Source organism: Procambarus clarkii, chromosome 2 (genome assembly GCF_040958095.1).
Source record: "Procambarus clarkii isolate CNS0578487 chromosome 2, FALCON_Pclarkii_2.0, whole genome shotgun sequence".
Lineage (NCBI taxonomy): Eukaryota > Metazoa > Arthropoda > Malacostraca > Decapoda > Cambaridae > Procambarus > Procambarus clarkii.
In genome coordinates this window covers 15,678,124-15,750,212 of record NC_091151.1, presented here as the reverse complement: position 1 = coordinate 15,750,212, position 72,089 = coordinate 15,678,124, and the positions used below count along the sequence as shown (strand labels likewise).

The 72,089-nt window shown below is 41.8% G+C and overlaps 1 protein-coding gene across 2 annotated transcripts; it reads left to right on the top strand.

The window, feature by feature from the left end:
* The first annotated feature begins 17,633 nt into the window (after positions 1-17,633).
* Positions 17,634-60,242, top strand: LOC123762444 (UDP-glucosyltransferase 2). Of its 2 annotated transcripts, none has more exons than XM_045748955.2 (8): positions 17,634-17,773; positions 18,204-18,377; positions 48,352-48,594; positions 49,074-49,307; positions 49,559-49,723; positions 51,197-51,419; positions 51,897-52,116; positions 59,144-60,242. In XM_045748955.2, the coding sequence occupies exons 2-8, from the start codon at positions 18,297-18,299 to the stop codon at positions 59,424-59,426; spliced, it is 1,449 nt and encodes a 482-aa protein (XP_045604911.2). In that variant the 5' UTR covers positions 17,634-17,773; positions 18,204-18,296; the 3' UTR covers positions 59,427-60,242. The 2 variants fall into 2 exon arrangements, with proteins under 2 accessions (XP_045604911.2, XP_069179889.1); XM_069323788.1 differs by lacking the exon at positions 17,634-17,773 and adding an exon at positions 17,891-18,045.
* Positions 60,243-72,089: the final 11,847 nt, after the last annotated feature.

The window sequence follows — 72,089 nt, the reverse complement described above, 5'->3', positions numbered from 1 at the left end:
TCGGTCTAACCTGGTTTGAACGTTATGTTCATAGTTATCAAGATCAGATTCTGTCAGACATAAGTGGTCTGAGACAGTATGACCGACCTGGAGTAAATTCCTGTGGGACTCGATTACAGTCTTTATAGTATCATAATTGTGGTTAGCGTTCCTTATGGAAGTTGCTAGTCTGTAGACGTCACCTGGGTCAGTTTCTACACAGTGATGACATCTGATAAGCAGTTCTCCTAGGCGAATTTGAAGAGTTCTCAAGAATCTTGCATTCCTTTCTAGAGGATTCATTCTTGCGGTAAATTGAGCCTGATAGGGCTTATGTAGCTATTTGTATAGCTATGGTGTCTGCTCCTTGATGTAGAGCAGGTATAATTATTGACAGCCTGATATTTTCTTGAGGCTGGTGGTAATTTACCTCATTTAGAGGTTAGCTACCTACCTAATAATAAGCAACTAAGATTTGAGTGGTACCTTGGTCTCACTACAGGTGTTCCTCAGCTTAGCTCTTCAAAATCAGCTTCGGATGGGTAGTGGACTTACAGTAACACTCAAAGACATACATAGAAACATGCAATAAAATATAATTACACAATAAATGGTTAATCCCACCCTTGATAGGGTCAGCACAAAAATGAATAATATATATGTCACTAACTAGCTCAAGCCTAGTCGTGAGAATTTCTACCTAAGAAACTACAACTATATTTAGTCTATGCTTGTGCCAAATTCAACACAATCACAGCCTAAATTGCTACCTAATAAAGGTTGGCAAAGATTATATTGTGGTGCAATAATGTGCAAATAATTGTGCTGTGTTTTTGGGTTTTGGATTTTATATAATATACACTTGTATAATTATGTGTATAAGAAATTAAATGAACACAAGAGAATTAATTGTGTTTGGCAAGTATTCTACTGCCGTAAATATTATCTAACTCCTGAATGTACTCCTAATTGTGGAATAAAATGTTATCAGGGTTAGTAATGATTAACTAGTATGAGATCAGTAATTCATATTAGTATACTGGATCCCTAAATGTTAATGATCCACTGACTTGAGTGAATCAGTAACTATAACATGGATTCAGGCTATAATGGACAGTCTGCTGACAGCCATATATTGAAACATTTGTATAGCCCAAATGGTTAACACATAATTGGTGTTTAGTGATTAATATAAGGTTATGAGCTGTTGCTCCTGGTGACCTAAAGATTCTTACTTCAGTATGAAGTGTAGGTCTAAGTGTTGTGGGCAATAAACTGCGTCCCACGAGTGCTACCTTATACATAAGGTATAAGTAGCAATGAATTGGTGTGACTTAGGCTAACCTATGTGTTACGTTGTTAGTAGACACAATTAATTAAAAGGGTTAGTCTTGATTACATCACACAAGGATTAGTTATTACTAATTAGTATTTGTAATTATTATTTATGTTTATCCGGTTCGAAGGACCATAACGTGGGACATTTGGGGCTTGACTCTATTTATTTTAAATATTAATGTAATGAAATTCTATTACGAAGGACCACCCGCTTTTATAGTAAAGAGGGAAACTAAGAAAATAAGATCATTAGAAAATTCCTAGATGAACCAGTAACTATGGATAAAATACTAGAGAATATCATCACTGATATAATTAATGGGCTGTATAATTAACTGAATCAAAGCCTCAAACACCTACATTGGGGGGTTATTACTGGAACTCAATATGTCCAGGAACTAGTGTGGTTCGTTCACCAGTCCAGTATGTAATAATCTAATCCTATGACCATTTATAGAATCATTATCTTTATCACCAATAAGAACATAGATTAAGAACATGAGAATTCATAATTATAATAAACACATGTCAATCCAAAGAAACAGTGTTCTGCATGTAAAGGAATACAGATAATAGAATTCAAGGAATACAGAAAGAGTCTTAGCTTGAAGACGATTTCCAAGAAGTTGGTTACGACTCATCCTCAGATTCTCCTGGACTCGTCATGGAACACTGGGAGATGATTAACACGGGAAATGACAGCTCGGAGAATTCTTCACACACGCTGTAAATCAAATTATATTCAGTAGCCAACAGATTAAGCTGCTAGACATCTATGTTCAAGAAATTTAGATTAAATAATGAAAGTAAACAATAACCTGTGGTTTTTTATTGTCACTGCGTCATGACAAGCTACCCAGCTATAACCCCCACCTAGATGATGCATCAAATAAGGATAAAGGTACTTAGCTAATATGGGCACTGTGTAAGTTAAGGCTTGCTGAAGTTCGCGTCCTAGGTTCAGGCTTCGTAGTAACGAACACGTGGTGTCTAGCCTAGCCTAGATGCTGACGCGTTTCACTGGCCGGTCACGTTGAACTACACGGAACCAAATTTAAAAGGTTCTGGCCGAATGTCAAATTAAATCTCTTGGCAATTCAACTCGTTGTGTAAAGTGACACTGACACCAGCAAAGTTATTGTCTGCAAAGGTTCTTCACACCTCACAGTGGCGACTTTCTTCTGGAGCTCTTGATGGCGTCTACCCTGGTGGCTGGGGTAATGGCGTCTCTCTCTGAGCGCGTCGCCTCGTGTACTCGCGTCTCCTCTACCCCGCTCCGCATCCCGCGTTTGCTACACAAATTATTTATTACGGATATTATCATTTCTCGCAGTTGTGATTGAAATGCTCGGATAAGGACAAGTTTATTATTCAGAGGAGTTAAATATTACTATTTGCCCGTTTTACGATGGTAAACGAGCAATGGAGATGAATTAAAGTCTCTCCAGGGCATTCACGCGTGACGTTAAATTTATTACTAGATAACAGTTATGACTATAAACGCTCTATTTGGTTTTAGTTTATCTGTAATTAATTATCACACAGAACACCGTTGTTTTATAGAGAATCAAATTCAATTCTCAGACACACTGGATATAATTGTGTTTATTACAATGGAATCTGACGCAATACTGGCGTCTGGTGACGTAAGAATTCTAGCCATATTGTACAGATGTAATTATTAGTACATGTGAACTCTACGTTTGGTTTAATTTTAATCACTACAATGATTAGTAGAATTAGTAATAATTAATGAGAATACAACAGTGTTGTATTTAGTGTTGGAAATTTCCAACACAAGGTTCCCAGAGAACTTTCATTACTCAGAAAGCGGCAGAGGCACTCAATTTATAACCAATCAGACAGGTAAAATTAAACTTGTCAGGGTTCATGATAAATCGAGGAACCCATGAATACTCAGTAGTTCAACCGCTTGTACGACTAGGTAGTCATGACAAGGCTGTCCAAGCCATTGTTGTAGATCAAATACCCTTTGACTTAAATATTAAGGGTATGGGGTACACAGCCCACTTCCTGCAGGAACGTAAAATTAATTTTGCTGACAACAAGTTAACGTCTGACCGCCTTAACAATGTAAATGTACTAATAGGAGCAGACTACTATTACCAGTTCATAACTGGACATGTTAAACGATTGGGCATGAATATGCTCCAATCTGCAGGTGGCTACTTACTTACTGGCAAAGTTTTTAATGTGAACCAGCCTAGGCCTGCCAACAATAACAAATTAGTCAGCAGTAAATCAAATCTCCAGCAGCAAGCTAAAATGAGAAACACAGCTGAGTAATAAACTCAGATTGAATGTAGTACAATTAGTATTCGCCGAGATGCTTCATAGCTCTCAGTGGAAAACCAGTGGTCCGTACCTAAACAAGTACAAGTCACAGCGACCAAGCCATTGAATCCACTGCAGACCTAGAATTATTCTCGACAAGATATAATTGACCACACTCAGTCTCAGTAAGTGATTGATAATATTAGGCTAGAGAATCTAGCACTCCCTAGGTAATTAATAATATTAGGCTAGAGAATCTAGCAATCAATGCTTCTAGCATTTCCTGAATTTAGCAATACTATGAAGTCATCAAGCAACTTCTATAATTATAAATTCACTAAGACCACTGGTCCAAAATACTTGCGCTTGAGGTTTGCCAAGAAAACCTTATTAATACAATGTTTTCTGCACTAAGAGTTAGTGATAAATACTTGCATCAATTTTGTTTGAGTTGTTTTTCTTTCGTTTCTGCTTAATTATTGTAGGAGCGCAGCACGAACAAACTTGCAAACTTACCAATATGTAAGTGAGTCTACAGAGAACTAATAACCCGTGAAACGTTTAGGTTGGGAAAATGTTACAAAGTGTCTTGAATAGGATTAATCGTAGCAGTAATTTAATTTCCAGCAATCTTAGGTTTCCCTTTGTTTAATGCATTATCGTTAAACATCAGCATTGTTAATTAACATGCTTCATGAGCTCAATATAGCTCACCTTAGAATTAACGTAACAATTGAGTGCTTATTGTTCCCCATGCCATGAGCACTGCTTGCCATGATAATTGAACAATACAATACTCCACCTCGTTAATTCGAGCTCAATATAGCTCACCCTGTTAACTCTGTTAACGATTTCAATATAACTCACCCTGTTGACATGCTTAATGAGCTCAATATAGCTCCCCATGTTAACGAGCTCAATATAGCTCACCCTGTTAACGAGCTCAATATAGCTCACCATGTTCACGAGCTCAATATAGCTCGCCCTGTTAACTGTTAACGAGCTCAATATAGCTCTCTCTGTTAACTGTTGATGAGCTCAATGTAGCTCTCCATTTTAACGAGCTCAATATAGCTCACCCTGTTAACTTTGTTTACGAGTTCAATATAACTCATCCTGTTAACATGCTTAATGAGCTTAATATAGCTCCCCATGTTAACGAGCTCAATATAGCTCACCCTGTTAACTCTGTTAACGAGCTCAATATAGCTCACCATGTTCACGAGCTCAATATTGCTTGCCCTGTTAACTGTTAACGAGCTCAATATAGCTCTCTGTTAACTGTTAATGAGCTCAATATAGCTCAACCTGTTTACGAGCTCAATACAGCTCCCAATGTTAATTTGAGTACATTTTTGCTCACAATCAGCTTAGTCCCTTATTTAGGTAGGTTAGAAATTTAAACCATTTATTTAGGTAGGTTTAGGGACTTTAGTTAGTGTCAACTGAGTACTAGCCTAATCTATACTCACCATTAATTACAGTTGACTATACTTATAGAGACTGATTTAATAAACTCAATTTTTGTCGGAAAATCCGACACCATTTAATATATCATACAGATAATAGCTGTGTTGTATAAACAAGTTATCCATAGAAAACGTAACTTGTAGTGGAATTACCGTCTATAGAAAACGGGATATCATCACCACATACTATTATAATTCACCACCTATTATGGTGGGAATTATTCTTAAATACATTAGTCTTTGGACTTTACCATCATAAAAACATCTTATATAAATTAACTTAATTATCAAAATTAAAGTAGAGTAAATGTGACCCTTCTATCACTTTCTGACATGTGGACAATGTAAGCCAGGCGTCAGAGTGAGGAAGGAGGGCAGCCATTGTTGTGTCACCTCCGAGACGTGTGGAGCAAATTCGGCTCCTATCATATCTGGACAATGTCGGCCAGTAACGTCAATAGTATGGAGTGTTAAACAGCCATTGTTTATACTAGACCAGAGGCTCACAGGAGCAAATACGGCTCCTGTTAATTTTACTTGGACGTAGTGTTATGGAAACCAAAGGTACCATCTCCAACACGATGTCTACAATTCAAGTTAAGTGTTCTTTCCGAAACCCATGTATCTTTCATTTATGGCCATTAATGTCATTATATAGGGTGTCCCGGTTAGAGCACGTGGAAGCCTCAAACTAAAGGTAATTAAGCCAGGTCTTTATTGTTCCATGTACTGTATAGTGTTTTCTCTGATATAGCTTGTCATATATAGGATTCTGGCTTCACAGCTAGTGCACTTTTGACAGGTCAAGACGAGGAAGAGTTTGTGCACCAGTTACTGGGTGATGGAAGCTACCTCAAAGAGGATAATTTGGTGTCTACACCCTAGTTATACCTGGTGGACTAACCTGCTGTACTATAAGATAAGGAACCTCTTCAATGTATGTAGTTAATTCTGTAGTTTGATTGGCTGCATATATATAAACTAATAAACCCCCCCTAATGTGTAGAGGATCGATTTGTGAGATTGAGATTATTGCAGAAATACAGTCCACTTAACATTATACAATTGCTATCGAAGTATATAAATTAACGTAAATATAAATTCATATAAATTAAATAAATATAAATCTCACAGGTCGGTTCCCACAATTTTCATCTAAAGGATGAGGATGTATTAACGAGTTTACAGTGTCAAGCCTATGAGCAGCAATTCAATTAGCTCATAAGTCAGAATGACTAGGCTACTAATCTCACTGTCGACTCAGAATCTTCCTTGATTTTAATGAACAAACCTTTTCAGTTCTCTAATTTTCCACTATTTTAGCTAGTTAGCAAATAAGTTATACCATCAGTCAGAATGACTACTGCACGGCAGTGCACATTAACTTGAATTTCCTCATTTGATTTTGGGGTGATCATGATGCCGCATGATGTTATTGTCTAGTAACTCAATAGTTACAAGTCGCAGCGACCCTAGACAGTGACCTTACTGTAGTGTCATAGTCTCCTTGAACTTGAATGACCCAATAATACTTTACTGTATAATAATGTAGAATACAACTTATCCAATAATGTTATCAGTTCTTAGGAACTTTTTCTGAGTTTGCCTACGATTCAGCGACTACGTAATACACCATTACATGTCACTGCGACCCTAGTTGTTGAGTTTATTGTAAGCTTTAGGGAGTTCCTGATTACCGATAACTTAATCATTTAATATTTCAATATTTAATACCTGTTTCCACTAGAGCAGTTGTTCAACAATGCAAACGGAAACTACAAGCCTATTATAGCTCTAACTAAGAGCAAATAATTTCCTATCCAATTTGAGTAATCATGATGATACTGTGTTGTGATGTCAAGTAACAAATCAGTTACTTTAAATCGTATGAATTAATTCTTAATTTGTTGTATAGGCTATTAATAATAACATTATTTCGTCTAGAGTATCTGAGAGTTTACAAAACTTTAAGACTTAGTAACATAAACATTACATGTCATAGCAACACCAGTCCCAGAGTTTATTGTAGGCTTTATTAGTCAGTAACTTTAGATGATTCACAATAACATGTTCCATTCAACATGAATTTCTTTGCAAAACTTAAGTTTCTTGTATGTCCTTGACAATTACGGGACATCCGTTATGTGTGTACTAACATACTAACATATTAACATTAATACTAACTTCGGGATAGGTATGTCAGTCCTCAACATTGCACTGCGACCCGAGAAATCTCCCCCGGAGTTATGTTGGAAATTTCCAACACTAATACAATACTATTGTATTATAATAAATTAGTATTAAAATATACTAATTACTGTAGTTACTAAAACTTACTAACAGTAATGTTCACATGAACTAACTATTATATCTGCATATGGATACTGGAATTTTTACGAAACCAAACACCAGTATTGCGTCTGATTATACCTAGTTAAACACATTTATATCCAGTGTGTTAGAGAATTGAATGTGATTCTCTAAAATCATCAGTATTCCATGTGATAGTTATTTATGGATAACAAACCTCCCAAATAACTCTAAATCGAGAGTTTTAGTTACAATTGTTATCAAGTAATAATTTTACCGTCATGCGTGAATGCCATGGAGAAACTTAAAATCTTCTCCATTTCTTGTTTACTACCATAAAACGAGAAAGTAATAATATTTAAATTCCCAGAATTACAACCCAGTGTTTATTAAAGTCTTTCAGCCACAATTACGCGAAATAATATTATTCGTGATAAATAATTTCTGTGGCGAATGCGGGACGCGGTTGGGGGAAGAAGCCATTGTGTATCGAGACGCCATTGTGTGTGGCGCGGAAGTCTCGTGTTGCGGAATTGAGCAACAAGGTCGTGGCGTCAGAGTCTGAGACACGTGATGTTGAGATTATCAGCAAGAATTACACTGGTACTCAACACAGAATGAGTTATTATTGTTCTACGTGATCTGCAGTGACCGGCCAACTAATAACGCGTCGATATTCAAGCCAAGCTATCAACCACGTGTACGACATTGCGGAAGTTTGAGCTTGAGACGCGATACTAGCAAGCTTCCACATAATTTGTACTCTTAGATAAGTATATAGTTCCCTTTTGATGCATCATTAGAGATTGTATATGTCGGGGCAGCTTGTCGTTATATTGAGCGACCATAACAAATCCAACGTTAGTACCACATCAAATTTATTTTCCATTTCATGAATATAGAGATTTAAGTAGCCTAGTTCAATGCTACGTAATATCCCTTAAATTACAGCTCGTATGTGAGGAGTCAACGAGCTGTTACCTAACTTCGTGTTATTCACCCCTAAGTGTTTCTACGAGGAATTCCGGATATCACGAGGATGAGGCGTGAATGATGTCATAGAAATCGTCTTAAAGCTAAGACTTTTTGTACTCATTTATTTACTCTAAAATTGATTATTTATACATCATTCTATCTAATCGGATGCTCGTCATGTGCACTGGAGATAATCTGTGTTTATTTGAATGATTAGTTTCTGATGCTAATAATCTTTATAATTTCTTTGATAATCTTCTATAGATTCTTTAATATTGGTCATAAGATTAATTATTACACAATGAACTGGTGCACGAACCACACTAGTTCCTAGACGAATATGAAGTTCTAGCAATACCCCCCCAATGTAGGGGTTTGAGGCTTTGATTAAAGTTAATTAACTATACAGCCCATTAATTATTTAAGTGATTATGCTTCATAATATTTATCCATAGACACTGGTTCTTCTTTGTGTTTCTAATGATCACTTTTTATTAGTTTCCCTCTTTTCTTAAAAGTGGGTGGTCCTTCGTAATTGTTTTCATTAATTTAATAATTAAATAAATTGAGTCAAGCCCATATATCCCACATTATGGTCCTCCGAACCGGATAAACATAAATATAAATATATACATACTATTTAGTAATAACTAATCACCGTGTGAAGTAGTCTAGACTAACCCCATTAATTAATTGTGTCTACTGGCAGCGTAACACATAGGTTAGCCTAAGTCACACCAAGTCATTGCTACTTACACCTCATGTATAAGGTAGCACTCGTGGGACACAGTCAATTACCCACAACACTTAGGCCTACACTTCATACTGAATTAAGAATCTTTAGGTCACCAGGAGCAACAGCTCATAACTTGTATATTAATTCCTCACTAACACCAATTATGTGTTAACCATTTGGGCTATACAAATACTTCAATATACAGCTGTCAGCAGACTGTCCATTATAGCCTGAATTCATTCCATAATTACTGATTCACTCAAGTCAGTGGATCGTTAACATTTTAGGATCCAGTATACTAATATAAATTGCTGATCCCATACTAATTAATCATTACTAACCCTGATAACATTTTATTCCACAATTAGGAGTACATTCAGGAGTTAGATATTATTTACGGCAGTAGAATACTTGCCAAACACAATTAATTCTCTTTGTGTTCATTTAATTTCTTATACACATAATTTCTACCAGTGTATATATTATATAAAATTATAAAATCCCAAAAAAACAAAAATACAGCACAACTATTTGCACATTACTGCACCACAATATAATCTTTGCCAACCTTTATTAGGTAGGAATTTAGGCTGTGATTGTGCTGAATTTGGTACAAACACAGACTAAATAAATTTGTAGTTTCTTAGGTAGAAATTCTCACGACTAGGCTTGAGCTAGTTAGTGGTACATATATTATTCATTCTTGTGCTGACCCTATCAAGGGTGGGATTAAAACCTTAAGATAACTCTGATTAGAGTATATCCATATTATTTCTATGCACATCTTTGAGCGTTACTGTAAGTTCACTACCCATCCAAGGCTGATTTTGAAGAGCTAAGCTAAGGAACACCTGTAGTGAGACCAACGTACCACTCAAATCTTAGTTGTTTATTATTAGGTAGGTAGCTAACCTCTAAATGAGGTAAATTACAATCAGCCTCAAGAAAATATCAGGCTGTCAATAATTATACCTGCTCTACATAAAGGAGCAGAGACCATAGCTGTACAAGTAGCTATATAAGCCCTATAAGGCTCAAATTTATCACAAGAATGGCTACTCCAGAAAGGACTGCAAGATTTTTGAGAAGTCTTCAAGTTCACCTATCAAAACTACTTGTCAAATGTGACAACTGTATAGAAACTAACTCATTTGACGTCTTCAGACTAGTAAGTTCCACAAGGGTGGCTAACCAAAAATACGACCATATAAAGGTTGTAATCGAGTCTTATAGGAACATACTCCATGTCAGTAATACTGACCCAGACGAATTACGTCTAACAGAATCTGATCTTGACGACTGTGAATATATCATTCAAGACAAGTTAGATCGATATAAAAAGGTGCTTGCGACACAAGATGTTCCCGAGTGGATAGAACAATTTTTTAGTAGACCTACACCCGAGCAAGCACCCAGCTCAGATGAAATACATGAGCTACCTCACGATGAGGAGAATCCTCTAATCAATACTGATCACTATACAGGATCAACAACTGAAGTTCAACCTTCATTTTCTAACATCTCATCTAATACAACTTCACGTAATAATTTGTTTACAGAGTCTGATCAATTTTCAGACAGCTCTTCTCAATGTTCCCTGGATACTATAAATTCAATACATGAGGCTACTGAATTAGCTAGCTCCTCACAAGAACCCAGAGAAACAAGTGAAGCTGCAGATGAAACTCTCAGTGAATCTGAACCAGAAAATGATAAAGCTAATGCTGCAGCAGCAGCCGAAGCTGTAATTAAAGCTGAGGCTAAGCAAGAAGCCTTAAGCAACACAAGTAATGTTCACAATTGCTCACACCAGCCTTCTGGAGTAAGTGCTAACAATGAGAAGACTGTTATAAACCTTGTACATCAATTACTAGATTTATCTCCACCAGAACAATCAGTTGACTCTTTACAAGCCTTTAGTTTTCAGCTTGAGTCACTGTTAAATTCCTTCAGTAAAGAGGTGGATCACCCAACTGCTGAGTGGATGACTAAAATTATCATCCAAAGAAAATTGTCTGGTGACACACTTAATAAGTTATATGTATACCAGAATGGTAATACCCTGTCAATGCAGGATATATTTACAGGTTTGCGCAATATGAGTAATCATACAGCAAACCAGGCACTTAATGCTTCATCTGAATGCACCGAAACTGTACCCACATCAGTTTCCTTACCTGAAACTCCTAAAGTGACACTGTCACTAGGTAACAAAGGTACTAATAATCAATGTAATAACAATAAGTCAAACACTGATTCATCAGTAAGGCCCAAGAGCCCCACAGGTGCTCCTAAGAGACCTAATAGTCCAAAGAGCACTACCAAGAGCCCAGTAATGGCTCCCCAGAGTACACCAAGTACTCACAAAAGAATCAATAACAAGCAAATGCAAGCAACAAAACCATCACAACCTGCAGGTACTTTTTTACCTAAACCGGTAACCCCTAAACGAGCTGTAGGATGGGGAATATGCTTGTTTTGCAATCAAAAACATTCCCTGTACAAATGTACCAATTACCCTAATAGAGACACAAGAATCAGACGACTCAAACAGTTACACAAATGTACTAGGTGCCTCAAATCACATAATGTTAATAGCTGTGACACCCCACTGAACACCTGCAATAGGTGTAGAAGGGGCAAACATCATGCTGCACTGTGCAAATTAGTTAGGACAAATTATGTCAATCCTAGAATAGGAGGTAGAGAATCTACACCAGTACAGTGCTGCAAGGTGCGAGATGTGTACAGCGTAATTTCACAAGCATCTCAAGTGGATGCTGCTTTGCCTACTGCCCAACTTCAAGTAAAGAACAAAGGAGCCAAGATCACCACTCGTGGACTATTTGATCAAGGTTCCCAGAGAACTTTCATTACTCAGAAAGCGGCAGAGGCACTCAATTTACAACCAATCAGACAGGTAAAATTAAACTTGTCAGGGTTCATGATAAATCGAGGAACCCATGAATACTCAGTAGTTCAACCGCTTATACGACTAGGTAGTCATGCCAAGGCTGTCCAAGCCATTGTTGTAGATCAAATACCCTTTGACTTAAATATTAAGGGTCTGGGGTACACAGCCCACTTCCTGCAGGAACGTAAAATTAATTTTGCTGACAACAAGTTAACGTCTGACCGCCTTAACAATGTAAATGTACTAATAGGAGCAGACTACTATTACCAGTTCATAACTGGACATGTTAAACGATTGGGCATGAATATGCTCCAATCTGCAGGTGGCTACTTACTTACTGGTAAAGTTTTGAATGTGAACCAGCCTAGGCCTGCCAACAATAACAAATTAGTCAGCAGTAAATCAATTCTCCAGCAGCAAGCTAAAATGAGAAACACAGCTGAGTAATAAACTCAGATTGAATGTAGTACAATTAGTATTCGCCGAGATGTTTCATAGCTCTCAGTGGAAAACCAGTGGTCCGTACCTAAACAAGTACAAGTCACAGCGACCAAGCCATTGAATCCACTGCAGACCTAGAATTATTCTCGACAAGAAATAATTGACCACATTTAGTCTCCCTAGGTAATTGATAATATTAGGCTAGAGAATCTAGCACTCCCTAGGTAATTAATAATATTAGGCTAGAGAATCTAGCAATCAATGCTTCTAGCATTTCCTGAATTTAGCAATACTATGAAGTCATCAAGCAACTTCTATAATTATAAATTCACTAGGACCAAGGTCCAAAATACTTGCGCTTGAGGTTTGCCAAGAAAACCTTATTAATACAATGTTTTCTGCACTAAGAGTTAGTGATAAATACTTGCATCAATTTTGTTTGAGTTGTTTTTCTTTCGTTTCTGCTTAATTATTGTAGGAGCGCAGCACGAACAAACTTGCAAACTTACCAATACGTAAGTGAGTCTACAGAGAACTAATAACCCGTGAAACGTTTAGGTTGGGAAAATGTTACAAAGTATCTTGAATAGGATTAATCGTAGCAGTAATTTAATTTCCAGCAATCTTAGGTTTCCCTTTGTTTAATGCATTATCGTTAAACATTAGCATTGTTAATTAACATGCTTCATGTGCTCAATATAGCTCACCTCAGAATTAACGTAACAATTGAGTGCTTATTGTTCCCCATGCAAATACGAGCTCAATATTGCTCGCCATGACAATTGAACGCTTTAATTGTTCCCCATGCCACGAGCACTGCTCGCCATGATAATTGAACGATACAATACTCCACCTCGTTAATTCGAGCTCAATATAGCTCACCCTGTTAACTCTGTTAACGAGTTCAATATAACTCACCCTGTTGACATGCTTAATGAGCTCAATATAGCTCCCCATGTTAACGAGCTCAATATAGTTCACCCTGGTAACGAGCTCAATATAGCTTACTATGTTCACGAGCTCAATATAGCTCGCCCTGTTAACTGTTAACGAGCTCAATATAGCTCTCTCTGTTAACTGTTAATGAGCTCAATATAGCTCCCCATGTTAACGAGCTCAATATAGCTCATCCTGTTAACGAGTTCAATATAACTCATCCTGTTAACATGCTTAATATATTTCCCCATGTTAACGAGCTCAATATAGCTCAACCTGTTAACTCTGTTAATGAGCTCAATATAGCTCACCATGTTCACGAGCTCAATATAGCTTGCCCTGTTAACTGTTAATGAGCTCAATATAGCTCTCTGTTAACTGTTAATGAGCTCAATATAGCTCAACCTGTTTACGAGCTCAATACAGCTCCCAATGTTAATTTGAGTACATTTTTGCTCACAATCAGCTTAGTCCCTTACTTAGGTAGGTTAGAAATTTAAACCATTTATTTAGGTAGGTTTAGGGACTTTAGTTAGTGTCAACTGAGTACTAGCCTAATCTGTACCCACCATTAATTACAGTTGACTATACTTATAGAGACTGATTTAATAAACTCAATTTTCATCTAAAGGTTGAGGATGTATTAACGAGTTTACAGTGTCAAGCCTATGAGCTGCAATTCAATTAGCTCATAAGTCAGAATGACTAGGCTACTAATCTCACTGTCGACTCAGAATCTTCCTTGATTTTAATGAACAAACCTTTTCAGTTCTTTAATTTTCCACTATTTTAGCTAGTTAGCAAATTAGTTATACCATCAGTCAGAATGACTACTGCACGGCAGTGCACATTAACTTAAATTTCCTCATTTGATTTTGGGGTGATCATGATGCTGCATGATGTTATTGTCTAGTAACTCAATAGTTACAAGTCACAGCGACCCTAGACAGTGACCTTACTGTAGTGTCATAGTCTCCTTGAACTTGAATGACCCAATAATACTTTACTGTATAATAATGTAGAATACAACTTATCCAATAATGTTATCAGTTCTTAGGAACTTTTTCTGAGTTTGCCTACGATTCAGCGACTACGTAATACACCATTACATGTCACTGCGACCCTAGTTGTTGAGTTTATTGTAAGCTTTAGGGCGTTCCTGATTACCGATAACTTAATCATTTAATATTTCAATATTTAATACCTGTTTCCACTAGAGCAGTTGTTCAACAATGCAAACGGAAACTACAAGCCTATTATAGCTCTAACTAAGAGCAAATAATTTCCTATCCAATTTGAGTAATCATGATGATACTGTGTTGTGATGTCAAGTAACAAATCAGTTACTTTAAATCGTATGAATTAATTCTTAATTTGTTGTATAGGCTATTAATAATAACATTATTTCGTCTAGAGTATCTGAGAGTTTACAAAACTTTAAGACTTAGTAACATAAACATTACATGTCATAGCAACACCAGTCCCAGAGTTTATTGTAGGCTTTATTAGTCAGTAACTTTAGATGATTCACAATAACATGTTCCATTCAACATGAATTTCTTTGCAAAACTTAAGTTTCTTGTATGTCCTTGACAATTACGGGACATCCGTTATGTGTGTACTAACATACTAACATATTAACATTAATACTAACTTCGGGATAGGTATGTCAGTCCTCAACATTGCACTGCGACCCGAGAAATCTTCCCCCGGAGTTATGTTGGAAATTTCCAACACTAATACAATACTATTGTATTATAATAAATTAGTATTAAAATATACTAATTACTGTAGTTACTAAAACTTACTAACAGTAATGTTCACATGAACTAACACGCAGTCTATAACAGCCCATAATTAATGGGCTGTATAATTAACTATACAGCCCATTAGTTATTTAAGTGATTATGCTTCATAATATTTATCCATAGACACTGGTTCTTTGTGTTTCTAATGATCACTTTTTATTAGTTTCCCTCTTTTCTTAAAAGTGGGTGGTCCTCCGTAATTGTTTTCATTAATTTAATAATTAAATAAATTGAGTCAAGCCCAAATATCCTACAACAAGACCAAGGCTCTCACAAGTTGTATGTATACAATTTAAGACTGTTTGCATTTTGCGGTGGGTTTTAGTATGCACAAGGATGTCATCTGCATAGCTGATAGTGATGTTTGCCGGACTAGTTGGGATTGATTTTAGTAAAGCATTAATTAGAACATTAAACAAGGTAGGACTAAGTACTCCTCCTTGTGGGGTGCCTAGTTGCATTACTTTAGTTGCACTCTTGTAGCCTTGGAACAGTGCAGAGGACTTCCGGTTGGTAAGATAGCCCCGTATCCATTGTAATAAATGTCCCCCTATATCCATTCTTGCTAATTCATACATAATTACTTCCCTATTAGCAATATCAAAGGCATTTTTTAAATCAAGAAATGTTGTGTACTTGTGCCTTTTATCTCCATGAACGGTAAGAAAGGTTGTGATACAGTTGTGTACACTTTTACCATGTGCGAAACCATTGATATCAGGTGACATGTGCTCTTTAACTCTATACAATAATCTATTAAGCACCATTCTCTCAAAGGTTTTGCACATGCAACTGGTCAGTGAGATGGGACGGAAAGCATCAGGTTGGCCAGGCTTTGGTACAGGTACCGTAAGACTGGTGGTCCATGATACAGGCAACTGCACAGTGACATAGCTGGCATTAAACAATTCTAATAATGGGTTACCGGGTACACGATGTAGGAGTCTCTCCGAGGCACAAACCGGGCTTTTACACAACCCCCCCCCCCTGCACCCGAGCTTTGTCAATAGGCCGTTCTCCCTCTTCGCCCTTATATCATCACACACAGAGATCACACTAACGTGATGCATCAAATGAACAAATCCACAAGGGCCGTGACGAGGATCCTCGTACGGCCCTTGTGGATTTGTTCATTTGATGCATCACGTTAGTGTGATCTCTGTGTGTGACTGGTTATGAAAGTGGTCACTGTACTAGCCTAGCACTCTCAGGGCCTCGTGCCCGACTCCTACTTAGGATAGAGATTTTTATAAAATTTAATTGAGGCAAGTTTCAAGATATAATATTGTCCCCAATATTATGTTGACTCGTATTTATTTAAGAGGGTCCCAGTAGTACAGTAGGGTTTGTTCTCGACTCACAATCAAGGATTTCGGGTTCGAATCCCTGACGGGACAGAAATGGTTTGGCGTATTTGCTATCACCTTATGCACCTCTTCACCTAGCAGTAAGTAGGTACCCAGGAGTTAATCAGCTTGTTTTGGGGTTGAATCCTGTGGGAAAGTCAGTAATTCGAACCTGGGGGAGGGGAGTGACTTCGATATAAGCCTAACATATATATAAATTCACTCTGGCTGCCTGTCCTCCTTCACAATGAATTATTATTAATTATTATTTTCGATAGGTCATTAGTTACTTACACTGTCAAAAGTGAAACCCTTGGCCAAGGAAAAATATAGGCTTAAAGCAACTACGGACATATTTTCAACAAGAGATCATAGGCATCAGGAAATACACTCCTCATGCTGGAGGCGGAAAACCGCAAATATTGTTCAGTATATGATATAGGGAAAGATGCACAGTAATGGTGAGGAGCAGCCGCCCTGCAGGTGTGTACGTGACGGTGATGAGGGCTGGTGCCCAGCTCCCACCGTCCCGGCAGCAGAGGTGACAGTGTATGAGAGTGGAGTAGCGTGGCAGCGGAAGGTTCATGCCATAAGTTATTACATGTTGTGTTTGGTGAACTGATCGTATCACGAACTTTTGAAGAGCGAGCTGCCATAGAGAACAGTGCTCTTCCTAAGGGCGAATGAGACTTTTGCTACTCTGAAGTAACTGAGAAACAATACATTTTTTCAGCCTCAGAAATATGGCCAGCGACTGGGAAGCATTCCTGTCAATCATAGACAGTCGAGATTTTCGGAATAAGCTGAATATGACTGCGATGTCTTAATGTATTAAAGAATTTCACTGTGCAGTCCGTTTCTTCCCACGTTTGCTCTTTTTGCTTGGTATTACTTTGTTTGTCATTCATAAACAAAATAACACCATTTCCAAATTTAAACAACTTAAACCATTTACTGATTTGTTATACATATTGTTTCAGAGTACAATATCAATTTTAACTAGATTGATGGCATTAATAAAACTGGTTTAGCTTTTTGTCTGTGAATCTGGTAAGTAACCTTGGAGGACAACTCTCAAATCTTGATTTTCACATGGTAGCCGAGAGTGAGCCCAATTGTTTTGTCAGCAGGAGAGTTCGTGTGCACGGGGAGTCTACTGACATCTCGCTCATCTGTGGACCGTCCTTCTCTGGAATTACTTCTCTGGAATTATTTACCAGAGCCTGGTAAATCTTTTTACTTCAGACTTTAAACACTCAATAACTTATTAAATGATGGGTAAACTATATATTTTATATATTTGGTTATAAATCTAATGAAATTCAGGTCCATGCCTTATTTGTGTCCTTGGAGAGTTGTTTATTGGTGCTCGTGACTGTGAATATCTGCGGGTGTGTCTGAAAGTTAAAGCGGTTAAAGTCTAGTGGTCCAGAAACTGTAAGTCTTTCTCATCCAGAGTCCTGCCTGACCACACGCGTTTCCAACCAGGAAGAAAATGGTTAGATCAATTCCCATGCTAAATACACACATTAGATTTTGCACTTTGGAATCAAAGTTGAAGAGATGATTGTTGTCTAACGTGCACCCCGCCAAAAATATATTTGTGAATTTGGATTATTCACGCTGTTCTTTTACACTACGATTCTTTGTCCATAGATTAAGTTGGCGCCGCTGTGTGTGTTGGTGGCGGCTGTGGCGGGGGTCGTCGCGGGGGAGTTGGCGCCCCCTGAGAGGTCCTACAAGATCCTCATGCTCCTCCCCGTCTCCTCCAAGAGCCACAGGAACGTCTTCATGTCTCTCGCTGAGGCTCTGGCCGACCGTGGACACGAGGTAAGACCCCCAAGTTCTAGTTTTGCAGAGGAATACAGTGAGGCCATATTCCTATGCTTATATATGTATAAGAATAAAATGTGCTGGTGAGCCCTTAGGCCATGGCCTACTTGGCCCATCCGGCCCTGACCAGCCTCCACATATATGTTTTAAACAGACTAGAAATAAATATACAAGTATCAACAGAGAAGAACAGATAATTCTTTTCAAAAGTGATTAGTATAATAAGTGGAAAAAAACAGCCCACATGTAAATAAATAAATGGGAAATTAATGAATTATTAGTTAAAAAATAAAATGTTTGTGTGTGTGTGTGTGTGTGTGTGTGTGTGTGTGTGTGTGTGTGCTCACCTAGTTGTACTCACCTAGTTGTGCTTGCAGGGGTTGAGCTCTGACTCTTTGGTCCCGCCTCTCAACCGTCAATCAAGAGGTGTACAGATTCCTGAGCCTATTGGGCTTTATCATATCTACACTTGAAACTGTGTATGGAGTCAGCCTCCACCACATCACTTCCTAATGCATTCCATTTGTCAACCACTCTGACACTAAAAATGTTCTTTCTAATATCTCTGTCGCTCATTTGGGCACTCAGTTTCCACCTGTGTCCCCTTGTGCGTGTGCCCATTGTGTAAAATAGCCTGTCTTTATCTACCCTATCAATTCCCTTGAGAATCTTGAATGTGGTGATCATGTCCCCCCTAACTCTTCTGTCTTCCAGCGAAGTGAGGTTTAATTCCCGTAGTCTCTCCTCGTAGCTCATACCTCTCAGCTCGGGTACTAGTCTGGTGGCAAACCTTTGAACCTTTTCCAGTTTAGTCTTATGCTTGACTAGATATGGACTCCATGCTGTGTGTGTGTGTACTCACCTAGTTGTGCTTGCACAACTAGGTGAGTTGTGCAAGCACAACTAGACACACACACACATAATATATATATATATATATATATATATATATATATATATATATATATATATATATATATATATATATATATATATATATATATATATATATATATATATATATATATATATATATATTATTAAATATGACCAAAAAAGTAAGATTAATAATTCTAACACGAATTTTCTCAATGTTTCTTACATTTTTCTTCACTGCTGATGGTAACTGAAAAATCAGTTTTCCAAAATTCATTTTTATTTCTAGTCTGACGCAACACTTAAGCACGTTTCGTAAAACTTATTACATTTTCAAAGACTTTAGTTTACACACACACAACTATAACTGAACAGAGCTTAAACATCTTCGATTTTTTTTTTATACCTGCATTTGGGTGAGGTGATATGTTTCGACAGTTTTGGATGAGGTGAAAACAAACTTTCAACACAAGACAGAACACGAAACAATGGGTATAATATTTTGTAAGTTAAAGGGAAGAATGGAAGTAACTGCAGAGGGCCTATTGGCCCATATTTCTTGATGCTTCTATATTGGTGCGGAGTCTTGAAGTGGGTAGAATATAGTTGTGCATTAATTGGCTGTTGATTGCTGGTGTCGACTTCTTAATGTGTAGTGCCTCGCAGATATCTAGCCGCCTGCTATCGCTGTATCTATCGATGATTTCCGTGTTTTTTGTTAAGACTTCTCTGGTGATGGTCCGGTTATGGGAAGAGATTATATGTTCCTTAATGGAGCCCTGTTGCTTATGCATCGTTAATCGCCTGGAAAGAGATGTTGTTGTCTTGCCTATATACTGAATTCTTTGAGGCTTGCAGTCCCCAAGTGGGCACTTGAAGGCATAGACGACATTGGTCTCTTTTAAAGCATTCTGCTTTGTGTCTGGAGAGTTTCTCATGAGTAGGTTGGCCGTTTTCTTGGTTTTATAGTAGATCGTCAATTGTATCTTCTGATTTTTGTTTGTAGGGATAACGTTTCTATTACTATATCTTTCAGGACCCTTTCCTCCATTTTATGAGCTGTGGAAAAGAAGTTCCTGTAAAATAGTCTAATAGGGGGTACAGGTGTTGTGTTAGTTGTCTCTTCAGAGGTTGCATGGCGTTTCACCTTCCTTCTTATGATGTCTTCAACGAAACCATTGGAGAAGCCGTTGTTGACTAGGACCTGCCTTACCCTACAGAGTTCTTCATCGACTTGCTTCCATCCTGAGCTGTGGCTGAGAGCACGGTCGACATAAGCGTTAACGACACTCCTCTTGTACCTGTCTGGGCAGTCACTGTTGGCATTGAGGCACATTCCTATGTTTGTTTCCTTAGTGTAGACTGCAGTGTGGAAACCTCCGCTCCTTTCCATGACTGTTACATCTAGAAAGGGCAGCTTCCCATCCTTCTCCATCTCGTAAGTGAAACGCAACACAGAGTTCCGCTCAAATGCCTCCTTCAGCTCCTGCAGATGTCTGACATCAGGTACCTGTGTAAAAATGTCGTCAACATACCTGCAGTATATGGCCGGTTTCAAGTTCATGTCGACTAAGACCTTTTGTTCGATGGTACCCATGTAGAAGTTCGCAAACAGGACACCTTCAATTCAGTCAGGATGGGGACTGAACAACCCCAGGAGGAAATGACTTTACAGTACCTAGCAGCTCAAGCTGATTGTTTTAAACTGCAAGGAGTTAATAAGGCCAAGTTCGTGGCCTTCATGTGGAATGGCCACCACGAGAGATTGACTAGATTGGAAATTGCAAGAGTGCAATCCCAGGCAAGGACGGGGAGTCAAACCCCTCCTGCCGCGCCAAGCTCAGAGGTACAGGCGCTGGAAGTAGAGGTACCTCCTCTATTGCCAAGAGAGGAGAAGATCGATCCTAGGGATGCATACCTAGATCGATGTGTGACAAAGGTTGAACGGTTTACTCAAGCTCCAAGTAAGGGAGCCAAACCGAAAGAAAGTAAGTCTAAGGGACACCAACAGAAACCCAAGGTTAAGGGGCCCAGGTGCTTCACATGCAACATGGCAGGTCACCGAGCAGCTAAGTGCCCGAGCAGCACTAGGCTTAAGACTAAGAAGATGACCAAGGTGCAAGTTACAGGCATGAGTACCGTGGGAGGTGATGCCCTAAGACACACACTCGAGTTAACTAGAGGAAGAGTTAATGGGCAATGGACGAGTGTCTTTCGAGACCGGGGTGCTACAGTTAACATGGTCAGGAGCAGTTTGGTTGAGCCTGAGAGTAGAATAGGTCGAACCCTCCGTGTCCAGTACCCAGATGGCACTGGTAAGGACATGGAAGAAGTGTCCGTGTGGGCAGACACCCCATATATCAAAGGTAAGATCAAAGCTGCGCTAAGTAGAAAGGCAGTGTATGGACTTTTGATAGGTAATACTCCTGGTATAGAGAACCAGGTGGGTCTGTCCTGTGGAAATGACCCAGAGGAAACAGGAACAGGTGAGAGGAAGGTTAAACCCGCTGGCGTTGACACCAAGCGTCAGCCAGCCAGTCGAGCAGAGATCACCGCCGCTCAGACAGAAGAAGAGAGGCAGCAGGTGAAAAGAAACCGGAGCCATCCTCCTCTCCCTATTGCACAGAAAACGAGAACTGATTCAGAGGGACTCAGATGGGTCTCACCAGCTGACGGCGATGTCACACGGCCGCCAGCTGAGGAAGTCATGGTCGCCTCTTATCAGGCGAAAGATCAGGTGCATGAGGTAAAAGGAAAAAAAGGCAATTTTCCTTCTTTCATTTCACAGAAAACGGAGGTGAGCCCAGTGAGACGGGTGTGGCCCAGATCAGGTGATCCCGCCACAACCTGTCGACCAGCCAGACCCGCGAGGGTTACCACCACTCAGGAGAGTAAACGTCTGCTTGATGTTACCAGTGGTGAGGCTAAGGTAGCTGTGGTTCCCACAAGTGAAGTGGATATTCTGGACCAATCTTTCAGGCTGTTGGAAGATCGTTCAGACAAACGAACGGTCGCTGAGAGATTGATGAACGAGCAGGTCAGTGACCCAGTGCTCAGTGAGGGGCGAGGTTTGACAGCTGCTGAAGAGGCCTCAGCCCAGTCAACTCAGTCGGTAGAGCAACCCGGTCTGAGAGTGACAGACAGACAGGAAGAAAGACCCTGTCACCTGGAAGTCAAGACAGTCTGCTAACTGTCGGAATTGTGTCGGTAGGGTAGGGAAGGTGTGTAGTCTGTACTTCATTGGTAAGTCCATTCCAGTGTGCTACCTATTGTGTCCAGTATGACACAGACCTGTGGGGCGAGAGTGTGAAGGGACTGAGGAAGGGAAGCTGCGAGGCGTTGAGCCGGCTTAACCTGGACCCAGAACCTGAGCACGACCGCACTACGGTCAGGAAGTACCACCCTGGACGACCCAGTGACGTCACATCTTGTCCCGCCAGCCACCGACTTCAACAGAAAATGGATGAACCACCACCACCCAGCCGCCGTGCACTTGAGAGCACAAGTGTAAGTGGCTGGTGATTTAGATGAAATTTTCCTCCGGGAAATTTTATCTTGTGGTGGGAGGTTATCTGAGGAGATGGTTCACCAGCTCACTTACAATAGTGCTCTTAGGCCTGTGGGAGCCAGTACACTTGTTAAGTGGGCAGACTTAAGTTTGGTAACCAGCAACCGAAACATCTAGTGTTTGGGCTCATGTGAGAGCCCCAGTCATCAGTAGTCCAGAAATGTTACCCTGACCGGAGTAACACGTCTGTGGACAGTGCTAGAGCTGATAGCATCATCTCATTGTATGGCTTTGAGGCGAGACTCCACTTTGCGCGGGAACAGCTAGGCCGCAGGCGTGGGGTGAGCTGTGGGCCTCCCTCGCGCTAGCCGCTCGAGTCGTCGTCATGGAAACAGCCGCCATCTTAGTAAACATCTTGAGCCGCCATGTTGGTCGGCCATCTTGGAGCTGCCCTAGGGGCTATGCTACACCATCGCTGATTGGATGAGAGGGGTAGGCCGCTGTATGCCTTCCTCTCATTGGTTATTTCGAGGAGGACGCGGAAATCGTCGATGTGAGCATCATTCTGAACCCAGCTGCCACTCTGTCAAGACGCTTCTCTGTACTCAATTCGGCCAAATTGAGTATAGGGCGCCGTGGTGGCTGGACTACTCAACTGCTTCACTTCCTGCTTCACCAACGACAGCGGTCGTCACAGAATCCGGCCGAAGTCGTCGCTTGGAGGGGAGAAAGACATTGTGTACAGTGGGTAGAGGTACAGTGATCTGGGATTGTGGGATAATGTGCATACGAGCAGTAACAGACTCGTAGATCCCATACCAGTGATGATTAGACTTGCTAGTGCTCTGTAGCAGCCGATGGGAATGGGGAAATTCGTGTCAGGCAGATTTCCCATGTTTGTGTGAGATGCTATCATTGTGCGCGTCACCTGGGTACGAACGCTTCACTTCACCGTGGGTCGAGGGTGCGAACCGAGCCGTGTTGAGTGGGTGGGGTTCGAGTGTGCGCCAATTGTACGAAAAAATACCACGTAAGGTACTACCGCCGCCCACCGCTGCCCTGAGCGAGCCAGCCACCGGAAGCGGGGTGCATGATGTATGGGAATGGTGTGTAAGCCGGCAGTGTGAATGAGTAAGTACCTATGTGTGTATTTCTGGTGATCAGTTAGTCTCTAAAAGCTTGAATTCGAGGTCAAGTGTTCCGTCACATAGTCACGCAGCACCTGTGGAGGTGGAGTGAAGTGTGGATGAAGAGATAATCACCCTTGTTGTCATCTTGTCAGTCCAGGGGGACTTACGTCTGGTGTACACAGACGGACAGTGTGTGTGTGTGTGTGGGTACACACGGGAACAGAGTATACATAGATTAGCCAAGGACTGAGAGGATGTCCATGTAATAATTATATTATTCCATTGTGGTAATTAATCATTTTTGATCGTCCGTGGGACGGAGTGATATCATTTAAATAAGTGGTCTTGCAGGTGTGGAATTCCAACACTGAGCGCTCAGGTATGTGTAACGCCAGTGATTCCTGGCAATGATTATTATGGAGTGTACCACAGTGTGGTCTAAATTTCTTGTATTGTTCCCAGGGCCGTGACAAGTGTGATTTATATACATATATATATTGTGATTGCAGTGTTAATGTAATTTCGGTAGAATTTGGTGAGTGACGAGGCTGGCTGGAGACCGCCGTCGCTCTGTCGAGTAAGGTAACTCTCGAGAGTGTTTATTGGCATGCGTGATCGATAAATCACTCACGTATGTGATTTAGGAGTGCGAGATCTCCTTAGTGTTCCCAATAACGTTTGATAGCTGTAGGCTACATGTGTCAGCAGTAATTATATATATATATATATATATATATATATATATATATATATATATATATATATATTTCATTGAATATGACCGCATATTCTGTATTTATTATTTTCTGGTTTAGGGCTTCTATCCCTCTAACTATTTTCTTAGCATCAGGGCTTAATTGGAATAGGAGTTCTCCAAAACTCATTTTCGTTCTTTTAAGGTGAAGAAAAGAAGTGATTTACTATAGAGTGTATTACACTTATTTGTATAATTTGCACGACGTTTCGAACCTCCATGGTTCATTCTCAAGTGAACAATCTTACAATACTAGTTGATTTTATACCCGCATTAGGTCAGGTGATAATACAATGAAGGTGAAAAACATGGGGGGATACATAAGGGATAAACATAGGGGCTGCAGAAGGCTTATTGGCCCATACGAGGCATCTCCTATCTAAACACAAAGATTAATCCAGTGTAATTGGCCTGTTATGTTGGACATTGTCTTCTGTGTTGGCATCGATATGTTCTTGTCTTGTCCTTACTCTCATGGTGGGTAGAGTAAATAGTTCCGTGATTTGGGTGTTCATGGTAGGTCGCTCTATTCTTATGTGAATTGCCTCAAGAATTTGTAATCTTCTTGAATCTTGGGTTTTATCTATTATGCAAGTATTCTTGTTCAACATTTCTCTTGTTAGAGTAATGTCATGGGCTTGTCTCATGTGATTCCTAGGGGCACCAGATTGAAGATGGCATGTCAAACGCCTCGTCAGCTTGGTCGACGTCATACCTATGTACTTACATTGAAGGTTACATCCTTCGTGGGGGCAAGTGTACATGTATACAACGCTTGACTGCTGTAGAGGGTTCTCCGTCGGCTTCGGGCTGTTTTTGATAAGGAGTTCGGAAGTCTTCTTGGTTTTGTAGAATATTATCAGGTTTATGTTTTGGTTAGGAGTAGTGCTTTTTACTCCTTTACGGATTATTTCTTTCATTATTCTTTCCTCTTTTATATGTTCACTGTGCATGGTTGATTTGTAATATAATTTTATTGGGGGTGTTGTGGTTTCTGTTCTAGGTTCTGAATTATACCAACGGTCCAAGTGTCTTCTTATAGCAGCGTTTATTTCCGCGTTGCTATATCCGTTGTTCACCAATACCTGAGTTACTCTTTCAAACTCTCTACTCACGTTGCTCCATTCAGAGCAGTGGGTAAGCGCTCGACGAATATAAGCATTGAGAACACTGGCTTTGTATCTTTGGGGGCACTCACTTCTACCGTTCAGGCATAATCCTATGTTGGTGGGCTTGGTATATACGTTGGTGCTTAAAGAGGTTCCTGTTTTTGTTATTAGTACATCCAAGAATGGCAGACTGTTATTTTCACTATTTTCATGTGTAAATCGGAGTACTGACTCTCTCTCTAGGTGTCTTTTTAGGTCAATTAGTTCATCTGAGTCTTTTACTATTACGAATATGTCATCTACATAACGGCAGTATACAGTTGGTTTTTGTCTGCTACTGAAGACCCTATCTTCGATGGTTCCCATATAAAAATTAGCAAATAAAACTCCTAAGGGGGAGCCCATTGCTACTCCGTCTATCTGTAAATACATGTCTCCTTGTGGACTGATGAAAGGGGCTTCCTTTGTACATGCTTCGAGAAGACTTTTCAAGTGTGGCTCAGGTATGTCTAATTTGGGGGTGCTCTCGTCTCTGTATACTCTGTCCAGTATCATTCCTATGGTTGTGTCGACTGGGACGTTGGTAAAAAGGGATTCAACGTCCAGGGAAGCGATGATTCCATCGGGCTGGGTAGATTTGATCAATTCTAGGAAATCTGCTGATGATTGTAGACTAAACTTACTTGGAGTGTATGGAGTTAGGAGTTCATTGAGTTTTTTTGCCAGGTGATAAGTTGGGGTTGGTATTTGGCTGATTATAGGGCGTAGTGGGTTACCTGGTTTATGCGTCTTAACATTGCCGTAGGCATATCCTAAGCCATAGTCGCCTTGAAGTTTATTGAAATGCACACTACCTTTCTTTGCGTTGATTGCTGTAATTGTTTTGTTTACTTTCCGCTTAAGGTCTTCTACGGGGTTCCTCGTGATTCGTTGAAATTTGGAGTCGTCACTTAGGATGTCGCTAATTTTGTTCATGTATTCATGGGTACATTTTGTTCATGTATTCAATACATATGCTGCTGTTTTGGCGGAGCATCTGTTAAACAAATGGACCCAGTACGACATCCCTATCCAACTCAAGCAAACCATCAACAGTGAACTATTTAACCTGAAACAACAACATAAAACTCTTGTAGAAACAAAGACACTCCGTAAGTTAACATCCCTAAACGGTGGACAGCTAAAAATCCCTCGTCCTAAAGATGGCTACTTTAACCTGACTTCTTATGATCTTACCCAGGACCAACGAGACCTCTTAAATCTTGGTCTAAATTGTCAATTCTTATCTAAACCAAAGATGCATCAAAAACGCCTGGAAATCGAAATGCTTCTGGACGATATCCATAAGCTAGAAGACAACAAAAAAGTCATCACCACTGACACACTTCAAGCTGAACTACTTGCAGAAGCAGGGAAAAAACGAGGAACATATTCATCTACAATCTTAACCCCACGACTCAAAGAAGCAGCGAAACAACTAAAAAATCTGAAAGACGTAACAATAAGAAAAGCCGACAAAACAGCAGCATATGTATTGATTCCTACCCATGAATACATGAACAAAATTAGCGACATCCTAAGTGACGACTCCAAATTTCAACGAATCACGAGGAACCCCGTAGAAGACCTTAAGCGGAAAGTAAACAAAACAATTACAGCAATCAACGCAAAGAAAGGTAGTGTGCATTTCAATAAACTTCAAGGCGACTATGGCTTAGGATATGCCTACGGCAATGTTAAGACGCATAAACCAGGTAACCCACTACGCCCTATAATCAGCCAAATACCAACCCCAACTTATCACCTGGCAAAAAAAAAAAAAAAAAAAAACTCAATGAACTCCTAACTCCATACACTCCAAGTAAGTTTAGTCTACACTCATCAGCAGATTTCCTAGAATTGATCAAATCTACCCAGCCCGATGGAATCATCGCTTCCCTGGACGTTGAATCCCTTTTTACTAACGTCCCAGTCGACACAACCATAGGAATGATACTGGACAGAGTATACAGAGACGAGAGCACCCCCAAATTAGACATACCTGAGCCACACTTGAAAAGTCTTCTCGAAGCATGTACAAAGGAAGCCCCTTTCATCAGTCCACAAGGAGACATGTATTTACAAATAGACGGAGTAGCAATGGGCTCCCCCTTAGGAGTTTTATTTGCTAATTTTTATATGGGAACCATCGAAGACAGGGTCTTCAGTAGCAGACAAAAACCAACTGTATATTGCCGTTATGTAGATGACATATTCGTAATAGTAAAAGACTCAGATGAACTAATTGACCTAAAAAGACATCTAAAGAGTCAGTACTCCGATTTACACATGAAAATAGTGAAAATAACAGTCTGCCATTCCTGGATGTACTAATAACAAAAACAGGAACCTCTTTAAGCACCAATGTATATACCAAGCCCACCAACATAGGATTATGCCTGAACGGTAGAAGCGAGAGCCCCCAAAGATACAAAGCCAGTGTTCTCAATGCTTATATTCGTCGAGCGCTTACCCACTGCTCTGAATGGAGCAACGTGAGTAGAGAGTTTGAAAGAGTAACTCGGGTATTGCTGAACAACGGATATAGCAACGCGGAAATAAACGCTGCTACCTTGAGGTTACCTTGAGGTGCTTCCGGGGCTTAGCGTCCCCGTGGCCCGGTCGTCGACCAGGCCTCCTGGTTGCCGGAACCACTTCCCCGCCGGGTCCTGGGGACCATTCAGGCTTGTTTCCATTTGTGTTCCTCACGTGTGCCCCAAAGAATGAGGTGATTTGATAAAATGCTATGCCCAAGATTACCATCCGAGTGCCGGCGGGGAAGTGGTTCAAATAGCTTCGGCTATCACTTCCTTTTGTCCGGTCGTGATGGTCAAGCGGATTAAGGCGTCCCTGTACATACCAGTTGCGTTGCTCCTGGCAGTATGGGTTCGAGTCACTTCTGGGGTGTGGGTTTTCAGTTGTATATAGTCCTGGGGACCATTCAGGCTTGTTTGCATATATATATATATATATATATATATATATATGTCGTACCTAGTAGCCAGAACGTCATATTCGGCCTAAAATGCAAGGCCCGATTTGCCTAATAAGCCAAGTTTTCCTGAAATAATATATTTTCTCTAATTTTTTTCTTATGAAATGATAAAGCTACCCATTTCATTATGTATGAGGTCAATTTTTTTTTATTTGAGTTAAAATTAACGTAGATATATGACCGAACCTAACCAACCCTACCTAACCTAACCTAACCTATCTTTATAGGTTAGGTTAGGTTAGGTAGCAGAAAAAGTTAGGTTAGGTTAGGTTAGGTAGGTTAGGTAGTCGAAAAACAATTAATTCATGAAAACTTGGCTTATTAGGCAAATCGGGCCTTGCCTAATAGGCTGGAAAGTGCGTTCTGGCTACTAGGTACGACATATATATATATATATATATATCAAACTGAAAACTCACACCCCAGAAGTGACTCGAACCCATACTCCCAGAAGCAACGCATCTGGTATGTACAAGACGCCTTAATCCACTTGACCATCACGACCGGACATAATGAGGTGATAGCCGAGGCTATTTGAACCACCCCACCGCCGGCACTCGGATAGTTATCTTGGGCATAGCATTTTACCAAATCACCTCATTCTTTGGGGCAACACGTGAGGAACACAAATGCGAACAAGCCTGAATGGTCCCCAGGACATATGCAACTGAAAACTCACACCCCAGAAGTGACTCGAACCCATACTCCCAGAAGCAACGCATCTGGTATGTACAAGACGCCTTAATCCACTTGACCATCACGACCGGACATAATGAGGTGATAGCCGAGGCTATTTGAACCACCCCACCGCCGGCACTCGGATAGTTATCTTGGGCATAGCATTTTACCAAATCACCTCATTCTTTGGGGCAACACGTGAGGAACACAAATGCGAACAAGCCTGAATGGTCCCCAGGACATATGCAACTGAAAACTCACACCCCAGAAGTGACTCGAACCCATACTCCCAGAAGCAACGCATCTGGTATGTACAAGACGCCTTAATCCACTTGACCATCACGACCGGACATAATGAGGTGATAGCCGAGGCTATTTGAACCACCCCACCGCCGGCACTCGGATAGTTATCTTGGGCATAGCATTTTACCAAATCACCTCATTCTTTGGGGCAACACGTGAGGAACACAAATGCGAACAAGCCTGAATGGTCCCCAGGACATATGCAACTGAAAACTCACACCCCAGAAGTGACTCGAACCCATACTCCCAGAAGCAACGCATCTGGTATGTACAAGACGCCTTAATCCACTTGACCATCACGACCGGACATAATGAGGTGATAGCCGAGGCTATTTGAACCACCCCACCGCCGGCACTCGGATAGTTATCTTGGGCATAGCATTTTACCAAATCACCTCATTCTTTGGGGCAACACGTGAGGAACACAAATGCGAACAAGCCTGAATGGTCCCCAGGACATATGCAACTGAAAACTCACACCCCAGAAGTGACTCGAACCCATACTCCCAGAAGCAACGCATCTGGTATGTACAAGACGCCTTAATCCACTTGACCATCACGACCGGACATAATGAGGTGATAGCCGAGGCTATTTGAACCACCCCACCGCCGGCACTCGGATAGTTATCTTGGGCATAGCATTTTACCAAATCACCTCATTCTTTGGGGCAACACGTGAGGAACACAAATGCGAACAAGCCTGAATGGTCCCCAGGACATATGCAACTGAAAACTCACACCCCAGAAGTGACTCGAACCCATACTCCCAGAAGCAACGCATCTGGTATGTACAAGACGCCTTAATCCACTTGACCATCACGACCGGACATAATGAGGTGATAGCCGAGGCTATTTGAACCACCCCACCGCCGGCACTCGGATAGTTATCTTGGGCATAGCATTTTACCAAATCACCTCATTCTTTGGGGCAACACGTGAGGAACACAAATGCGAACAAGCCTGAATGGTCCCCAGGACATATGCAACTGAAAACTCACACCCCAGAAGTGACTCGAACCCATACTCCCAGAAGCAACGCATCTGGTATGTACAAGACGCCTTAATCCACTTGACCATCACGACCGGACATAATGAGGTGATAGCCGAGGCTATTTGAACCACCCCACCGCCGGCACTCGGATAGTTATCTTGGGCATAGCATTTTACCAAATCACCTCATTCTTTGGGGCAACACGTGAGGAACACAAATGCGAACAAGCCTGAATGGTCCCCAGGACATATGCAACTGAAAACTCACACCCCAGAAGTGACTCGAACCCATACTCCCAGAAGCAACGCATCTGGTATGAGGTGATAGCCGAGGCTATTTGAACCACCCCACCGCCGGCACTCGGATAGTTATCTTGGGCATAGCATTTTACCAAATCACCTCAATGAATCTTTAATGATTTGAAGATGCTCTTCAAATTGGCTATCGCCTCATTATGTCCGGTCGTGATGGTCAAGTGGATTAAGGCGTCTTGTACATACCAGATGCGTTGCTTCTGGGAGTATGGGTTCGAGTCACTTCTGGGGTGTGAGTTTTCAGTTGCATATGTCCTGGGGACCATTCAGGCTTGTTCGCATTTGTGTTCCTCACGTGTTGCCCCAAAGAATGAGGTGATTTGGTAAAATGCTATGCCCAAGATAACTATCCGAGTGCCGGCGGTGGGGTGGTTCAAATAGCCTCGGCTATCACCTCATTATGTCCGGTCGTGATGGTCAAGTGGATTAAGGCGTCTTGTACATACCAGATGCGTTGCTTCTGGGAGTATGGGTTCGAGTCACTTCTGGGGTGTGAGTTTTCAGTTGCATATGTCCTGGGGACCATTCAGGCTTGTTCGCATTTGTGTTCCTCACGTGTTGCCCCAAAGAATGAGGTGATTTGGTAAAATGCTATGCCCAAGATAACTATCCGAGTGCCGGCGGTGGGGTGGTTCAAATAGCCTCGGCTATCACCTCATTATGTCCGGTCGTGATGGTCAAGTGGATTAAGGCGTCTTGTACATACCAGATGCGTTGCTTCTGGGAGTATGGGTTCGAGTCACTTCTGGGGTGTGAGTTTTCAGTTGCATATGTCCTGGGGACCATTCAGGCTTGTTCGCATTTGTGTTCCTCACGTGTTGCCCCAAAGAATGAGGTGATTTGGTAAAATGCTATGCCCAAGATAACTATCCGAGTGCCGGCGGTGGGGTGGTTCAAATAGCCTCGGCTATCACCTCATTATGTCCGGTCGTGATGGTCAAGTGGATTAAGGCGTCTTGTACATACCAGATGCGTTGCTTCTGGGAGTATGGGTTCGAGTCACTTCTGGGGTGTGAGTTTTCAGTTGCATATGTCCTGGGGACCATTCAGGCTTGTTCGCATTTGTGTTCCTCATGTGTTGCCCCAAAGAATGAGGTGATTTGGTAAAATGCTATGCCCAAGATAACTATCCGAGTGCCGGCGGTGGGGTGGTTCAAATAGCCTCGGCTATCACCTCATTATGTCCGGTCGTGATGGTCAAGTGGATTAAGGCGTCTTGTACATACCAGATGCGTTGCTTCTGGGAGTATGGGTTCGAGTCACTTCTGGGGTGTGAGTTTTCAGTTGCATATGTCCTGGGGACCATTCAGGCTTGTTCGCATTTGTGTTCCTCACGTGTTGCCCCAAAGAATGAGGTGATTTGGTAAAATGCTATGCCCAAGATAACTATCCGAGTGCCGGCGGTGGGGTGGTTCAAATAGCCTCGGCTATCACCTCATTATGTCCGGTCGTGATGGTCAAGTGGATTAAGGCGTCTTGTACATACCAGATGCGTTGCTTCTGGGAGTATGGGTTCGAGTCACTTCTGGGGTGTGAGTTTTCAGTTGCATATGTCCTGGGGACCATTCAGGCTTGTTCGCATATATATATATATATATATATATATATATATATATATATATATATATATATATATATATATATATATATATTAGTATATTTTGGTAGCAGTCTTTCCTGTAGACATATATTATTAAATATGACCGAAAAAGTAAGATTAATAATTCTAACACGAATTTTCTCAATTTTTCGTACATTTCTTTTCACTGTTGGAGGTCAATCAAAAATCAATTCTCCAAAATTCATTTTTATTTCTAGTCTGACGCAACACGAGCGCGTTTCGTAAAACTTATTACATTTTCAAAGACTTTAGTTTACAAATACACAACTGAATAGAACTTACGCATCTCCGATTTTATATCTACATTTGAGTGAGGTGGATGGGGTGAGGTGGCATTAATAGGGTATTAATTTCATCAACACAAGACAGAACAAGAGGTGGTATTAATAGGGTATTAATTTCATCAACACAAGACAGAACACGAAACAATGGGTATTGAATAGAAGTGTTTGTAGAAAGCCCATTGGTCCATATTTCTTGATGCTTCTATATTGGAGCGGAGTCTTGAGGTGGGTAGAATATAGTTGTGCATTAATTGGCTGTTGATTGCTGGTGTTGACTTCTTGATGTGTAGTGCCTCGCAAACGTCAAGCCGCCTGCTATCGCTGTATCTATCGATGATTTCTGTGTTGTTTACTAGGATTTCTCTGGCGATGGTTTGGTTGTGGGAAGAGATTATATGTTCCTTAACGGAGCCCTGTTGCTTATGCATCGTTAAACGCCTAGAAAGAGATGTTGTTGTCTTGCCTATATACTGGGTTTTTTGGAGCTTACAGTCCCCAAGAGGGCATTTGAAGGCATAGACGACGTTAGTCTCTTTTAAAGCGTTCTGTTTTGTGTCTGGAGAGTTTCTCATGAGTAGGCTGGCCGTTTTTCTGGTTTTATAGTAAATCGTCAGTTGTATCCTCTGATTTTTGTCTGTAGGGATAACGTTTCTATTAACAATATCTTTCAGGACCCTTTCCTCCGTTTTATGAGCTGTGGAAAAGAAGTTCCTGTAAAATAGTCTAATAGGGGGTATAGGTGTTGTGTTGGTTGTCTCCTCAGAGGTTGCATGGCGTTTCACTTTCCTTCTTATGATGTCTTCGACGAAACCATTGGAGAAGCCGTTGTTGACTAGGACCTGCCTTACCCTACAGAGTTCTTCGTCGACTTGCTTCCATTCTGAGCTGTGGCTGAGAGCACGGTCGACATAAGCGTTAACAACACTCCTCTTGTACCTGTCTGGGCAGTCGCTGTTGGCATTTAGGCACATTCCTATGTTCGTTTCCTTAGTGTAGACTGCAGTGTGGAAACCTCCGCTCTTTTCCATGACTGTTACATCTAGAAAGGGCAGCTTCCCATCCTTTTCCATCTCGTAAGTGAAACGCAGCACGGAACTCTGCTCAAATGCCTCCTTGAACTCCTGCAGATGTCTGACATCAGGTACCTGTGTAAAAATGTCGTCAACATACCTGCAGTATATGGCCGGTTTCAAGTTAATTTCGACTAAGACTTTTTGCTCGATGGTACCCATGTAGAAGTGTGCAAACAGGACACCTAGGGGAGAACCCATGGCGACCCCATCTACTTGCTTATACATGTGCCCATCCGGGCTCAAGAAGGGTGCCTCTTTAGTACAAGCTTGGAGTAGTTTCCTTAGAATGTTTTCTGGTATGTCAAGAGGAGTACAGGCCAGATAACGATACACTCTGTCCGCTATCATCCAGATTGTTTCATCCACAGGTACGTTGGTAAACAGTGATTCTACGTCCAACGAGGATCTTATCCCTGTGTCCCATGTTCCCCACAGTAAGTCAACAAATTCCTTTGTTAACTTACTGTGGGGAACAGTAAGTCAACAAAGGAATGTTATCCCAAAGTCACCCAGTATGCTCTCTGTCTAGCTAATATCGTTTTATGTTCACGGATGAGGCATAAGGAGGCGATTACGTTGAGGAGGGCAGTTCACCTTGGGCAGTCCTGAACTCTTGACTTGGTCCTGTGAGAGGATACAGTGACCGCCGTCAGTATTAACAGTGTGTTAGCTGCTGGATTTATGCAGTGTTGTATGGACCGATGTACCCGGGATATGGCCAAGAAGAGTCACAAGACGACAGTAGTGCGTCTGTTGAGAAGTGCTGCTGGTGTGTTGATAGAGACTTCTGCCAGGGTATTTACGGGATTATTTGAAACCCCTGTCAGCGTGTTGCTAAAACCCTCTGCCAGTGTGTATCTGGAGAGTAGAGGTGGAGTATTGGGACATCGTGACAATACAGTGTGTGGACTGGCCCATGTTGAGGAAGGTAAACTCGCCAGTGATTGCCATTAAGTGTGGACTAAGTATACCTGGACATAGTGGACATGCCGGGATTTGATGAACACTGCCGTTCTATTGAGTGTTCTGAGTGAAAGCGACTCAATGTCTATCACCAATAAGGTGATAATATATTGATGAAGGTGTAACTGTGTATTGTTATCTCCCCCCTCCCCCTTTATTCTTTGCATTACTACTTGCCACCACCAGTTCTTGAAAGCTTACCATCGACTTGGGGCAGGATCAAGACGAATAGGTTATAAAATACGTTAACAGAAAGAACCCGGTTACCGGCCCCAGCTGGTCGTAACATAACTGGCATCCCCAGCGGGATTCGACTTCTCGTCAGGTAAGTTTGATAGAACTGGTTAAGTAATTAGTGCAATCCCTTTGTATAGATTTCCCTATTGTAAGTGTTAAGTGTTGTGTTCGGTGTTGGGAAACAGTGCAGTGTTACGTGATTGTGCACAACTTTACTGAAGTTAACAATGACAGAGAAACAGACCATTGATACTCTGGACAATGTTAAGGAGTTCCTGAATCAGAAGGACTGCCTTTTCAAGTTGAAACACCTTGTAAAACCCGAGATAGTTTTAATAAGTGTCTTCCTTGAGATTAAGGTGAGCGATCGTGGCTCGCATGTGAAAATCCTCTCAAAGGTATATAGGCATTTAAAACCTGTCGGTAAGCAAGAAAGTGAGGTGCAGAGTAATGGAGAAAATGTTATGGCTTCCACTGAAAAGGAAGAACAGGGATGTAATGGTGAGAGTGACTCGAGTGAGCTTAATGTGAGCCTATTAACTGTGAAAATGCGTGAATTAGAAATCCATCGTGAAATAGAGTGGAAAAAGCTAGAACTAGAAAAAGAGAGAGAAGAGAAAAAGCTAGAACTAGAAGAAAGATAAGAGAAAGAAAGAGAAGTAAGAAAAGAAGAAAGAGAAATTGAAATAAAACTTGAAATCGAAGTGAAACGGTTGGAGAGGGAAACGGAAATGAAACTTTTGGAAATAGAATTAAAGACAGAAGAGAGACAACACGAATTGGAAGTGCTAAGATAAAGTGGTAGAAGGGAAATTAGTGGTTTCGACCCAATGCGGAACATTAAAATGGTTCCTAAGCTCAATGAGAAGGAAGTATCAAAGTTTTTTGCTGCTTTCGAGAAGGTAGCCGCATCATTGGATTGGCCAAGAGACAATTGGGCCTTTATGATCCAATCAGAGCTGACTGGGAAAGCCCAAACCGCGTACTCCACATTGTCGGTAGGTGACTATAGTGATTACGACGCTGTCAAGAAGGTGGTGCTGAAGGCTTACCAGTTGGTGCCTGAGGCATATAGGCAGAAGTTTCGCAACCTTTAGAAGACGACAGAGCACACCTTTACGGAGTTTGCGTGTATTAAGGAGCAGCTTTTTTACGAATGGTGCGCATCTCGGAAGGTGGAGACCAAAGAACAACTGGAACAACTCGTCTTATTAGAAGACTTCAAAGAATGTTTGTCCGGTGATCTGAAGACATACTTGGAGGAGCAGTAAATAGAGACCTTGGGTGCGGCAGCCACCATGGCTAAAGAATATATTCTAACCCATAGGGCCTCTACCAAGTATGTTTCGAAGAGCTACTCAAAACCATTTTTGAAGTATAAGCCAGAAGAGGAGAGGACCGTCCTACATAGTGCTGTGAAGACACCCCCCAGGTAGTCCAAAGCAAATTAGTCTTAGGAGGGACATAGTGTGTTGTGCCTGCGGGCAGAAAGAACACCTAGCTGCTAAGTGTAAATGTAGAACAGGTAACGACCCGCATAGGGAGGGGGGGGGGGGGAAGGTTATGGTGGTGAGTTGTGTGACACCACTAGTAGACACCCAGTCTCTAGGGGGGAACAGAGAGAAGCCAGGATTGTTCACCCTTACACTTCAATAGGGTATGTATCGAGTGACAAGTAGGTCTGTAGTGATACTCAGAGACAGTGGAGCAGCCCAGTCTCTGATTTTGAGAAACTTGTTACCCGAGGAAGTGTCTACTGATAGGAAACAAAGGGTTATCTTAGATGGGTTTCCCTCGACGAGGTACGCTGCCCCTTTAGTAGAAGTACATTTTAAGTCGCCATATTTCAATGGCAAGTGTACTTTGGCAGTAGTGGATCATCTTTCTATAGAGGGGATAGAGGTTATACTCGCCAACGACTTAGCTTTGGGTTTGGAGAGGAACCGTCCCATGGTTGTGGACGATCCGGTAAAAGGATGTAAAAGCTACAGTAGCAGTACAAACCAGAACCCAGACACATCTGAAATTAAATGAGTGTTGACAGCCCTGAAGTTAGAGGAGTGAACGCACTCTTCATTAGTGTACAGACAGTCACCGTAGTAACACGCACGAACCTAGTCTTTGGTCAACACACCGGTACATATCTCCAGGCTCTACCTGGTAGCCAAAATCGGACATTTCCTGTATTCCAGATTTCTGTCTCCCTGAGAGACTGACAGATCGGTACAGGAAACGCCTTCTGCATACAGCCACCAGCGGTACCACGGCTCAGGGAGGTATTGGCAGTTCGCCTCAGTTTTTCGATCTTCCTCGGAGCATCGGTGCTTATATTAACAAAAGCGTGCAAATGTAGCCCCGTTACGAACAAGCGTGTCAGGTAGATCATTGCATGTGGTCTTGGTGATCACTTTGGTCAAGACATCTCTATTAATACAGTTTTTAGAGCAGGACTTTCTCCTGACATTGATCATCTATTTGCAAAAGTCTTATTAGTTTTATTCATACTAATTTGGTTTATTTCCTTTTTAGAAACCAAACCAAATTCTTTTTGGACGGGAGATGTTACGGTATCGACACCATCGTCGAAGTGGAGAACGGTGATGTCGGCGTCATCTATGGACCTGTACTCCAACTCCCAAGTATTTAGGTGCGATGCAAACAACACCATCTGTTGGCAATGGTGTGGCATCGATGAAAGATTCCTGTTTCATCCCTCAGTTAGGAGGTGAGGTCGGTGATGATGACCTCTGGTGGGTGGCATAACGATATCAACACCATCTAGGTTGTGTATGCAATTACATTGTCAGTTCCCTGGTGGAAGGATGTTATCCCAAGGTCACCCAGTATGCTGTCTGTCTAGCTAACGACATTTTATATTCACAAAGGTGACGAAAGGAGACAATTGTGTTGAGGAGGGCAGTTCACCTTGGGCAGTCCTGAACTCTTGACTTGGTCCTGTGAGGGGACACAGTGACCGCCGTCGGTAGTAGCAGTGTGTTAGCTGCTGGATTTATGCAGTGTTGTATGGACCGACGTACCCGGGATTTGACCAAGAAGAGTTACGAGACGACAGTAGTGTTTCTGTTGAGAAGTGCTGCTAGTGTGTTGATAGAGACTTCTGCCAGTGTGTACCTGGAGAGTAGAGGTGGAGTATTGGGACATCGTGACAATACAGTGTATGGACTGGCCCATGTCGAGGAAGGTGTACTCGCCAGTGATTACCATTAAATGTGGACGATGTGTACCTGGACGTAGTGGACTTGCCGGGATTTGATGAACACTGCCGTTCTATTGAGTGTTCTGAGTGAAAGCGACACAGAGTAAATATGTGCAGTAATAATTAGAGATATAATATATATATATATATATATATATATATATATATATATATATATATATATATATATATATATATATATATATATATATATACATATATATATATATATATATATATATATATATATATATATATATATATATATATATATATATATTGGTGAAGGTGATAATATGAAGGTGTAGTTGTGTATTACCCCCCCCCTCACTCCCATTTATTCTTTGCATTACTACTTGCCACCACCAGTTCTTGAAAGTTTGCTATCGACTTAGGGCAGGATCAAGAAGAAAAGGCTATAAAACACGTTAACAGAATAAACCCGACTACTGGCCCCAGCTGGCCATAACAAGGTTGGTGAGGAACTCATTAGGCAAACTAAAGATTCACGAGAGGGCAGTTTCCTGTCCCAGTGCCTCAGGGTCGCGATCCAGAGAGGAAATACTTGCTGTATCTTGGTCACGCACCCCACCTCTGAAGTGCTTGAAGAGGTCTTCCAACATTAATTGTTTTATGTGTGTTTTCTGTAAACTGTAACACAATGTAATAAAGTTAAACAATAAAATTAATCATAATAAAAAAATATGGGTGGTAGGAGAAGAAATTATTAAAGCGTTCGCTGAGAATCTACAAAGTTTTCTCTGAATACTCTTTATTTTCTTCTTCGAGGCTATGGGTTCCTACAATTGCACCAGAGATGATACCCCCTATAATATATATATATATATATATATATATATATATATATATATATATATATATATATATATATATATATATATATATATATATATATATTTTTAGGGGTACCACCACTGGTTTAATTAAAGGGACCCACATCCTCGAAGAAGAAAATAAATAGTGTTCAGAGAAGACCTAGTGGATTCTCACTGAATACTTTAATCTTTTCCTCTCCTACCACCCCTATTATTTTATTTTTATTTTTTTTATTGCAATGCTACAGTTTACAGAGAACACACACTTATATAACAATATACCAATCAGTGTTCGAAGACCTCGTCCAGTTCCTCGGGGGTCGGGTGCGTACCCAAGATACAGCACGCATTTCCCCTCTGAACAGCGACACTGAGGCGCTGGAACATAAAACTGGCCGCTCTTGGGTCTCTAGTCTTCCCAATGAGTTCCTCGGCCAGCTCCTTCAGGAACTTAAGTGCACATTCACCCCAGGCGCCCAGAGTCTCAGAGCCTATTGGCACGAACCTGTAACAACGTTCTAGGTCCCTGTACTTGTTAGTTTTCTGGGTCTCCCTGAAGGTGGCCGCCCCGCCTCCCTCAGCTGCGCTGTAAGGTAGATAGGTATCAGCCAATGTGGATGCACACGTGTAGTCCCACACGACCTGTTTACCTTCCCTCCACGGCTGCAGGGTGACTCCATCTGGGCGTTTTTGACTGTTGTCAGGTCTGCACAACTGAGGTTCCCTTTGTGCTGGGCACCCAGCCGAAGCCAAACTTCTCTTGATGATGTCATTGACTGCTTCATGTCTGGCAATCTTTCCCTGTGTCTTACGACAGATGAGACCATGGCTGCCGTATTGGTCTGCCCGTGCATGGCCGCAAATACACCGGTGCTCGGTGGAGATAGGGGCGGCAAGGCGCAGAGCAACACCAATACTTAGGGTCCGATGGTCCAAGCGGGTACCCAAGGCGGAATTAGGGACTGCCAACAGGAAGTCCCCGGCATGAAGCGCTTGCACAGCTAGAAGACGCGCTTTGTCCTTCCTGGAAGCTGCCTCCAGCAATGATGTGGCGATGTTCTCCACTATGGGGCTATCCCATTTGGACTGTTTGCAGTCATTTGGAAAAGTCGGTCGAGGATGAGAGTTGACGAGAGTGTCCCACTGACCGGCTCCTTCCGCGAATTTGGGATCATGAATCCCAATGGAGTCTCTTAGGTGTTCCGGTAGTATTTCCTTAACTAATTCACCTGTTGCACTGGTCGAGGATAAAAATGCTGGCAATGCTAACTGTGTCGCCTTGCGAATACCTATTCCCCCGAGTCTAACTGGGAGCGTTGCTTGGTCCCATTGGTCATCTTGCAGGGAGAGGTTTAACACTTTCACAGTTATTGACCTTAGGAGTGTGTCATATTCTGTTAATTTTGGGCTGTCGAAGGAGGGAGCACACCTTAGGAAATAGGTCAGTCTGGGCAAAGCCAGGCACCTTGTGAGAAGGTACAAAGCATTGCGGGCGTCCAAAGCCCCTATTCTTCCCTCTATCCTCCTCAGGTCGTTCAACTTTTCTTCGAGGACTACCTCAATGGCGCTCGAGCCCAGAGGTGCCCCTAGCAGCACATTGTCAGTGGGAGCGATCACTTGGGCTCCTGGCAATATGGTTCGCACTGCATCTATGGTTGGTTGGCTAGATGAGATGATTTCACACTTTAATGGGTTTAGGGTGAGTCCTAACTCCTCTCCCTTAGATTTCACCAGCTGTAGATCTTCTAGCAGGGACTCCTGTGTCCCTGCCAGGGTGCCATCGTCCAGGAACCAGATGTTGAGTTCGCTGGTCAACCTGCTTGTGACCTCTTTAACAGCTATGCAAAAAAGAAAAGGGGCAAGTGGGTCTCCCTGCTGGACACCTTCTGCAGAAACAACTTCATGTTCCCCAAACAGCAGCGTCGATTCCCTACTGTACCCTGCTGAGACGAAGGGGAGTAGAGACAGAAAGCTTGTTCGAACTGCTTCCAGTACCACATCCCTTTTTACCTGGTTGAAGGCATTTTTAAAGTCTAATTTAATTAATGCCTTATTTTCTGGGAGGTGCTTGATATAGACTCGTGCTGCATGAGCTGCTGCTTCACAGCAAAGGGGACACCAAAACCTAGTTGATGGGGTCGAAGCATCGTCGCAGCGTCTATGCTAATTTTTCTGACAGCTGCCCTAGCAACAAGGCGCCGAAGTGTGTTACCCACGGCAATGGGTCTGACTCCACCATCTTTCTTCTTGAGGACACAAAGGGATGCTGCAAAGAAAAAGGGTTTAATTGTATCTGGGATCAACCCAGAGAGGCAGTCGTTGACAAACTTCGTGATCTCTGACAATAGTGTCTCGGCAACTTCTCCGAGAACTGGGTTTACCATCTCCTTGAGGTGCTGAGGTCTTACTCCAGTGTATCCCCCTGCCGAGCCTGGCGGAAATGACATGATGGCTTTGTATACCTCTGACGCTTGGAGGAATAGAGGTCCCATGTCTGGGACATTTGTGTCCTGAGCAGTGGGTTCCCATGGTACTCTAGGAGGGTGCTTCTCTCTCAGCGAGTTGGCGGTAGCGGTATTTCTAGGGGCGATTGTGTCTTCGCTGGTAAGTAACCTAATTGCCCCTACTGTGTTGCCCTCTTCAATTTTTTTGGTCACTTGTGTTCCTAGTTAAAAATTGTCATTGGAACTCTTAGGTCTGCCACGACGGTTTTTGCGTTGAGGAGGGATGGGGATCAAGTTGTCAGCTCTGGGGGAAATTATTTATTGCCCTAGTGACTGATGAGGCTAGCGACTTGCCTCCTCTTGTAGGTACGCCTAAGCAAATATTGCCAAACAGGAGCAAATTATGCCATGCTTTGATGGTGGCTGCAGCATTAAGATTTTCAGACCGTTCATTTACTTTCCTTAAAAGGTCTGTATATTTCCCTGCTGCAAATGGGCGCGCTGCTTTAGGAATGTGGGGAAGAGTTCTGGTGGTGGATGCTTTGATGGCCCCCAGGAGGTCATCTGATGACATGAAGGTTGCTGGGATGTGTGGGGGTGCCGGGGGGACCTGTGGGCCTTCTCTCTCTACAGGTGCCGTCCATGAACCCTCACAGCCGTTGTGTTGACGTAGGGTTCCATCGTTTCAAAAGGCTGTGAGATTCGTCACACACCCGACACGTTCCTCTGGGTCTGGGTCCTCTGGTTGCACGTCTGGGTGCACTGTTCCCAGGACCCTGTTCTTGGCTGAGGGGTTCCTGGTTAGTTGGTGGAGTCCCCTCCATCCCCCGGGCGGCCGGCGTGGGAGGGATGACAGGGGTGGTGGCGGCAGGGGTGGACACGGGTGGTGGCAGGAGGGGTGGCTAGCTGTCCCTCACACTCACCACTCCTATGAGTACTTGTGTCTCCCTCCCTTTTTGGAGGAACCTGAATGCCTGCTGTGACCTGTGCCATATCTGGGTGCATGGAGGGTAGCACATCCCTGCCACAAGCACTGTGTGGGCGGTGAATAGGTGGGTGGAAGACACCCAGGCGCAGGGTGGGCTGGTTGGTGGGGCGGGGAGGAGGTGGGGGTTGACCGGGCCTCGCTCAGCTTGAGGGGGGGGTCTGGGTGACACTTAAACACTGGTATAATTTTCTTGTATATCACTGCACAATGGTGAATGAATCATATCTTGAGGTTATCTTGAGATGATTTCGGGGCTTTTAGTGTCCCCGCGGCCCGGTCCTCGACCAGGCCTCCACCCCCAGGAAGCAGCCCGTGACAGCTGACTAACTCCCAGGTACCTATTTACTGCTAGGTAACATACACTTGTAATCCGACACACTGTGAGCTCTATTAGCTCTGACCATGATTGCTGATTTTTATTTTCATTTTTCTTTCCCATACGTATTTCTATAAACACTGGGTGGCACATGGGTGACCCCCCCCTCGCCCGACCGAACAACAACACCCCCTCCTCCCCCACACCTTAGCCGTGGGAGGCCTAGAGGGCGCCAGCGTGGCCCTCACTGCCGTTGTATTCCATACCCTGCACACCCACCTGTTTGTTCCGTTTATGTTGAGATGGTCCACTCTGGGCACCTTCCTCCACTCCTGCACCTTCCCAGGACATTCACACAGCACTCTGTGAAGGCTAGGCACAGTGACGTCAGGATGTCCCTAGCAATATATATATATATATATATATATATATATATATATATATATATATATATATATATATATATATATATATATATATATGCAATTGATGATCACTAAACACTGATCATTTGTATGCGGAAAAACCACAAAGAAATGGGGGAGAGAGATGAACGTTTCGGCCTGTTAAAGCCGCTGTCAACACCAGACTGACTGGAGAAAGAGAGAGGATACAGGCCAGCACCTGGAACCTGATCAACCCATCTCTAGGGAAAGGATTACCAGAAATAGGAATGGTCAAAGAGGATTAAGCGGTCAGAGAACAAGGATGAAAGATTAAAGAAAAGCCTCATGAACACACAATAAATGAATATAAAATTGTAATGATACATTGTAAGCCTCCCTCTCAGAGTTTTTTCTTAAACTGTTGTGTAATATTGTAACTTAAAACAGGGTCAAGTTTGTACATACCAGTACTAACATTGAGAAGATTTGGACATTGACTAATTAGGGCAGACTCAATTAAATTCCGTTCCACAAAGCCATTGCAATTGGCAATGCTTTTCGCCCCATCCCAATTAATAGTGTGATCACACAAACTTGTGTGTAGATACAAAACATTAGACGTTTGGGCAGTTCTTATACTATAAGCATGTTGGGACATACGTAATTGTAAGGATTTTCCTGTTTGTCCAAGGTACACAGACTCATAATCATTGTAGGGAATCGAATACACACAACCTGCTGTACCAGGAAAGGTTTTTATTAAATTAGACTTGATCGTATTATTACTGAACTCCAAATTGATATTAATGTTCTTAAAAACTGTGGAAAGTTTCTCAAATCCCATCGCATGAGGTACCACCAATGAGTTTCTATTTTCTGGTTTCGCTTTGGAGACATTATTATAAAACGTGCGTTTAGCTTTCCCAAATGAACAATCCAAAAAAATCTTAGGGTACTGTAAACTTTTCCCAATTTCATATATTTTAGCTATCTCTTCATCAAAAAACTCAGGGCTGCATACCCTCAAAGCTCGAAGAAACATTCCTGAAAATACTGCCTGTTTAACTTTACTATGATGATTCGAATAATAATGAACAAACGACCCCACGTTGGTAGGTTTTCTATACACATTAAATTTGAACCTTCTATTGACTCTATGAATCATAATGTCCAAAAACGGAAGAGTACCATTCTCCTCATTTTCACATGTGAATTTTATTGAAGGTACCAAAGAATTAAGTTCATTAAGAAAAACTATTTGATCTTGGTCACTCGGCCATAAGCACAAAATATCGTCGACATACCTAAACCAGACTACATTAGAGGGGATAATCCTGGATAAGATCTTTGTTTCGAGAACTCCATATACAAATTGTTCAAAACTGGGGAAAGTGGATTGCCCATAGCCATTCCAAATGTTTGTTTGAAAAATTTTCCATTGAAACTGAAATAATTGTCTAAAAAATAATAAAGCATTTGGAATGGTTATGGCAAGTCGCCAATATACGATATTCTGAAAAAAGACGAATATCTGGCAAAAATTAACCTCATACTCTCTGACCAAACTAAATTCCAAAGGGTAACGAAGGACACTACAGCCGAATTGAAAACGAAGGTAAACAGATGATCGAAACTGTGAACGTCAAGAAATCCGAGCTCCACCTGCCAAAGGTTATTGGGGAATACAAACTTGGTTATGCAAGTGGGAGTGTCAAGACCCACAATCCAAGAAACCCACTTCGGCCAATCATTAGCCAGATACCCACACCCACATACAGACTAGCTAAGCAACTCAACTGCTTGTTGACTCCTTATGTACCTTATGCTTTCAGCCTGAAGTCTCCAAAAGAATTCTTTGACTTACTGCGGGGAGCACAGGCCACAGGGATAGGAGCCTCTTTGTATGTAGAGTCGCTGATTACCAACGTTCCTGAGGATGAAACAATCGGGATGATAATGGACAGAGTGTATCGTGATCCGGCTTGTACTCCTCTTGACATACCAGAAAACATACTAAGAAAGCTACTCCAAGTCTGCACTAAAGAGACACCCTTCTTGAGTCCAGATGGGCACATGTATAAGCAAGTAGATGGTCACCATGGGTTCTCCCCTAGGTGTCCTGTTTGCGAGCTTCTACATGGGTACCTTTGAGCAGAGGGTCTTAGTTGACATGGACTCGAAACCCACCATATACTGCAGGTATGTTTACAACATTTTTATGCAATTACCTGATGTCAGATGTCTGCAGCAGCTGAAGGAGGCTTTCAAGCAGAATTCTGTGTTAAGTGTCATTTACGAGAAGGAGAATGATGGGAAGCTGCCCTTTCTAGATGTAATAGTCACGGAAAGGAACAGAGGGTTCCATAGTGCAGTCTACACTAAGGAAACAAACATAGGAATGTGCCTCAATGCCAACAGTGACTGCCCAGACAGGTACAAGACGATTGTTGTTAACGCTTATGTCGACTGATCTTTCAGTCACATCCCAAGATGGATGCAAGTCGATGAAGAACTCTGTAGGGTAAGGCAGGTCCTAGTCAACAATGGCTTCTCTAACGGTTATGTTGAAGACATCATAAAAAGGAAGGTGAAATGCCATGCAACCTCTGAAGAGTCAACTAGCACAACACTTGTACCCCCCTATTAGACTGTTTTAGAGGAACTTCTTTTTGACGACTCATAAAACGGAGGAAAGTGTCCTGAAAGATATTATTAATAGGAACGTTATCGCTACAGACAAAAATCAGAAAATACAATTGACCATTTACTACAAAAACAAAAAACGGCCAACCTACTCATGAAAAACTCTCCAGACACCAAACAGAACGCCTTGAAGGAAACCAACATCGTCTATGCCTTCACATGCCCACTTAGGGACTGTAAGCCCCAAAGACCTCAGTATATAGGCAAGACAACAACGTCTCTTTCTAGGCGATTAACAATGCACAAACGGCAGGGCTCCATCAAGGAACATCTTCTCACAACCAGACCATCACCAGAGAAATCTTAACAAGCAACATAGAAAGCATCGATAGATACAGCGATAGCAGGAGACTCGACAACAGCGAGGCACCTATACATCAAAAAGTCAACACCAGCAATCAACAGCCAATTAACGCATAACTATATTTTACCCACTTCAAGACCCCGAACCAATATAGAAGCAACAAGAGAAAGTATGGGCCAATAGGCCTTCTGTAGTTACTTCCACTCTTATGTTTTCATAACCAATTTATACACATCTCACCCAAAACTTTTGTGTCATATCACCTCACCCAAAACAAATATAAGCATGATGCAGCAGTGTAAACCAGTCTTTGAAAATGTAAGAAGTCTTACGAAACACTTTTAGGGGTCAGACCAAGAATAAAAATGGAAAAATATATTTTTGCCGAGTTAATTTTTCACTTACCTTCGGCAGTGAAGAAAAATGTAAGAAATAGTGAGAAGATTCGTGTTAGAATATTTAATCTTACCCTTTCGGTTAAATTCAACAACATATGTTTACAAGACAGACTGCTACCAAAATATAATAATATATGAGCCACAGCAAGCTTCCCCTGACTGCCAGTCCTTCCCACCATTCTCCCCCTCCCCCGTTCCCTCGTCCTCCCAAAAATTATCTACTCCCCAGTCCCCTTGTCCTCCCCACTATTCTTCCCTTTTCCTGTCCATTTGTCCTCCCAACCATCCCCCACTCAACCGGACCCTCGTCCTCCCCACCATCTTCCACTCTCGTGACCCCTTGTCCTCCCCACCATTCCATTCCCCAGACCCCTCATCCCCACCATCCCCAACTCTCCTGTCCCCTCGTCCTCTCCACCATTACCCCTTCCCCTGTCCCCTCGTCTTCCCCTCCATCCCCCACACCCGTCCCCTTGTCCTCCCCACCATTCCCACTCCTTCGTCTGATGCATTCCCAATTGATCTGATGTTCCCATCAAAAAATTGGTTACAAATAATGATCTGATGTTTCCATCACTGGAAAATAAGAAGAGTTAAAAAAACAAAAGGAAAAAAAATTATACTCATAAAATAAACAATATGGTAAACAACAGTCAATTCCAAGGCAAGGTCACACAAAATAATTAAACCAAATATAAAATAGTTTGATATTTATGAAAATTCAATTTATCATTGCAATCGGAAACATTGAATTGGAATTGTAACGTATTTAGTATAGCATGTGTTGCTCTTACGCGTAACAGATGGTGTTACGCAGATTTAAAAAAAAAAAAAAAAGAACATGAGATTTTCCTGTCACAGGTGTGGCATCTATACTTATACTCACGAAATGAACGCTATGGTAAACAACACAGCTCAATTCCAATGCAATGTCACACAAAATTATTAAATCAAAATGAAAATAAATCGAAATCTATGAAAATTCAATTTATCAATGCAATCAGAAACATTGTAATGGAATCGTAACATTATTAGTATAGCGTGCGTTGCCCGTACTTGCAACAGATGGCACTGTTTTTCAAAGAAAGCATGTTTTTACCTGTTACAGGTGTGGCATCTATAAAGGAGGCATATAAAAACACGCGCAAATTCGAATGGAAAGTTGTGTCAAAATTTCAAAGCAATCGGTAAAGAAGTTTCGAAGATTTCCCTCACATGAATAACAGTTTTTCAAGAAAATCATGTTTTTCCCATCACAGACGTGATATCTATATAGTATGTATACAAAAACCTGCTCGGATGCGAATGAAAAGTTGTGTGAAAATTTCAAAGCAATCGGTGAAGAACTTTCGGAGATTAGCAATTTTGAACAAACGAACATTTATATTTTTATTTATATAGATTTATATATAAGAATTTTGGACATAAATATATCCTACCTTCTTTGAGCTAATAGGCCTCTTGCAGTTTCCTGTATTATTATGTTGGCATGTTGTCTCCACAGGTGACGATGTTGACTAATCACCCGAAGTCGTCAAGACATCCCAGCATCCACGAGGCGACTCACGGTCTTCCATACTTGAAAGAAAATATGAACACGTTCCAAAATAAAAACAAAAGAGTCACAATTCTAAGGGAAAAAGTGGTAGCCATTGCTAGGGAAATGTACCGCACAGCCGCCGTGAAGGACCTCTACCGGAGGAGAAAAGAATTTGATCTAATGTTAGTTGACAATATGTTCAACGAGGTAATTATTGGTTATTTTATTTGTTCGTACTTAAGAGGGATTAGAAGCCAAGTGTGATGACTCAGTATAATTAGGAGAGTTGACCCTCTTTCCTTGATCTAGTCAGCTTAGGCTGTAAATATTGCACTGGTCAAGAGCTCCAAAGCACAATGAGATCGCCTTCGGCCCAGAGTTGTTATTATGGACCACATGGTAGCGTTTTGCAGCTCCTCAACTACTTAATGATTGTAGACTAAACTGCCCTGACTGAGCTCAGTCAGTTCCTGTGTGATAGTTCATTGGGTAATAATGTTAGGTCCCTTGAAGGTTATGATGCTCAAAACGGATATTAATAAAAAAATCTTATATTGGAATACTTAAAATAAGTAAACCGCTGAATATTAATCGATATTTAAGTCTATGTAGAAAATATTATTACATATTCATAATTCTTGTTTAATTATTTTTTTTTTAATTCCAACAACAATCATCACCTACAGGGGGCCTATCCATTCTTGCATGAAGTCCCTTTCATCACTGTCTTCACTTCAATGTTGAACCCCCATCACAGCGCTGTCCAAGGTAATGTCCTCCACCCGGCCTACATCCCGTCCATCACATACGCCCGCTCCTCCTCAACGTCTGCCTGGCGACGATTCCTCAAAACTGTGTCACATATTTATACGCAACTTTATTGGCCCAAATGGGAGGAGATATCTGCGATACAGCAGGAGGTGAGTTTAGCACAGTTGTAAACAAGATTTCAAACAATTTATAGAGCTCTTTCGATCCACAGGTGTGTGATGGTAGGAGATTCATTTCAGGTCTAGTTCAAATTTCTTGTAAGACAAAATATATGAGTATTTACTTTTATTTGTTAAATATATATGTATGCTCATCTCTGTACACTGCAGTGTTTCAAGTTGCCTTGTCTCACAGAAGCATGGGTTTCTATTAGCAAATCTTCAGAAAGGCCTCTCTCCAGATCTCTGCGCAGTTCCCGGAGCTGCCGCCGCTGTTGGACCTGGAGAGGAACATGAGTCTGGCGCTGATCAACACCCACTTTAGCATTGGTATACCACTGCCTCTCCTGCCGTCACAGGTGGAGGTGGGCGGCATGCACTGTCGACCCGCCAGTCCTCTGCCTCAGGTGAGTTGTCCTGCCCTCACAGGTGAAGGTGGGCGGCATGCACTGTCGACCCGCCAACCCTCTGCCTCAGGTGAGTTGTCCTGTCCTCACAGGTGGAGGTGGGCGGCATGCACTGTCGACCCGCCAACCCTCTGCCCCACCAGGTGAGTTGTCCTGTCCCTCCGGGTGTTGTTTACTAGGCACAGATCTTAACCTTAACTTAACATAAATAGTATAAAGTAAAATTTTAGTACAATCATGTGCATATGTAATTAATTAATGAGAGACAACTGTTGCTTAATTGAGATGTTGCAAAGAGAAATGTTCATAGAAATATAGCATTGAAAATATGCTAATTTAAAGTAACTTAATCAGAGTACAGCCAGACTTATGTTAATTTGCCAGAATAGGCTACTGATTAAATTACATGTTGCCTTCAATTATTAATCAGACATTCACATATTGTACAGCAGAATTAATGTTTAAAATGCTTGTCTATCGAGGTAGGGATGTGTAGACATATTATTAGTTGGTGTGAACTTTACTCTATAATTAGCACTAGTAGATTGTTAAAGAAATATCATGTATGTTTTGAGGGATCTTCTTTAAGATGTAAGTTTTATAAGTAAATTATAAAGAGTTAGAAATTTCTAATTCATGGATGGGTTATACCTTTTGACATCTTAATTAACCATTACTGGTGAAAATTATTAATGAATGAATAAGCATGACAATGTTGCCATTTTCCAACTACTTTTAAAAAAGGCGTTTCGAGCTTAATTTAATAGAATTATTATGTGTTACCGGGATGTGTTGTGGTAGGTTATTGATTATGAAACATAGGGGGAGTGCTTGTGACTAGTTAGTGGAGTTACTTGATTTTGTACTTAAAGAGGCAACTTCTCTGAATGAATGGAGTGGAGACAAGGCAACTATTATGAGTAAGCTTGTCGCAGGCCGTCTTCTAATTTTCAAGTCCAAGAAAGTCAAGAGTTCTTGAGAGTTGGATGTTTCCGCTGATCGTCTCTACGACACCCTAAGCGGCATATTTTCTTGCTGTTGGTGTCATTGTCGTTTAGCATGCAATTAAGAAGTGCCGTTCATCCAGCCACCTGTTGTTGGCCAGTTTTGACAAGGAGGGGGAGGGGGGGGGGCTTCAGCTTGAGTCGTTTGTAGAGTAGTTTGGCTGTTTCACTGCCTTGTTTTCCTTGAATCTTGCAGGTTTTTTTGTTGCTTCTGATATTTTTGGGATGTTTTTACAGTGATGGTCATCATAACCATCCTGTCCTCCTCGTGCTTCTATGAGAGGCTCAGGATCTGGCTCTTGTTCCTAGTAGGCCGTTCAGGACTCGAATGGCTGATGTGACTCAGTAGCAGGAAATGTACTCTCAGCCATCACGCTGAGAGTACCAAGTCTCTCAGCATGATGGCTTCAGGAAACTACCGAGGGCTCCTCCAGGAAAAACAAAACACTCGGCACAGGGTACTTTACAGGAGCTGGAGTCATGGATCACAGGGGCGGGGTCCGCTGGCGTCATCTACTTCAGTTTAGGCTCCATAACGCAAGGCATCGACATGCCAGTCCAGTACCGCGACCTCTTCGTCCAGGCCTTCCGCAGGCTGCCGCAGCGCGTCATCTGGAAATACGAGGGCGAGCTGGAGGACCTCCCTCATAATGTAATGATTGGCAAATGGTTTTCTCAACAAGATATTCTCGGTGAGATTATAGCACTTAACAAGAAATTTTGACCTTATGATCAATATTACTATATTATGTATGTTTTATCAAGGAATACACTTTGCAAAATAATAATTTTAATATCTTTATTGTTTAGTTTTTGAAGTCTTATTTGAAATGGTTAAATTTTCAGGCTACTAATTAATTGGAAGAATAGCTTCAGTAATCAACACAGACTTAATGGATGCTAAAATATTCTCGTTACAATTTTAATCAAGTTTTCGTACACGTTCTAACTACAGGCAGTAAAATTACAACCTAGATCAGTCAGTTCAATTTTGAGTAAGTACGAATATAAGACAAACTTCAGACATAGAAACTGTTCCGCGGACTACTGGATGGATGTGGGCAGCAAGATAGGCAACTGAAACCCGTTTGTAGATGTTAGCTTGAAGATCATGTACTTAGCCTGAAGATTATGTAGGTTCAGTACCTAAGACGCCCTGTGTACTGCAGCCCACCACAACATGAAGGTGTTCATCACGCACTGCGGCCTTCTGGGCCTGCAGGAGGCCGTCTACCACGCCACGCCCCTCCTCGCCATTCCCCTCTTCGCAGAGCAGCCAGTAAACGCCTGGTTTGTGAGGGACTCCGGTATAGGACGCTTTCTGGAGTTGGTGGACCTGACCGAGGACTTGGTCGTCGATGCTCTCACCGATATTATTAACAACCCAAAGTTAGTGTCAGAGAATTGTTGATGGGAGGAGTTTGTTTGGAGCCATACATTATGGGAAGGCTGTGTTTGATTTGTTGTTTACTACTTTTTTAATCTCCAATAGACAGTGTTTAGAGAAACTGATCACAGGGGTGAAGGGAAAGAAGTGCGGAGAACAAAATGTACTGAAGGTTAGCGATGTTAACTCTCTGCTGGTTCACTCTCTGAGTGACTGCTGGTTCACTCTCTGAGTGACTGCAGGTTCACTCTCTGAGTGACTGCTGGTTCACTCTCTGAGTGACTGCCGGTTCACTGAGTGACTGCCGGTTCACTGAGTGACTGCCGGTTCACTCTCTGAGTGACTGCCGGTTCACTGAGTGACTGCCGGTTCACTCTCTGAGTGACTGCAGGTTCACTCTCTGAGTGACTGCAGGTTCACTCTCTGAGTGACTGCAGGTTCACTCTCTGAGTGACTGCAGGTTCACTCTCTGAGTGACTGCAGGTTCACTCTCTGAGTGACTGCAGGTTCACTCTCTGAGTGACTGCAGGTTCACTCTCTGAGTGACTGCCGGTTCACTCTCTGAGTGTCGGAAAATCCGACACCATTTTATATCATACAGATAATAGCTGTGTTGTATAAACAAGTTAACCATAGAAAACGTAACTTGTAGTGGAATTACCGTTTAAAGAAAACGGGATATCATCACCACATACTATTATAAATCACCACCTATTATGGTGGGAATTATTCTTAAATACATTAGTCTTTGGACTTTACCATCATAAAAACATCTTATATAAATTAACTTAATTATCAATATTAAAGTAGAGTAAATGTGACCCTTCTATCACTTTCTGAAATCTGGACAAAGTAGGCCAGGCGTCAGGGAGGAAGGAGAGCAGCCATTGTTTATTGAGACCAGAGGCTCACACGGGAGCAAATTCGGCTCCTGTTAAATTTACTTGGACGTAGTGTTATGGAAACCAAAGGTGTACCATTTTTCAACACGCTGTCTACATATCAAGTTAAGTGTTCTTTCCGAAACCCATTATCTATCATTAGTGGCCATTAATGTCATTGGGTAGGGTTAGCCGGTTAGAACGCGAAATCGCCTCAAACTAAAGGTAATTAAGCCAGGTCTTCATGTTCCATGTACAGTTTTCTCTGAAACACTTGGCATATATAGGATTCTGGCTTCACAGCTAGCGCACTTTTGACAAGTCAAGACGAGGATGCAAGATTATGTGCACCAGTTACTGGGTGATGGAAGCTACCTCAAAGAGGATAATTTGGTGTCTACACCCTAGTTATACCTGGTGGACTAACCTGCTGTACTATAAGATAAGGAACCTTTTCAATGTATGTAGTTACTGTAGTTTGATTGGCTGCATATATATTAATTTAATAAACCCCCCCTAATGTGTAGAGGATCGATTTGTGAGATTAAGAGATTATTGCAGAAATACAGTCCACTTATCATTATACAAATTGCTATCGAAGTATATAAATTAACGTAAATATAAATTCATATAAATTAAATAAATATAAATCTCACAGGTCGGTTCCCACATTATTTGGTCCTTCGAACCGGATGACGGATTATTTGATCCTTTGAACCCATATTTGGTCATCTTAGTACCGGATGAACCAGTTAACCAGTGGATTCGTTAAATAAACTAGTGCAGTGTTATTTAAACAAAGGCCAGCAGTCAAGACGGCAGCCTAGCCTCGAGGGAGCTCAGGAGCCTCCCTCAGCCCAGTTCAGCTTCGTCAGCGGTTTCATGCACACCCACAGATATTTGGTGGCGTGTTATTTTGTGAAATGACAGCGCTAATATAGAAGCCAGCCAAATTAGTGGCTGTGTCTTCGCGATATTGTTCACGGATTTCGTGGTGTTACATTTCGCGAGAGATTATCTACGAATTTTGTGGAGTTTATTTCGCGAGGTCACTAATAATATTTAATACTTCTAGATAATATTAGAAGTTTCATAGAGGCTAATTAAGAGGCTATTATCAATAATTGTGTATATTATTTCTCCAAATAGAGAATTATTTAATATATATTGCACTAGTGATCACAGTATAATATTTACTAATTGCCAACCCACAACAGGGTAGGATATGACTAGTTGAACTATTATCGTTCATCCTAGTCCCATTATTACCATAGTCAGTTGTACTATATTAAACAACTTAACACCATTAATGAATGGTGCAGACCCTATTTTGGGTGTAATTTTTATCAACTCGAGTTGAGTTGTGTATATATAATAATTTACTTATGATCATTACACCTTTGAGTGATTAATTAGTGTCTCTTCCATCCTAGGGTGATATTGAAGAGCTAACCTAAAGGTACTTCCAGTGACACTGGTTTATCACTCAAATCATTAGTGTGTATGATTGTATATATATATAATGTGTATTAATTTTAAGTGCTAACCTCTAGTAGAGGTAGGATTATTGCCTAGTGAGTTCAGAATTTACCCTAGGCTACCATTAGAGCTTGTTCAGTATTATGAGCAGCCCAAGTACAAGCCCCACAAGGCTTCACCAACTAGCCAGTATGGATAATGCAGGGAGAATGAAAAGAACCCTTGCAGGTCTTAAAGGCCACTTAACAAGACAGATCAAGAAATGTGAAGATTTGTCACAACAATCTCAAGTTGATTATGCTGACCTGGAAAGCTATTATCAAGCAGCTGCAGGTAAATTTGAGCAAATCAAATGCCAAATAGCAACATATGTGGCTGAACTTGCCAACACCAATTTATCAGAAACAGAAATAGACGACATTATGGTTGATCTTGCGAATTATGAAGATCAGACTCAAGCCACATTACAGCCTTATGTCAAATTAATTGCCCAGAACAAGGCAGCAACAACAACAACAGTTGCATCTAATACGAGTCAAGCAGAAGCTCGACTCCCTCCAATTAATTTACCCACTTTCTCAGGAAAAGATGAGGAAGATTGGGACGAATTTTGGAACAAATTCGTTGACCTTGTAGACTCAAAACAATCTTTACCAAAGAGTAGTAAATTCTCTTATTTGCAAGGCCAATTATCAGGTGAGGCTAAAACAGTAGTATCCCATCTGAGATTAACTAATGACGGCTATGATCTGGCAGTAAAACTCCTCAAGGATAATTATGCCGATCCAGAAGTAAGAACATCACATTTAGTTCATGAGCTGTTGCATTTACCCCCACCGGAGGCTTCAGCTGATTCACTCCAAGTCTTCAAGCTGGAGGTAGAATCATTGATCAATGCCCTCAGCCTGACAGCAGATACAAACGGGGCTGAGTGGGTCTTGAAAATAATTGTCCAGGAGAAAATACCTAGGGACATATTGAGACAAATGAGTGCTCATTACAATAAAAGCATCTTATCCATGAATGAAATATCTGAAGGTTTAAAGTCAGTAGTTCATCAATTACGAACACATGACAAATTAAAACCACCAAGTAAACCCTCAGAAACCAATAATAGTAAACCACAGAGTACCAAAGGTACTCCAAATCAATCTAGACACTATAATTCAACACCAAAGTGGAACAGTGGCAGTGTGGGCGTATATGCAGTGGGACCCTCCAAGCCTATAGTTACTGTGTCACCCAAGAACGTGACACCAAAGGGTACTGGAAGCTATGGAACATGTTTGTTCTGCAATGAGAAACATTCAATGTACCACTGCCCTAATTTTCCTGATAGTGACGCCCGTGTTGAGCGACTCAAAGATTTGCAACATTGCACGAGGTGCCTCAGGAAACATAACATCAAGGACTGTGATACCCAATTGAGTGACTGCCGGCTCACTCTCTGAGTGACTGCCGGTTCACTCTCTGAGTGACTGCCGGTTCACTGAGTGACTGCCGGTTCACTCTCTGAGTGACTGCCGGTTCACTCTCTGAGTGACTGCCGGTTCACTCTCTGAGTGACTGCTGGTTCACTCTCTGAGTGACTGCAGGTTCACTCTCTGAGTGACTGCAGGTTCACTCTCTGAGTGACTGCAGGTTCACTCTGAGTGACTGCAGGTTCACTCTCTGAGTGACTGCAGGTTCACTCTCTGAGTGACTGCAGGTTCACTCTCTGAGTGACTGCTGGTTCACTCTCTGAGTGACTGCAGGTTCACTCTCTGAGTGACTGCCGGTTCACTCTCTGAGTGACTGCAGGTTCACTCTCTGAGTGACTGCCGGTTCACTCTCTGAGTGACTGCAGGTTCACTCTCTGAGTGACTGCCGGTTCACTCTCTGAGTGATGCCGGTTCACTCTCTGAGTGACTGCCGGTTCACTGAGTGACTGCCGGTTCACTCTCTGAGTGACTGCCGGTTCACTCTCTGAGTGACTGCCGGTTCACTCTCTGAGTGACTGCCGGTTCACTGAGTGACTGCCGGTTCACTCTCTGAGTGACTGCCGGTTCACTCTCTGAGTGACTGCCGGTTCACTGAGTGACTGCCGGTTCACTCTCTGAGTGACTGCCGGTTCACTCTCTGAGTGACTGCCGGTTCACTCTCTGAGTGACTGCCGGTTCACTGAGTGACTGCCGGTTCACTCTCTGAGTGACTGCCGGTTCACTCTCTGAGTGACTGCCGGTTGACTCTCTGAGTGACTGCCGGTTCACTCTCTGAGTGACTGCCGGTTCACTCTCTGAGTGACTGCAGGTTCACTCTCTGAGTGACTGCCGGTTCACTCTCTGAGTGACTGCCGGTTCACTCTCTGAGTGACTGCTGGTTCACTCTCTGAGTGACTGCCGGTTCACTCTCTGAGTGACTGCCGGTTCACTCTCTGAGTGACTGCTGGTTCACTCTCTGAGTGACTGCCGGTTCACTCTCTGAGTGACTGCTGGTTCACTCTCTGAGTGATGCCGGTTCACTCTCTGAGTGACTGCCGGTTCACTGAGTGACTGCCGGTTCACTCTCTGAGTGACTGCTGGTTCACTCTCTGAGTGACTGCCGGTTCACTCTCTGAGTGATGCCGGTTCACTCTCTGAGTGACTGCCGGTTCACTGAGTGACTGCTGGTTCACTCTCTGAGTGATGCAGGTTCACTCTCTGAGTGACTGCCGGTTCACTCTCTGAGTGATGCAGGTTCACTCTCTGAGTGACTGCCGGTTCACTCTCTGAGTGATGCAGGTTCACTCTCTGAGTGACTGCCGGTTCACTCTCTGAGTGACTGCCGGTTCACTCTCTGAGTGACTGCAGGTTCACTCTCTGAGTGACTGCAGGTTCACTCTCTGAGTGACTGCAGGTTCACTCTCTGAGTGACTGCAGGTTCACTCTCTGAGTGACTGCCGGCACTGTGCTTTAGCGATAGTGTAAGAAAAGTAACTGTTTAAATTTTTGCGTGAATTTGTAGCCAAGAGGTAGAAGGGAGTCAGGGCCAGAATGCTCATAGGGTTTGTTATGGTGTTATTTGCCACATTGTAGTTGGAGCAATACAGTCTACCCACAGTCACCCATTTTGGCCACTTACCTATTAACATTCACCCTGCAAAATCGGGTAAGGATAGTCTCGAAGTCTCCAACTTCGTACTGAAAAGCAAACATTCTATATTTTTAGATATATATTTTACCATACTGAATAATTATCAAAACAAAACCTAATAATTTATTGAACTTTGCTGTTCCAGAGAGGAGAAAAGTGGACACGAGGCCGTGTAGAGTGGTGGCCTCGTGTGTCCCCCTGGAGACCACCTTACAAAACCAAAGATTTAATGTAGTGTCATAATGATAAACTTAAATTTAGTTATATAAATTTAGTTAAATAGGAGCATTATTAACATGAAAGTGATACAAATTATTGCAGTCGTGGCCGTAAAAAACTTTCAAATTTCAATTTGATACAAAACATATGGCATTAAATTTGAATGAAGAGAAACAATTCAGAAGATAATTTTCATAAGAGCAATGGTAATCACTGCACACACACACACACACACACACACACACACACACACACACACACACACACACACACACACACACACACACACACCCAGCCTCTTGATATGAGAGTACTTGCAGTAACTATTTGGTCGAGAGTTATTGTTATGTAGTGATGGATGGACAGAAAATTTACTTTTATGTTATTGAATTTGGACAATCGAGAAACCGTTTTTAACCGCAACATAATGATAAGATCTATCCTAACCTCTTCTTGCATTCCTATGTCTCATATGGCACATATATTTCCTATACTAGGCCTAGGAATATTTACGTTCGGTTCAACATTATTTTTTCCGGACCTTATAAAAGCATTACTACAAAAAGTGGTTTACTGGTGGTCCATCACTACATATTGGTACTCTCGACCAAATAGTTACTATAAGTACTATCATCTTAGGAGAATGTGCTGGTTGCTGAGGTGAAAAGTGACGCGGGCTGCCGGCTCCCGGAGTTGATCAGAGAGTCTTAGTTTCATCATCTTGCTGGCACTTATCTCATCTCCGGCGTCAGCGATTATTGACACTATTTCAGAACAGTATATTTTTTTGCTGACCTGTCAATATCATCTTATAATATAATTTAGACACATCGTCTCGTATGTGGCTGAAGACTACTTAGTTAATCTTACTTACCTGCCAAATCTCGGTGTCTGTAAATTAATTATGTATAATAGAGAGCTGTACTTCATTAGTGTGTTTGTACCACCAATGCTTTCATTTATCATTGAGCATTATGTTCACAATAAATTTTTAAGAGACCTCCTATCTCTTGCACACCATTTGTAGTGAAGCGCTCCGTGCGGAGAATAATGTGCGACTTCGTTGATATTCGAAGCTAAATTACTATTCACCGGGTTCTGTACCTCTTACGGATTTTCAGTAGCACAATATTAATCCACTGGAGGCCACGAAATCAATGATCTCTGAGGGACTGAAACAAATTTCCTGCGGATACCGTTTTTTCACTAGATATTAAGTTAGTAATTTGCTAATTCTTTGCACACGTAACTTAGGTATTGTAGTACAAATTCACAAGTATTTCCTAGTAACTAATATATGAAAGTAATATATTTTCCTTTTCACATCCCTGGTGGTCAGGTATAAAGAAAACGTGATGAGGATGTCAGAAGGGATGAGGGACCGGCCGACGTCGCCCAGGGAGCTGGCAGTGTTCTGGACGGAGTACGTCATCCGCCACCGTGGGGCGCCCCAGCTGAGGTCCCCGGCGGCACAGCTCTCCTGGGTGGAGTTCCTCATGCTCGACGTCCTGCTCCTCCTCCTCCTGGCTCTCTTCCTCCTCCTCTTCATCCTACGTCGCTTCTTCATGGGCATCGCTGCTAAACTGTTTTGTAGTGACGGTAACAAGAAGAAAAGTGACTAGTTATATCAATGTCTTCACTGCTATAATCTGCGGTATTTACCAAAGTCTTCACGTAACAGGAAGACTGGTTAATACGATTTAAAAGAGTCAATTGGTTTTATTTAATTTTATGTACATAAAGTCGGTAAGATTTTCAATATTTTCGTTACTACACTATCTAGTAAAGTTAGAGCTGAAAGAAAATACCTTCATAACAAATGAAAATCAACCGATAAAATTGTCAAATAATAGTTTTACAATATCAGTAAGTTATTAAAAGAAAATCAAGAGAATTGCTACCATTAACGTTAGAGTTGGATGCTACCAACAAATAGTTTAAGACCTAGTAACACTGGGTATTGCAGCATTACTGAGCTGCTCCACTTGTAATGTGACTGTGTAACACTGAGTATTGCAGCATTACTGAGCTGCTCCACTTGTAATGTGACTGTGTAACACTGAGTATTGCAGCATTACTGAGCTGCTCCACTTGTAATGTGACTGTGTAACACTGAGTATTGCTGCATTACTGAGCTGCTCCACTTGTAATGTGACTGTGTAACACTGAGTATTGCAGCATTACTGTGCTGCTCCACTTGTAATGTGACTGTGTAACACTAAGTATTGCAGCATTACTGAGCTGCTCCACTTGTAATGTGACTGTGTAACACTGAGTATTGCAGCATTACTGTGCTGCTCCACCAGTACTGTTGCTGTTTAACACTGGGCACTGCTGCATTACTGTAGCTGTTCTAATTGTATTGTTGTTGTGTAACAGTCAGCTGTTCATAGGAATGATGTATTCTTGAATTATTGTATTAAAAAAGTACGAAAACAGGTATTGTATATTGTTGAAAGATATGGGGTGTGGGTGCGCGTGAGCGTCTTTTTCAGTGTTTGCGAGGATAATTGACCTGGCTTTGAATTCGCTCCTGTGGATTCCTTCCCATATTGGTCTCCGAATACATGATAGAACTGATGAGTCGGCCAAGAATTTTGTTCATAGAGAGGGAATTGATTACCAACTTGGACTGCCGCTGAGCAGCCTGAAGGCAGTAATATTCCGGTCAACAAAATTTCGAAGACTAGAGGCAAAGTGAAATTCACACCAGTTCCTCCATCTATCATCATTCTATTATGCAGGAAGTACCGCACGTCTATGGGTCATCCAATAATGTTAGCAGACTTCTAGATGTTACCGCTGCTAGGCTTAGGCTCGGCAACTAGTATCTCTGGGAGTTTGTAAGTTCTGCTGATGTAGATTTGATTATATGTAAAATCTGTCAGTAGAACTATTCGCATATTTTGCGTCATTATATAATGGAATGTGAAAAAATCGTATAATTCAGAGATAACACCATCAATGATGTCCAAGAAATGTGTAAGTACTTCATTCATAATGATGTGCTGCCCGAAATCTTAGCAAAGTATCCAAAATTTGCTTACTGTAGGTAATGCATGCACATGACTGTAACGCTGCCGCCCAGTTGGGTGGGCGTGGAGCACATGACTGTAAAGCTGCCGCCCAGTTGGGTGGGTGTGCAGCACATGACTGTAAAGCTGCCGCCCAGTTGGGTGGGTGTGGAGCACATGACTGTAACGCTGCCGCCCAGTTGGGTGGGTGTGGAGCACATGACTGTAAAGCTGCCGCCCATTTGGGTGGGTGTGGAGCACATGACTGTAAAGCTGCCGCCCAGTTGGGTGGGTGTGGAGCACATGACTGTAAAGCTGCCGCCCAGTTGGGTGGGTGTGGAGCACATGACTGTAAAGCTGCCGCCCAGTTGGGTGGGTGTGAAGCACATGACTGTAAAGCTGCCGCCCAGTTGGGTGGGTGTGGAGCTACCATAACATCCACCACAGGCTGGCCATTCACAATCTGTGAATGGACTGGACATTCACAGTCAACGACCTCTCACATGCTGAGTATGGGGTGTACAATAAACTCCCGCTCATAGGATGCGTATGGGGTGCACAATAAACTACCGCTCACAGGATGAGTATGGGGTGCACAATAAACTACCGCTCACAGGATGCGTATGGGGGTGCACAATAAACTACCGCTCACAGGAGTAGTATGGGTGCACAATAAACTAACGTTCACAGGAGTAGTATGGGGTGCACAATAAACTACCGCTCACAGGATGCGTATGGGTTGCACAATAAACTACCGCTCACAGGAGTAGTATGGGGTGCACAATAAACTAACGTTCACAGGATGAGTATGGGGTGCACAATAAACTCCTGCTCACAGGATGCGTATGGGGTGCACAATAAACTAACGTTCACAGGACGAGTATGGGGTGCACAATAAACTAACGTTCACAGGATGAGTATGGGGTGCACAATAAACTACCTCTCACAGGATGCGTATGGGGTGCACAATAAACTAACGTTCACAGGATGAGTATGGGGTGCACAATAAACTAACGTTCACAGGAGTAGTATGGGGTGCACAATAAACTACCGCTCACAGAATGCGTATGGGGTGCACAATAAACTAACGTTCACAGGATGAGTATGGGGTGCACAATAAACTAACGTTCACAGGATGAGTATGGGGTGCACAATAAAATACCGTTCACAGGATAAGTATGGGGTGCAAAATAAACTAACGTTCACAGAATGAGTATGGGGTGCACAATAAACTACCGCTCACAGGATGCGTATAGGGAACACAATAAACTAACGTTCACAGGATGAGTATGGGGTGCACAATAAACTACCGCAAACAGGAAGAGTATGGGGTGCACAATAAACTACCGCTCACAGGATAAGTATGGGGTGCACAATAAAGTACCGTTCACAGGATAAGTATGGGGTGCACAATAAACTACCGCTCACAGGATAAGTATGGGGTGCACAATAAACTACTGTTCACAGGATAAGTATGGGGTGCACAATCAACTATCGCTCACAGGATGAGTATGGGGTGCACAATAAACTACCGCTCACAGGATAAGTATGGTGTGCATAATAAACTACCGCTCACAGGATGAGTATGGGGTGCACAATAAACTACCGCTCACAGGATAAGTATGGGGTGCACAATAAACTACCGCTCACAGGATGAGTTTGGGGTGCACAATAAAATACCGTTCACAGGATAAGTATGGGGTGCACAATAAACTACCACTCAAAGGATGAGTACGGGGTGCACAATAAACTACCATGCAACAGGATAAGTATGGGGTGCACAATAAACTACCGGTCACAGGATGAGTATGGGGTGCACAATAAACTACCGCTCACAGGATGAGTATGGGAGTGTTACGACCCTGGGTTCTCCAGTGGAAACCAGAGGTCAAAATTGAGCTATTAAACTTTCTGGTAGTACAGTTGAGTGCATCACGAGCGGCAATTGTTTGTATCTTCCCTGCCAGACGTAAGACTATTATTGTTTCTCAAAGAGCATTTAAAGACTGAGCTGGGGGTTGATTATTAAATAATAACATAGGCACCAACTTTGCTTACTAATACTTTCTAATCATTTGTAAAGTAACAATACGTTGCATAGGGGAAGATCTTTAATGTGCTTAGCTGCACGATCAATTAGGCTCCTTCCGGCACCACGACATGCGGGAGGCCCAGCTGGTCACTAGGAGCGTTCTTCTCTGGCTGGCGTTCGTGGGGACGAGACCTATTCTGTGGCTGCACCCCTACTCTCCTCCCTTCTCCTCTTACTTATTTCCCTTACCTTAAGTTCCTGTACCATTAAGTTAAGTACTGTATGGTGTTTAAAGTGTGCCTACTCTGGTAGTAACGATTGGTGAGACCTGGGGGTAGTATTTGCCAGTGTTTGGGTACCCCTAAGTGTTGTGTTTTGTATTAGGGTACCACGTGGTGTCTCTACCCTAAGCTGCATCCAGCTTCAGTGCTTATCCAGTAGTACTTTACCCTAGCTTGTTCTCAGTGTAAACCTTGTATCCTGCCTAAGTGGACCAAGGCTTTTTAACGTAAGGTAGTGTGGTAAAGTTATTATTATTATTGTTATTGGTGTGAGTGTACATGGGGGGTTGCTAAGGGGTTAATAAATAAGTACATGAATTATAGGAGTATCCCTTCTTCCTGTGTGGGAGTGCATTGATCAACCCTTAGACTGACATATATGGTCTAGTAGCAAGGTATTATTACTGTGGATAGTTTATTTTGGGGGCCGGGCCTTTTAGCTCTCCCATATTTGATACTCTTGTCTTCTAACTACCCTTACCCCTTAATAATACCAAGTCCCCCATAGCAACCACCAACACTATTATTTATAACAAGTGGTTGGCCAGTCCGGGAGGAACATATAAGTGTAAAAAATTAGATTCTTGAGTGCCAAAACTAAAATTTTTTGTTTTCCGCAGAACGGTTGTGTGCTAGCCTAGGGTCCAACTCATCTAGCAAAGGACATTCTTGCACTGACTGGACACCCAGCTGGATCCCTTCACGATTAAGGTTAGTGTGGCCTTGTGTTAGGGGCCGTGCAAATTTTTGTTTTTTTCCAATTTTTATTTTTTTTAATTTTTTCTTTGGCTGGGAGCTAAAATTATTAGTGATGTCATCTGAAATGCAGAAACTGGCAAGGGAGCCTTCAGCAGTAGAGATAAAGAAACTTACCAAGTCTAATTTAGTATTGTTAGGCAAGGAATTTGGCCTAGAATTAAATGACGCAGATAAAAAGTGGATTTTGGTGAATGAAATATTACAACATTGTATTGATGAAGAACTATTTGCAAGTGATACACCTTTATGCCAGCCTAGCCAAGCAGAAAGTGCAACTCATAGGGATAGAGAATTAGCTCTAGAGTTAGCAAAAATAAAATTAGAGGAGCAAAGACTCAAAACCGAGTAGGCTAGAATTAGAGCGAATGCCACTGGACCTCCACCTGCTGGGGATTCAAACCCCAGGCATTATGAGAAAAAGCATAACTTGCCTGAATTTTCCGAGTCGGACCCTGAAAGGTTTTTCAACCATTTTCAGAGATTGGCCATGTCCATGAACTGGCCAAAGGAAGAGTGGGTGAAAATACTACAGGGAAGACTTAGGGGTAAAGCACAAGATATTTTTATAAACATGCCTGATGACGAGTGTTTTGAATATGATAAAGTCAGGGAATGTATTTTGCGGGCATATGAAATTACTCCTGAAGCTCACCGCCAAGTTTATTGCAACCTTAGGCCTACTCATAACCAACCGCTCACTGAATTTGTTAATGATCAAATTAGATTGTTTGATAGATGGATTCGCTCGGCGAAAGCTGAAACATACGAGGCTCTCAGGAACTTAGTTTTAATGGAGCATTTTATAGATATTATGCCAGAGAATGTTTCACATTACATTAGAGGAAGGGTAGAGGTAAATTCTAAAATAGGGGATTTGGCCAAGTTGGCAGAAAACTACCAATTGGCGGGCAAAAGGCCCAATAAAAATAATTATACCCCACAGAGTAGCAAAACTTATACCCACAGCCAGTCCAGACCAGCTCATTCTAACCCTTTAACTAATGCACCTTCTGTTTCAGACATAACTAACCCTGTTAAAGTGTCTAGCCCCACGGCACCTAAGGGTGAACCGAAGGGTAATTCTGTTAGTAATGTCTCTTCTCCCCGACGTTTTTGTGGTCACTGTAATCGTCCAAACCACACTATTAACCGTTGTTGGCAACTGTACCCAGAAAAAAGACCCAATGCTCTAGTTGTGACACAGGGCTTGAGACCTTCGGAAGGGTTAGGGAGTAAGACCTCCAACCCACAGTGGTTGGACTTGCTTACCCCATTCTTATCGAAAGGGAGACTACTTTTGTCTGAGGGTTCTTCCTGGAAGGACGTGGTGATCTTCCGAGACACCGGTGCCATCCAGACTTTAATTTTAGAGAGTGCATTGCAAGGTGCCAACACTCTCGACACTGGAGAGGTGGTACTGGTTGAGGGTGTCACTAGTGATACTCGAGCAGTACCCCTCCATAAGGTTACCCTGGAATCTGATTTCCACAAGGGTGTTTGTACAGTCGGAGTCACTTCATACCTACCTTTCCCTAATGTTGATGTAATAGTTGGTAATGATTTAGCAGGGGATAAGGTAGGGGACTCCATACTGCCTATTATGTTGCCTACCCCTAAGGTTTGCCTGGATCCACCCGCAGCAGAGGATAATGTTGTGTACCCTGCGTGCGCAGTGACCAGGTCTATGGGACTTAAATGTAAGGGCAGCCCTGTGCTTGCCAAGGTGGTAAATCCCGAGGACACGAAGAACTTTCCGAGTGGTGAAAACCAAGTGGACCTCGCGGACACATTCATGGCCCGACTCGATGACGTGGCCGAGGACATTGTGGAGAGCCTGCCACCGCCATCTACCGAGAGTAGTGGGGAGGTGGAGGAGAACATTGTTGAGCCTTGGCCAATGGCATCTGACCAAGGCCTAGATGCCTCCTTGAGTGAGTTACAGAAAGCTGACCCCACTCTTGCAGATTGTCATGAGACAGCTGTCTCTATGGAGGAAATTGTAGACGCAGCAACTGGGTACTACTACAATGATCGGATTTTGATGAGAAAATGGAGACCACAGAGTGCTCCCTTGTCAAATGAGTGGGAGGTAGTCCACCAGGTTATGTTGCCGACCTGCTATAGAGAAAGAGTTTTGGCAGCTGCTCATGATGATCCTATGGGGGGACATCAAGGTATAAATATTACGTATCACAAAATTTTAAAGTATTTTTTCTGGCCCAAGCTGAAAAGCGATGTGGCAAAATTTTGTAATGCGTGTATTGTTTGTCAACTGGTTGGGAAACCAAACCAGACTCCACCTAAAGCTCCTCTAAGGCCTATTGTCGTGCCAGAGGAACCATTTTCTCATGTGGTAATAGACTGTGTTGGACCATTACCTAGAACTAAGTCTGGTAATATTTACCTAATCACGATGATGTGTATCACTACTCGTTACCCAGAGGCTTTTGCTGTAAGGAACATCCGAGCAAAAACTGTTGTTGCTCGTATGTTGCAATTTTTTCCACTTTTGGACTGCCTCGGGTCATGCAAACTGACAATGGTACTAACTTTAAGTCTGATATTTTTGAGCAATTTTGTAAGGACCATGGAATAACTCATAAGGTTTCCAGCCCATACCATCCACAGAGTCAGGGGGTAATTGAACGTTTCCATCTAACTCTGAAGCAGATGTTGAAGACATCGTGCAAGAGTTCCCACACCTTCTGGGATGAGAATTGGCCATATGTTTTGTTTGCGGCTAGAGAGGGATTACAAAGTTCACTGGGTTGTTCTCCTTTTGAGTTAGTCTTTGGCCATAAAGTTCGTGGACCCTTGCAAATGTTACAGGAGAATCTGTTAGGGAACGTAACGTTAACCGAAGGTTCGGCTTTCTTTGCGCAACACCACCAGAGACTCAAGGACTGCAAGGCGGCTGCATTAAAGTATCTTGGCAAGGCCCTAGAAAAGATGAAAGAATGTAACGATGCTAAATCTAAGTTACGGGTATTTCAGCCTGGCGACCCTGTCCTGGTATTAAAGCCTCGACTAGGGAACACTATGTCCCACAAGTACGAAGGCCCCTACATTGTGACAGAAAAGACTGGGGACCTCACGTACAAAGTGAGGCACTCTGACAAACGTAACCAGGTAATGCTCGTACATGTAAATCGGCTGAAGAAGTTCCAGGGCCCCAGGCCCATTGCACTAACCAATGTTTCCATTTCCAGTGAGAGAGGGGATGATTGTTCTGGGGACCCAACTAATCTCATTTTCAATAATTCTAGTTCTGTGAATGCTGTGGAGGAGAGACTGTCCCATTTGCAGATGGCCCAATGTGAAGAGGTGCAGTCGTTGGTTGATGAATTTTCCAGTCTGTTCGGGGAAGTCCCGACCCAGACTGATGCCATTTGCCATGATGTCGAGTTGACGGACTATTTTTTTTATTTTATTTTATTTATGCATATACAAGAATGTACATAAGGAATGTGAGGATAGAATTATGGTAATTACAGTCTTGTAAAGCCACTAGCACGCGCAGCGTTTCGGGCAGGTCCTTAATCTAAGAAAATTTTAAGGAGGTAAATACTTGCAAAATTTATAGACAAAAAATGATAACAGATTACATGGAATGGAAAAAAAAAAGATGAGAGAAAATTATAGGTACAGTATATTAAAGCACATAGGTAGCTATGATTGATTGCAATGACAGCTTAAAATGGTAGTTGACAACAAATTGGTAGGCACAATACAGCAGAAACAATATAAGATTGATTGCAATGACAGCTTGAATGGTAGTTGACAAAAATTGGTAGTCACAATACAGCATATGGCTAGCACATAAAAGAAGACAGCAATGAACACAATGATAAGGTTGTTTGATATTACATAAAAATTAGGAGATTGGGTACCAACTAGGTACAGAGCAAATTTAAAGCTCAGTGTAGGAAACTAAATAGATGAAGTTAGGTACTTTTTGGTTTTGCTTTTAAATAAGGCAAAAGTTTTACAGTTTTTCAATTCACTAGGGAGTGAGTTCCATAGACTAGGTCCCTTAATTTGCATAGAGTGTTTACACAGATTAAGTTTGACCCTGGGGATATCAAAGATATATTTATTTCTGGTGTGGTGATAATGGGTCCTATTACATCTGTCCAGGGAGAGTTTCAGAGCATGGTTTGCATTTAAGAACAGGGTTTTGTAAATGTAGTTGACACAAGAGAATGTGTGGAGGGAGTTAATATTTAGCAAGTTTAGAGATTTAAACAAGGGAGCTGAGTGTTGTCTGAAAGCAGAGTTAGTTATTATTCTGATAGCAGATTTTTGCTGTGTGATGATGGGCTTAAGGTGGTTTGCAGTGGTAGACCCCCATGCACAGATACCATAATTAAGATAGGGGTAGATTAGTGCATAATATAGTGAGAGGAGAGCAGAGTTAGGAACATAATATCTGATTTTGGAGAGTATACCAACTGTCTTAGAGACTTTCTTAGTTATGTGTTGAATGTGGGTGCTGAAGTTGAGTCTCTTGTCTAGGAATAGGCCAAGAAACTTGCCATCATTTTTATTACTGATGTTAATGTTGTCTATCTGTAGCTGAATTGCATTTGATGATTTGCTTCCAAATAAGATGTAGTAAGTCTTTTCGATGTTTAATGTTAGTTTGTTCGTTGACATCCATAAGTGGACTTTTTTTAATTCATTTTTCACAACATTATTTAGTGTATGTGGGTTGAGGTTTGAGTAGATAAGGGTAGTATCGTCAGCAAACAATATAGGTTTGAGAATATTAGAGACATTAGGCAGATCGTTTATATATATAAGAAATAGAAGAGGTCCTAAGATGCTGCCCTGTGGCACTCCAACGGTAATTGGTAGAGTGGAAGAAGTTGTATCATTGATGGTTACATATTGGTGTCTGTCACTAAGATAGGATCGGATGTAGTCAAGGGCAAGGCCTCGGATTCCATAATGCTGGAGTTTAAGTAAGAGGTAGTTGTGATTAACAGTATCAAAGGCTTTTCTTAGGTCAATGAAGAGTCCAATCGGAAACTCATTTTTGTCAAGGGCTGAGTAGATAATGTCAAGGAGACTAATGATTGCATCATTGGTACTCTTTTGGGACCGGAAGCCAAACTGGCAGGGGCTGAGTATGTCGAATTTTACGAGGTAGGAATAGATCTGTTTGTAAATAATTTTTTCAAATATTTTTGATAGAATGGGTAGATTTGATATTGGTCTATAATTGTTTATGTCCGCCGGATTGCCTCCTTTATGGACTGGCGTTACTCTTGCTTTTTTGAGGATATCAGGGAAGGTGTGACACTCTATAGATTTGTTGAACAGTAGTGCTATGGGTGGGGCAAGGGCATGGGAGGCTCTCTTGTACACAATGGACGGAATTTCACTGGTGTTCCCTGCCTTGGTTTTTAGAGAGTGTATGATGGACACAACATCTGCCGGGCTGATTGGTGAAAGGAGAAGAGAGTTTGGATAGCTGCCTGAGAGATATGTGTTAATATGTGTCTGAGTCTGTGGGATTTTACTGGCAAGATTAGCACCAACCGATGAAAAGAAACTATTAAATTCATTTGCCATTTCTAAATCAGTTGATGGTATATCCCCATCCTTGTAGAGTTTTATTTGGTTATGTGAGTGTTGTTTAGTTCCTAGGATACTAGAGATAGTTTTCCAAGTGTTTTTCATGTTGCCTTTTGCTTCATTGAATCTATTCACATAATATGCAAGTTTTGCCTTTCTTATGATACTGGTAAGCATTGATGAGTACCTTTTAGCTACTTCCTTTGAAACTAGGCCAATCCTAACTTTCTTTTCATATTCATGTTTCTTGTTGATTGAGTTGAGAATGCCACTTGTGAGCCATGGATTGTTTAATCTTTTGTCAGTTACTTGCTTTGTAAGAAGGGGACAATGAAGGTTGTAGAGGCTTAGAGTTTTCTAGAGGAAGAGGTTAGCTAATGAATTTATATCATGGGTATTATTGAATTCAGAATCCCAGTTAATATTGTGAAGTGCCTCTGTAAGATTGTCTAAAGCTGATTCACTGTGTAGCCTAAATGAAAGTTTCTTGCTTTTTGGTGGTGTTATGTCCATGTTCGCTATGAGAAAGGTAGGATAGTGGTCAGTTGTTCTGTCGTAGATTATACCAGATACAAGGGGAGCTGTTATGTTTGTCCATATGTGGTCCAAGGTAGTGGCTGATGTTTGAGTGACTCGGGTAGGTTTGGTGATAGTGGGGATTAGCATACAGGAGTTCATGCTGTTAAGGAAATAGTCAACTTGAGAGCAGTTTTGTTGACCCAGGTCAATATTAAAGTCTCCTCCCAGAATGATGTGGTTTTTGTTGAGATTGTTGTTTATAATAAGATACCTTAGGTTGTCTGAGAAAGAAGCTATGTTAGTATTAGGAAATCTATAGATGGCTCCAATAGTCAAAGAGGATTTAAGGGATTTAATTGTAAACTGAGCAAAAGTATATTCACAGTAGTCATCTCTGTCACTAATAACACTGTTGCAGATAAATGTATCTCGGTAATATATAGCTGTGCCACCACCTTTTTTATTAGGCCTACAGTTATGAATGGCTTTATAACCAGCTAAGTTGTAGAGTTGGGTATAGTCTTTATTTAGCCAAGTTTCTGTTAAAATAATGAACGATAGGTTAGTACCTAGTGCTGTGAGTAGTGCATTTAAATCGTCAAAATGTTTACCAAGTGATCTAACATTTTGGTTGTAAACTGATAGATAGGTGCTATTTTGGAGTTTGTTTTTAGCCTGGTGTGCTGTGAAATACTTACAATAATGATGATCAATGTGCTGGTTGGTATAGATATGAGACAGAAGATTTTGATCAGGATCAATATCAGTGTGCATAGAGATGCAGAGGGATCACGATACAAGATACACGATAAAGCAAAACACAAGAATAAGAGCAGATACAATAAAATAGTAACAATTTAGAAGTAAAATAAAGATCCAATAGATAGCCAGGGAGGACACAGAAGTTACATAAAATAAAACACAAAAAATCAGTAGAGACTGACAATATAAATGTAAAATAAAAAATAATAATCATAAAAAAAAAATGATCTTGAAGATAATTAGCTTAGTAATGGTTAATTAACAGGGTAATAAAAAGCCCTAGGTTTAGTGACAAGGGGATTAACTAAGAACAAATAATTAAGAGTATAAAACAGGCAAAGATGACAAACAAAAAATAAAGTAAAAATTAAAATAAAAATTAAAATAAAAATAAAACTACATGGGACTACACTCCCATTTGCCTTCAACCCTATCGAATGAGTCCAGAAAAGAAGGCCATCGTACGGCAGGAGGTCGACTTCTTGCTCCAGCACGGCCTCATCCGGCCGAGCCAGGGCTCTTGGTGCTTGCCCTGCCTTTTGGTCCCCAAACCAGACGGCTCCTGGTGATTATGCACCGACTATCGGCAGCTCAACAAGGTGACCATTGTGGATGCCTATCCGCTGCCCCTCCTCGAGGACTGCATCGACGAGCTGGGAAATGCCAAGTACGTCTCGAAATTCGACCTCTCGAGGGGGTATTATCAAATCCCACTCACTGAATGTGCTAAACAACTAACTGCGTTCGTGACACCCGAGGGTGTTTTTGAGTATCAAGTGTTACCGTTCGGCTTGCGTAATGCTCCTGCCACGTTCCAGAGACTCATGAACTCTCTGCTCGCTAAGGTGCCAAATTGTCGGGCGTATTTAGATGATATCGTGCTCTTTGACAGTAATTGGGCTGACCACATAGCTAGGTTACGCCAGTTGTTCGCAATCTTGAAAAAGGCAAATCTTACCTTAAATGCTAAAAAGTGTCATTTTGGCCAAGGCACAGTGACGTACCTCGGTTATGAAGTAGGCCAAGGAAAAGTGTTACCTCGGCAAGATAAAATCAGTGCCATTCTGGAGTATCCAGTACTAAAGTCTAAAAAGGACGTTCAAAGATTTATCGGTATGTGTGCGTACTATCGACGTTTTTGTCAGAACTTTTCCAGTGTTGCCACTCCTCTCAAAGACTTGTTGCAGAAAGCCGTTAAATTTGAGTGGTCATCAGACTGTGCAGAGGCATTTAAAAATTTGAAATTGATCTTGGCTTCCGCCCCAGTGCTTGCTAGTCCAAGGTTCGACCGACCGTTTAAAATTCATATTGACGCGTCTGACTCGGGTGCTGGTGCAG

Excerpts from the sequence above, each read along its gene's own strand:
- LOC123762444 (XM_069323788.1), top strand. Across the intron at positions 48,595-49,073 it reads TTGACAATATGTTCAACGAG|GGGGCCTATCCATTCTTGCA; the intron begins GTAATTATTGGT and ends CATCACCTACAG. Across the intron at positions 49,724-51,196 it reads CCGCCAGTCCTCTGCCTCAG|GAGCTGGAGTCATGGATCAC; the intron begins GTGAGTTGTCCT and ends GGTACTTTACAG.